General features: G+C 37.4%; 1 pseudogene across 1 annotated transcript; it reads right to left on the bottom strand.

Moving 5' to 3' along the window:
* Positions 1 to 16,443: 16,443 nt before the first annotated feature.
* On the bottom strand, positions 16,444 to 18,811 carry LOC149225221 (cationic amino acid transporter 1 pseudogene; annotated as a pseudogene). The gene is made up of 2 exons (XR_016248256.1): positions 18,354 to 18,811; positions 16,444 to 17,792 (listed from the first exon to the last, which is right to left on the bottom strand). The product of XR_016248256.1 is annotated as a cationic amino acid transporter 1 pseudogene (transcript).
* Between the last annotated feature and the right edge of the window lie 43,464 nt (positions 18,812 to 62,275).

Raw genomic sequence — 62,275 nt, 5'->3', positions numbered from 1 at the left:
AGACTCAGTACCTCAAGAAGAGTTCAACCGAGTACAGCAGCTGTTTCTATGGAAAAATCAGGCCAAAGAGCTAGAAAGGCAAAGAAACAATGAAAGGCAGGGCAACGAAGGAGTGAAAACTATGAAAACCACACCAAGATTAGCTCCCAGAAACCCAGGAAAGAAAAGAGGCAGGAAAAAGCAGAACGAGCTATTGATGGAATGTGGAAAGCTAATGATAGATTTAGGTAAGATGAAAGACCTATCCAGTTACTCCTTTACAAATCTTTAATAATGAAGTTCACAACTTGGAATATCAGAGGTTTAGGTAGTAAAAGAAAACAAAGAATACTTAGCAATAGAATGAAACAAGAAGCTTCGGATATGATCTTTATCCAGGAAACTAAATGTTAAGAAATTCATAGCGAATGGCTCAATAGATTTGAGTTTCTAGAAGTTAAAGCAGATAATACAACAGGAGGCATACTCACTCTTTGGAACCCCCAAAAGATTGGAATAATAGATGCTGAGGCATCTAGGAATTATTTAACAGTAATTATTCAGCCTATGGGAAACAATGAGACTTATTTGGTCACGAATGTTTATGGCCCACAAAGATTGGATGACAAACTCGTATTTCTAGATTCTCTTGTAGAACTAAGAGATATACATGCAGGAGTTCCATGGATATTGGGCGGGGACTTCAACATGATCAAATCACTTTCGAAAAAAAAAAAGGGGAACAAGAACTTTAAGCAAAGATTCTACAGCATTTCAAGCTTTCATAGATAATATGAAGCTAGTTGACACTGAAATGAATAATGGCCTCTTTACTTGGAACAACAAGAGAGGAGGGGAGTCTCAAGTAGCCTCAAAGTTAGACAGATTCATAATTTTAGAGGACCTTATGCTCAGAGACAAGGAAATGATAGTGAGAATTCTCCCCTTTGGTGGCTCGGACCATTGGCCTGTTCAAATGGAGGTACAGGGTATTGGTACCCCCAAGAATAGACCTTTCAGATTTGAGAATATCTGGCTTACCCACCTAGATTTTATCAGCAATATAGCAAGATGGTGGAAAGAAGATCTACATATTCAGGGAACAAGAATGTTTCTGCTCCACAAAAGACTAAAATACATCAAGCTCAGACTCAAAGACTGGAACAAGAATGAATTTGGCAATATTTTTGCAGTGAAAAAAGAGGTTGAAGATAAAATGCAGACACTCAATCAAACTCTTATTACAGAGGGCTTTGATAGAGGCAGAGATGAACAAGTCACCAAACTTCATCAAGACTAGGAGAACTTATGTAAACAAGAGGAAATATATTGGAGACAAAAATCTAGAGTGCAATGGCTAAAAGAAGGGGAACGAAACACCAAATTTTTCCACAAATCCACCATGGCGAACAGATCCCACAATAGGATCTCTTCAATCAAGGACGAGGGAGGTCATCTTCGCAATTCCCATGAAGATATTGAAACTGTGTTAGTCAAGCATTTTCAAGGTATAGCAAAGGAGACCAATGCAGACAAAGATCATTTCATCAGAGACTTAACAAGGCATATACCTAAACTAGTATCAAGAGAGGATAATTTCAATCTCAACAGGCCAGTGACTGAAGAGGAGGTCAGTGAGGCAGTTAAGGAGATGCAGAATGGCAAAGCACCAGGCCCTGATGGTTTCAATGTGGATTTCTTTAAAGCCTATTGGAGCATTATTAAACAAGATATTATGAATGTAGTGGAGGATTCCAGGTTGAATAGAACCATTCTGAAGGTGCTCAATACTTCTTTCATCTCCTTGATCCCCAAACAGGATAATGCTCAGACTCCAGACAGGTTCAGACCCATAGCTTTGTGCAATGTGGTGTATAATTTAATATCCAAAGTGGTTGCCAATAGACTTAAACCCCTTCTTGCTACTCTAGCTTCTGTGGAGCAATCAGGTTATGTGGAGGGTAGACAAATTCTCAACAACATCATTCAAGCGCATGAAGTGGTACATTCATTGTTGAGCAATAGGAAGGCGGGAATGATTATGTAATTGGACCTTGCCAAAGCTTATGATAAATTGAATCGGACCTATATTAGGAAGGTCCTTCTAGCCTTTAGCTTTGATCATAACTGGGTAAGATGGATTATGGCACTCGTCACTTCTTCTAGCTTTTCATTTTGGTCAATGGTTCTCCTTCCAAGACCTTTACCCCTTCAAGAGGTCTCAAACAGGGAGATCCATTCTCTCCCTTTCTCTTTATCCTCATGATGGAAGGACTTGGGCGATCTATCAAGCATGCGATAGAAGTGGGTAACGTCAAGGGTATCCAACTTTCTGAAATTGGAAAGGCTTTGTCCCATCAAAAATTTGTTGATGACACTATGTTGCAGGGAGTCCCCACGGTAAAATAAGCTCTTGCTTATAAACAAATCCTGCATGACTTTGCCATGGCCACAGGTATGGAGGTAAATCTGTCCAAATCTAAGATTTTTTTATTTAATACTAATATCGCTATTCAGAGAAATATCTCCAAATTTTGGGCTTTCAAAGGGAGGTCCTTCCTTCCAAGTACCTGGGAGTTCCTCTAACTGATAAACCTTTGCAAAAAAGCATCTAGGAGCCGGTAATTATTAAGATGCAGGATAAAATCAGAAAATGGACTATCAGATCTTTAAACTTGGCGGGTCGGTTGGTGCTTACAAAAGCTGTTTTGCAGTCAATCCCCATCTTCATGCTTTTGGCACTTCCAGCTCCAAAGGGAGTTTTACATCAATTTAGAACCATTCAAAGAGACTTTCTTTGGGGTAAGGGGAAGGAGAGAAAGAAATGGGCCTTAGTAGCCTGGGATAAGATATGCAAACCGAAAACCCACAGAGTCTTGGACTAGATGATCTAGATGTACTCAACAAGGTTTTAGGAGCAAAATTATGGTGGCGTTGGGTGAAAGAAACAAAGCCTCAATGGGCTAGTGTTTGGAAAGAAAAATATGCCAACACTTGGAAAGATAATGATCACATAAGGATGACGGGAATCATAAAAGGATCCCACATTTGGAATAAGGCCTGGGAGAATAGAGGCTTAGTGCAGAAAAACAGTTTCTAGGAAATCAGAGAAGGAGACCTGGTTTTATTTTGGGAGGATAAATGGCAACAAGAACCCACACTATTAAGAGAGGACTTTCTGGACCTTAAGAAAGAAACGGATATTGGGAACAAACCAGTATAGAAGACAAATGGAGAACCTAGAAGAATATAGAATTTGGGGCTGACAACCCCTTGAAAGCAAAAGCAGATGCACCACTGAATATTTTGGACCAAAGGAAGATTCTTGTTTCAGAGGGGCATGACCAACTTAGATGGGGCAACAATAAATAAGGTACCTTCAATATTAAGGAAGCCAAAAAGATATTGCTTGAGCTGGAATCCAATGTACTGAACAGAGTTTGGCAGAACCTTTGGAGGGATCAAGGTTGGATTAAAATTAAACTCTTCATGTGGTTGGTACATCATAAAAAAATTCTGACTTGGGATAATATTAGAAAGAGGGGTGTTCTGGGACCTTCTAGATGCCAGCTCTGTGAAGCCCAAGAGGAGACAATGGAGCACCTTCTCAATGACTGCATCTTTACCTCTAGGTTGTGGGACACCTTTGCCACAATTTTCCAACAGATGGACAGGGACAAAGCAAGCATTATCAACACCCTAAAAAACTGGAGACAAAACTTCTCTGAGTATGAGTTTCTTCGCCTGGCTTGGGTTTTAATTCTAGGCTTCATAATTTGGAATGTTTGGAAAAAAAGAAACTATAGAATCTTCAAAAATGTTCACAGCACCACCCAACACATTTTTGAGCAGATCTTAAGACAGCTCAAGGAGACGGTTGGCACTATTGTGCATAACTCCCCAAAAAATCCACCTTCTAAAAAAGAGATGCAGATACTTCGTCAGCTGGGTATGTAGGGGCTTATACCATAGGGGATGGTTAGGAAGGTTATGAATCCAGCAAATAAGCCAGATTATTGGCATCCTCCCCCTCAGGGTTTTTTGAAATTCAACATTGATGGGGCCTCAAAAGGCAACCCAGGTCTTGCTGGTTTTGGAGGAGTGCTACGAGATGATAATGGCTGTATTCTCTCTATTTTCCATTGCCATCTGGGAAGAGCTACAAACAATATGGCTGAATTAATGGCCCTTGAACAGTGTTTAGATTTCCTTAAGCAGGATAATCTCCATAATATTATTATTGAAGCCGATTCTGAGTTGATCATTAACTCGATTAAAAGAATTTGTTGTGGAACAAAGCCAAAAAAGTATCAAGTCATTGGAGGCTACTCTAGGTCTTTCAAAGGATCCAAATTCACCTCCTAGACTTACACACAGTGAGTTTCACTCATGTGTGTAGGACGGCCAATAAATTGGTAGACTTCTTGGCCAATCAAGGAGTGGTTTGCACTAAAAACAGGGTCAAGTTGATATGGCGAGAGATGTCTCAGAACATATTAATGGAGCAGTTTTGTAGTCAGGCAGAAGAGGACAATAAGATATTCCGAAACAGGGCCACAAAGACAGGATCTGGTTGACTTTTAGGCAGAGTTATGACACAAGCTAGATCGCTTTTGGAATGTAGGTCTATGATTCGCAATAGCGAAACAGAAGTTTCAGGGGGATGGCTGGAAGAAGGGATCTTCTTCTTCCTTTGGCCCAGGCACCGGAATCCAGTCTTTCACGGTAGCCGCAAAACCCCGTTTTTTGTCTGCGGTAGCTTTACCGCCCTTGAAGTGGTTTCCGATGTATCGCACCACCTTCAGGTCAGAAGCGATTTTTTTCATTTGGAAGTGATTCCATTCACTACGCAACACGTGGCTCAGAGTGGGGAGGAAATATCGCCCTCATCGCGCGGTAATCATCGGTGGGTTAAGGCCGCATGATATGATTCGTAACCGTTGGATCAATCGCGGTCAACCTATGGCTAGGGTTTATCGAGCTTGTTGGTGGGTCCGAAACGGAGGTTAAAGCTCGAGCTGTTAGCACGACCCATCTGGAATCGCGCGCATATGACGGATTTCGGGAGGAGAAATTAAACAATGGTTATGTGAAAAATGGACCCGATAAAATTATCAATTATGATCTACTGAGTCCATCGGGTCCGATTTGCTTGTTAAATGGTGTGCTTGTTAGCCACCTGAAATGTCTCTCAGCCGCTGGATCTTTAGCTCAGGATCTAACGAATTTTTGTGGGTTAAGCCTTTTGTACACTATTTCTTTTTTTTTTAAATTGAATAGAAGGATCCGCTCTTGCCTTAGCAAAAAAAAAGATAATACATGCAAAAAACTAGATGACAAAAACAAGACAACAAGGAGATAGAGATTTGATTTCGAACTTCCCTTGCCCACATATCACATTGTTATCCAACATGAGGATTCAGGATGAGGTGGCTATAGCACAAGAATGCATATATTTGATTAATATGAGGAAATTAAAATATTATGTTATGAAAATCAATCTTATTTGGCCATTTGACTGTGTGGATTGGGAATTCCTCACTATGATCTTGTATAAAATTGGGTTCAAGCATAGGCACATACAATGGATCAAGGCATGCATATCTATTGCATGGGGGCTTCACTAAGAGCAATACCATAGCACGTGCATCCATATTGGGGGATATATATTGAGGAAAAATGACATAATATATTGAGCATATAATAAGGGGTAAAGGGTTTTTATATTGGCAGGTATAAAAAATGAAATTCAAAGTTAATGAAAAAATATAAAGGGGTATAAAAATGTTAATGCAAAAATGGATACCTACAATGTCTAGTGAAAGTAGGGGTTTTTGAAATTGGGAAAGTGTATTGGGTTTGTATTGGTAGGGGATTAAATAATGTGATTTTTAGAGGTATTTTCCAATATGTAGTCAAATTATTGGTATTGTTTAGTATGCCATGAACGTGCATGATATGTCAAAGGTTCATTGAGTGAAGGCCTTGTGGTCTACTGCTTCATTGGTCATTCTTATCAATGGGAAGCCCACTCAGTTTTTCAAGATTCACAGGGGCCTTAAACAAGGTTGTGTTATGTCTCCTTTACTTTTAATTCTTGTCATGGACACCTTTAGCGAGGAAATCAGTGCCATGCGGGAAGTTGGTAATATTTATGGTTATGGGATATCCATAACATGCAATTTGTCCCACCTGTTATTTGTGGACGAAATTTTGATGCATTGGAGGATCAAACATCTCATAATGGACCTTCTTCCATAGGCATTAGTGAAATTTGTCAGTGCTTTTGGGCTACGTATCAATAGATCCAAGATAAAGCTTATCTGAGATGATGGATATTTGGTGGAGATTAATGAGATTTCAAATTTATTTGGGATTAACAACTGTCCATTGTCGAAGGGCTTTAAATACCTAGGATGCTTATTAAAACCTTCCAATTACAAATCACTTGACTAGGAATGGATTGTCAACAAATTCAAGAAGATGTGGACTCGTTGGGACCATAAATGCTTATTGCTGGGGGCCAAGGTCATTATGACCAAGGCGATATTACAAGGTTTACCTGTTTTCTGGATGCATCTCTTTCACATTCCATAGCCTATAATTCATAAATTGGACTCCATTATTGCCAAATTCATTTGTTCTGGTGTGGGCTCCCATAAAAAAAAAGGCACAGTCTCTACTTATTGTTCATGGAAATCACCAAAGGCATTCATGTCATTTTTTGATGAATTTTGATATCAACATTAGCAACAATTGCCACAACATTTTTAGCCCCATTTATGTTCAATCTCAGTCAAATTACAAGCCCTTAATTAGGTGGTTGCATCCGAATTTCAAAAAATGGATTGAAGGAGGAAACCAGATGCTCCTCTATTCGAGAGGCATGCCTACAGATTGGAAAGTAGCATTGTTGCTAATGTAATATTCAATAGAGATTGGATTACGAATCATGAAAACGGGTTTGGATTTGTGGTCTTCGCAAATACTTTGGTGCCTGTGAATTAGGGTTGATGAGAAACTTGGGAAGAAAGAAAGATGCAAAAGTTCTCAGGTGAGATCCGTTGCACTTATCTTTTTCTTCCTATCTTAGTATCATAAGCTTGGAAAGGCCATTTATGAGATCATAAATAGAATGGCTTATAGTTTCTTCTACTGCATTGATTTCATAAGTATCTTGCTCCTCCATCGTAGCAATGATCACTTATCCACTAAGAAATATGGATGGATTTATTAATGTGTTCATGAGCATTTACATTAGTAAATGGAATAAATCAATGATTATGAATATTTAAAATTAGATAAAGAGGTCATGTTGTAATATTGACTCAAGATACATTAAGTAGCTACAATGCTTTCAAGATAACTAGAAAATTAAGTGGTTAGCTATGTATTTCAATAGATGGAAGTACATCAATAGAATGGCTAGTAGTTCATTCATTACGGATGATGAATTAATGGTTTGAAGCAATTGTAAAGGGATCAAGTGGAAGTATAACTTAATATGGATGGTTGTGATGGAGCTCAAGCCATGATATTTCAAAATAGATAAAGATGTTGATGAAGATTCAACAAGACAAAAGATCAAGACAAGTACACTTTAAGAGAGGGTGTTGGAGACATTAACGCCTACTCGTCTTGTGTTTATTGTATGATGTTCATCATATGATTGTTACTAGTTGGATTTAGCTCTATTTGTAGGTGTAGTTGAGATACAATCTCAACTAAATATCTATGTCTTAATCCTAGTTTCATGTATAAATATATGAGAATGTGTGTGATAATAAAATACAAACAAGTTTTGCAGGGTAACTTAATCTCTTCCACTCAAGTTAGAAATTATGCTCGGAAAATTTGAATTAAAAATTATAACTTACATTGGTGAATGCTAAATTAATAATGGTCAATAGGAAAATCAAATCTTATAGTCTTGCTTTGGTAGGAATTATTAAATTGAGTTGTGAAGTGGATAAATAAATTGTGTGCTTAAGCACAGGGGACTTGCATAAATTTTGGTGGGTAGTAACCACTAGTAAATTTAAAACATAAATAATAGTGGGAAATAACTCTAGTAAGTATATTTATTTAAATATTATTCCTATCATTTTTTTATGCAAGGACGCTTAAATTATGATGGGAAGTAACTGGTAAATATGTTATTTATTTGAGTATGAGCTATTTTCAAGGATTTTATTTTTGGATGATTTTCCCGCAAAGTCTAAGAATAAAAATGACTACAGAAATATCTAAAAATGATGCATGAATATTATAACCATATCCATAAATTATGACATAAAATTTGTAAGACACTTTTCCACATGGCATTACCACATGGCATTATATTGTGCAATGGCTATAATAAGACCTTCAAGTTATGGTCCAATCAGATGTTTGAAAAATAGTTTTTTTTAATAATATTGAAAAATAAATATTTATTTTTCAAAGTTAAACATTATAAATTACATTAGTCAATGCTAAACTAATAATGGTCAATAAGCAAATGGATTGCTAGAGCCATGCTTTGGCATAGACTAATAACATGTTTGTGTGTAATATTTGTAAATCTTGAATACATGGTGAATTGAACTAGAATACAAAATCTCACCCTCTGCAAATCTCCTCCCATTCATGATAAAATTCTTTCCATCTTCAATATTAAGCAACAAGGAATTAAAACAACAAAATTAAATGAACTTTGTGTTTATCTTAACTTCATTACATTTGATAGTATTAGAAATTGAAAAAAAATGGCACATATTTATCTTATTTAGATTTGCCAAGCATCAAGAGAGCCCAAATCTATTGGAGTGCAAATTTTCTTCTAATTTTACACCTTAAAAATGTTTGCACTTAAAAGAATTTAATTCTAGTAAATTATTAATAAATCTAAAAATAAAAAATAAAAAGCTATATTGAAATAAAACTATATTGATTTGTTTTATTATAGTAAACCTTTTTTAATTAGAGTTTATTATTTTTTAAATTTTAAAGAGTTTTTTTTTTTTTTAATTTGATGAAAAATATTAATAATAAGATGCTAGTAACTAAATATAACCTAAAACATTATTAATATTACTTTATTTTATAAAGAATTATATTGAATAAATCATTTATTATAATAATACTTTAAAATATTATTTTCCTTCGACTTATATAAATTATTATTTTTAAATATTATTTTAATTCCATATATATAAAAATAAACATTTTGATCTTTTCAATAATAAAATATAATATTTACTAAACGCTTTGCTCCTGACCTAGTCGTCGTTGCCCCTGCTGACCTAGCTGTTGCTACCCTTGCAGATCCATCCCTCGGCAGCCTCCTGCTACTAAGGCCAACTAGACCATGCAGCCCTCTAAGGAGGGAGATCCTCACTCTTCCACGCAACCAAGGAATGAATAAAACACAGAAGCCTTTGCATCTCTGATCGCAGAGAATGGAGCTCCAAGGAACAGACCATCAGTCAATAAATTTGTAAAGAAACTTGAAAGTATCCCAATTATTTCTCTCCCTCCAGCACTTCCAAGAAGAGTAGCCATCTCTCTGGCAGAACATGGACTTGTTGGACAATTCACAGGGCTATGGTCTTCACCCAAATCAGTGCAAAAATGGGTGGAAAGAAACTGGAATGCAACCACACAGGGGAAGATAGCAATACAATTATGTGGAAGGGGATACTACACCTTTCTCTTTGAAACAAAGGAGCACAGAGATTTGATATTTAGAAACGGACCTTACTTCATGGACTCCAGAGGTTTATACTTGAACAGGTAGACGCCAGACTTTGATCTAGAGATGGATGTCCCAAATGCAGTGCCGGTGTGGGTCAGGCTCCCGCATCTTCCTCTTCACTGTTGGGGAGATGAATCTGTAAAGGCTATAAGAAACGCATTGGGCAAATATATTGACAGATGTGAGCCAAAAGACAACATGCACGCGTGCACAATAATATGTGTGGAAGTAGATCTCGGAAAAGGCTTACTAGAGGCAATAAAGATCAAGGTCGACCAGTGGACACACATTCAGCAACTGGACTACGAGAAAATACCATTTAAATGCAAGGCATGTCATGAGTATGGTCATTTTGAAAATAGGTGTCTTTAAAAAATAGAGCATGAAAATGCAGAAGAGCAAGAACCTACATGGGAACAAGTGAAAAGGAAAAAACCTACCAATAAGCAGATAGCATCAAATATGTATCAGTCCCAAGAAGCAAATGAAACAACCTCTCAGCCTCCAGTGAAGGTTACTCCTCCTGATCACATAATTCTGAATTCTTTTGAGCCATTAGAAGACTCCTTTGATCCACCCTCTCCCAGATCCCCTCCCTCAAACCCTACCTCTTTAGTTGTCATATCCACCCCCAACCCTATATCCTCCCCTCCTCCTCCCTCAATGGACTGCATTCTAACTAGAAACAAAGTAAAAGAAATCCCCCAAGCCTGGGATCAACAAAAAAAAGTGGGAAGGAAGTCCAATAAAGAAATCGGAGATGAGGCAGCAGCTAAAGAAATGGCTCTAGGAACGCAACAACCAATGGATTCATTCCTTGGGAAACAAACAGGAAGTCCTGAAAAAACTCAACAAAGAGGAAAGGGAGGACCACACCAACACAACAATAAATAATGATAGTGGTCTCTTGGAATTGTCGCAGCCATGGCACTTCCTTTAAAGTCAATGCAGCTAGAGACATTTTAGCCAAGGAACAACCAAACATATATATGATCCAAGAGACCAAACTAAACAAGCAAGAAAATCAAAAAATGATTCAAAAACTAAAAAATTATGAAGAGGTAGCGTTAGAAGCCACAGGAGAATCAGGAGGAATCAACACCATTTGGGATAAAAGAAAATGGGAATTAATGACCCAAAAAATCAGCAGACACTGGATTCGAATAGAGTTGAGGAATCTCAATACAAAATAACAGTATAGCATTATAAATGTGTATTCTCCAAATCACTATAGAGAGAAAGAACAATGATGGAAATAAGTTAAAGAAGAAATAACAGAGAGACAAAGTGGGCACTTAATCCTGGGGGGAGGCTTAAATTTGATAAGGAATACATAAGAAAAATTTAGCAGAATCTTCCACAATGATTCGTCAAGAGAAGCTCTTGAAGGAATAATAGAAGAACACAAATTAATAGACATTCCACCAAGCAATGGAAAATACACTTGGAACAAAAGAATTGGAAAAAACAACATAAAAGAAAGGTTGGATAGAATTTTTATTCATGAAAGCATAGCAGCTACTTACACTCTTGTGAAAAGTAAAATTGTTCACAACTCAGCTTCAGATCACAAGCCGATGGTGCTAACCTTGGGAATGCTGGAAAATCAAGGACCCATTCCCTTCAGATATAATTCAATTTGGGATAGCAAGGAAGATTTTGACAAACAAATAAAGGACAGCTGGAAACAAAGTGTCACATGATCTCCCAGATATGTTTGGGAAACTAAGCTAAAGAACCTAAGGATGCACTTCAAAATTGGGCAAGAGAAAATGATCTCTAGGACAAAGCTAGGAAAATCGAATTGCAAAAAAAAATGGATAACCTTTGCAAGGAAAAAGAGAACAAGGAAGAAAGTAAGCAAGATCATATACAAGAAAATGAAATATATCTGGAAATATATAAGAAAAATAGGCAAGAAGAAGAGGAAAGCAGACTGAAATCAATATGCCTCTGGCCAAAATCCAAAGACAAAAATATAGCCTTCTTTCATAATACAATGAAAATAAGGAGGTCAAAAATCAGATTGAACAGATTCAAGTAAATAGTCAAGAAATAAAAGGAGTTGAAGCAGTAAAAACCGCAGCCCATAAACACTTTAAATAACCCCTCTCAATAAGTGACGAGCAGGCAGCTAATGAAGAAACTTTGCAGCATATATAAAAAAAAATAAGCGACCAGCAAAACAGGGAATTAGACAAAGAAATTACTGAGGAAGAAGTCAGTGAAGTTGTGTGGAATCTCCACCCTGACAAGGCACCAGGTCCAGATGGGTTTACAATGGCCTTTTACAGACAACATTGGGAAATTATCAAAAAAGACCTAATGAGAATACTCAAAAATGCTTTCCAAAAAAAAAGATTGGAGAAAATACAAAATCTTCCTTCCTAGCCCTCATTCCCAAAGAACCCAATCCTACAAATTTTAACAGATATAGGCCAATCTCCCTTTGCAACTCGTTTTATAAGATACTTACCAAAATCCTAGCAAACAGAATGAAAAAATTACTTCCGGAAATAATTTCAGAAAACCGAGGATTTGTCCCTAAGAGGCAAATCACAGACAATGTGATAATTGTTCAGGAGGCTATCCACAGTAGTATCCAAAGAAAGGAGAGAGGAATGATTGTTAAGTTAGATATGGCTAATGCTTTTGATAGAGTTAACCATAACTTTCTTGCAGCAGCTCTCAAAAGGTTTGGCTTTTCAACAAATTTCATAGAGATTATCCAGGCATGTATATCAAATCCTTGGATAGCTCCTTTAATCAATGGTCGGCCTAGTAAATTTTTCCAAAGCACACAAGGGCTGAGGCAAGGTTGTCTGCTTTCTCCATTCTTGTACATCATCATGGCTGAATCGCTAAGTGCTATGCTGGAAAATCAGAGAAAAGAGAAAAAAATAACAGGGATCCAAATCTCGAGAGGAGTCAAAGATATAAACCACTCTCTCTTTGCAGATGATACCCTTCTCATAGGCGGGGCATCCTACATCATAGCAAAATGATTCAAAAAAGTCTTGGATGAATTTCTCCTAGCCTCAGGAGGACTTTTAAACAACTCAAAATGCAGAATTTATTGCTGGAATACCCCAACAAAAACAATGCAGCGTGTCTCACAAATACTGGAAATACCTCTACAAATAAACTGGAGCCACTTCAATTATCTTGGGCTGCCCTTAGCAAAGGAAGTGGTAAAATCAGAAGTCTGGAATAGGCAAGTGGAGAGAATGAGGGAAAAAATTTCAGAATTGGGGAGTGATGTGGCTCAACCTAGCAGGAAGAGTGACACTGATTAAAGCACTTCTCTTGGCCCTGCTTATATATCAGTATTCAATCATTATGTCTCCGGCAAGCACCCACAAGCAAATGGAACTGATAATTAGAAGCTTCCTCTGGCAAAGAGGAAAACAAGATAATAAAAAATTCATCCTTGTTAAATGGGAGCAAGTTACTCTTCCCTATGAAAAAGGAGGTATAGAAATTCGCCTGCCAGGACTAATGAACACTACTCTAGGGACAAAAATTATCTAGAGAATGATAAATGGGAATGGTCACTGGTGGGAATAAGTACTAACAATGAAATACTTAAATTGTCATAGAACAAATATGCTCACTAATACTATTCCAGACAGGCCATGCACCCAAATCTGGAAATTGGTCAAAAGGAGAATTCCTCTTATTAGAGATCAAATATCCAAAAATCCAAGGAATGGCAAAACAATTTCTATTTGGGAGGATAGAATAATGGGGAAAACCCCCTTAAATCAACAACAAAATTTAAGGGGACTTCAGAGATGGATGGAAGAGCAACATTTTAACACTTTTTATTCTATTTCGGATTGGAATCAAAATAACTGGGTAAGATGGAAAAAGCTGGCTACACCACCAAGGCTAAAAAATCAGTGGAAAATTTTAAAAGTCCATCTGGTAGGGGCCGTGTCCATCAACATAGAAGAGCAGGATGACTTTGTTTGGGACCCAAATGGAGGGGATTACACAGTGAAATCAAGGTACAACTTCCTCCAAAAACTTCACAATCAAAATGACTGGAGTCCTTGGAAGGCAGCTTGGAATTCAAAGAGTCTGCCCAAAATTAAAGTCTTCACCTGGACCCTCCTCAAAGGGAAAATTCTTACCTCTGAAAAAAAAAAAAAAAAAAAAAAAGGAATACAAGGGCCCTCAAAATGTGTCATGTGTCAAAAGGAGGAAGAAACAATTCAACACCTCTTCATTAACTGTATGGTGGCGAGAGAGTGCTGGAAACAGGCAACAAGTCCTTTGGAAATAAACATAAATCCAACAATTCAGTTGACAACTCTTCATAAAAACTGGGACAAAAGCTACCCATATACAAAGAAAAAAAAGGCAACAATAAATAGGATATGGAAATGTCTCCCTTCAATCCTGTGTTGGCAAATTTGGTTAGCCAGAAACAAATGCATTTTTAAATAACAAAAGCCAAATCTAGGCAAGATCCTAGCAAAAACTTGGAGCCAAGTTGCAGAGATAATAAGTACAAATGGAATCTCAAAAATGGACCAGAACAATTTACAACAAGAAGAGAAAGATTGGTATAACAAAGCAATGTTAGAAAATAGAGCTAAAGCAGAAGCTACATCAAAAAATAAAGAATTTCACACAAACAAGAAATGGAAATTAAGATTGGAGGATAAAGGATTTGCAGAATGGACAAAAGAACAGAAGAGACAGATTCTTTTTTTTTACGGAACTGCAAAAAATAATCCAGGTAAAGCTAGGGTAGGCGGAGTTATTCTAGATCCAAATGGAAACAAAATAATAACCTATGAATGGAGCCTGGGAGAAATGACAAACTACAGGGTTGAAGCATACGGCCTTCTCCTAGGCACAAGGCTTTTAAACAAAAACATAATAAAGGACCCTATAATAATAGGGGACTCATCTATCATAATAGCTGCTCTCGATGCCAAAAAAGGGACTTCAAAAGCATAGCCATCAACAAAATCTATCAAAGGATCAGAACAAGTTTTGAAAGTCTGGGAAATATAACTTTAAAGCATGTCCTGAGAAACCAAAATAAGGACGTTGATAGCCATGCCAACAAAGCAATTGACAGGCCAGTCAGGATTGTCAAAGAGAATAATGAAGTTTATGAAGAAAGTATCCCTTGACCCCCTCACCCAATATGAGGATCGAGAAAGTATTCCATGTTCCACATGCACTTGCGTAGGCTCCCAGGCGACCTGAGACAGCTTGGCAATCAACAGCAGCAGACCTCTCTTCAACAGAGACCAATAAACCAAGACCAGAAACCACAGAACAATGAAGAAATGCCACAAAGTAAGAGTGAGGAGACAGATGAAGATTTACTGCATAGGTACCGTTGGATCTCGGAGATCAACAGTCGAGAATCAACTTCAGTTGCAGCGGAAGAGGATCTTGGAAATGTCGTTGCAGCCGTCGATGGTGGCAAATCTATGGCCATCGGGCGCTATCTTGCTCCAAAGTTAGTCAAAGAGAAAAGGTGGGATTTAAAGCAGGTATGGTATTTCGGGCAGAGCTTAAGCGGTAAGCGGTTTCAGGCGAGAACCACCCGATTCCACTCACTGATGGACACGTAGCAAGAGGGCAGTGTGAGAATACCACTTTATTGGGCGGGTATTCTCCGTGCACTTTGCCCACACGATATCTGTGCAAGTCGTTGGATCTATCGAGTGTGGATTGACGGTGGTGGTGTGTCGTGCTTGTTGTTTGACTGGTTAGATCTGACGGAGGTTTTCTACGGTGGAGATCGTGCCTAATAAAGGTTTGCATGGAAATTCGCGCCAAGGCTTTGGAAAAGCGAAAATGGTTATATCCCGTGTGTTTGTGTATAATCCGATTTTTCGAGGCTTATGGGTTTTGGTTGTTTCCGCCTTTTCCAAAGTTAAGTGCGGGTTTGGTCTCTGTGTGAGGCTTTGGTTTTCAAGTTAAATTTCGGAAAGTTTTCCCACAGATCAGTTTCACGACAACAGTACTTTATTTTTGAAGTTTTGGGATTCAGGGCGGCAAAAGTAGTTGTGGGGACTGCGCTCCCATTTGTGCACTACTTTTGAACATGCCCTCCCCTATTTGTACAAAGAACTAGCTTCCTTTCCCTTCTTTTTTCTTTTTTGCAAAATATAAAAAATTACCCACTGTTAAAAAAAAATTATAATATTTACTGTGTTTTTTAATATTAATATTTATCAAATTTAATATATAATTTTAATAATAAATATAAATCATTTTAATTTTGTTTTAAATTAATTATTTTTTTACTTGCATACTTTACTTCTATAGACACGACCTGTCTCGCTCACTCAAATCTGAAAAATTAGGTCTCAACATTATCATAAATACACACACCACACTTTAAAATGTAATTGAAAAAAGAAAAAATCAATAGGAAAAAAAAAAAAATTCAATAGGAAATTCATTACATGCGAACAATAATTTAAAAACTCCATACAAATATAAGTTCAAAGGCTTCTGGGAAACTGCATAATGCATTTAACCATTTTTAACATTACAAATATATAAATATACACTGCGCCATGAACCTTATACACCTCTGCCCCAGAAAGTCATTGCATATAAACTACCCTCGGGAAAGTTAAATTTAAGAACTCTGTAAACTTTAAATAGTACAAATAAAATTCAAGATAAATCTCCATAGACCTCTATTAACAAGACTCCCATTTTGATGATGTGGAGCCAAATTGCAACCTTCAAACTGCAGGGACTGTCCCCATATTATCAACCTTCTCCATCCTCTCCATGTCAGCAGCTTTGGCAGTGTCGTATGATGCATGCAGTCCAAAAAAGATGTAATACAATAGCATTATTGCAGTCCAAACAGCAAACCTGATAAAGGCAGCCTTTTTAAAGGTACCCAAAAGAAAAATGTTTATGGCAATGGATAGGGCAGGTATCCATGGCACCAATGGCACTCCCCACAGATTTGGTTTTATAGCCTGTGGAACAAACAGCTGTAATCCTAATGTACCCAGAAGCAATAAAGGCACTGTTATTACATAACCAATCCACCCCTTACTCTTAGCCCAATATACAGCAGTCCCAATTGAGGATCCAATGATTATAACCAGAAACATGATCAGAAATCCCTGATTTCTAATGCTTGTTTGGCCTGATACGTAGTATCTCCTAACCAGTAGTGCTATGGCTACTAAACAAAATATGCACAAGGTGCTGATGGATAGCAGGTCGGAGAGGATATCTAGCTCTGTGAAAAATGCTACAACTGCTGTGGCTATGACCATTATGGCAGTTGCATTGATTGGAGTTCCTGTTTTTTCATGCACCAATGCAAACCATGGTGGCAACATATGTGTCCTTGCAATGTGGGTCAGATACCTGGCTTGGCCTACAACACTCACCATTAGGACAGTGGTCATGCCCTCAAGGGCCCCAAAGGCTACTATGTACTTAGCCCACTTCATTCCCACCTTTTCAAATACAACACTGAATGGAGCATGAGGGTCAACATCTCTGTAGTTTTGCATCAGGCACAGAGTCACAGCCATGAGACAGTAGACCATTATGATGACCACCATGGACCCAACTAGTCCAATAGGAATATCCTTTGCTGGATTTTTGGTCTCTTCTGCCATTGTTGCAACTGCATCGAAGCCCATATATGCAAAATACAGAACTGCACCTGCTGAGAAAATACCCCTTACTCCATAAGGCAGAAAATCTGAGAAGTTTGATGGTTCAGCATGTGTTAGCCCAGCAATGATGATGAACACAAGGACCACAATATGAACTACAGAGGCGATGGAGTTTATTCTGGATGTAGCTTTGGTGCTCCTTATGGCGACGATGCATGTTATGAAGAGGATGCCAACCGCTATTGGGTCCAATTCATTGTAATTCTCAGAAAGGTTTGTGTGAATGCGGAAATCATTAGGTTGGTGGTTACAGAGTGTGGTAAAGTAGGATGTCCATGACCTTGCAACTGCTGCTCCACCAATGATGTATTCAAATATGATGTTGCCTGCTGCTATGAATGCAATAAAGTCTCCCAATTCCACTCTGAGATAGGCAAATGACCCACCTGCAAAATCATTAATTGAGGGAATATGATTATGTTTATAACAACAGCTAATTAACATCCTTGCTGACACTTCAACACAAATAAGAACTAGAAGGATGACCTAATCCTTCTAATCAGACTAGATTAGATAAATACCTTTATAGTATCAATAATGCCCAGAAATCAATACACAACACCGATAGGTATTTTGAAGTATTTCAAGAATAAGCTTCACACAACCATTCTAGAAAACTGTGAGGGTTTGACAAAGGAATGTCATCCGTGTTCATCTCCGAAAAGCACTATGATTGTAACTTGACAAGAAATAATTTTGTTGATGTACTATTAAGAAAACAATATTAAACACCACAAGTATTTTGGGGGATCATGTTATTTGGCATCTTCAGATTGTGTTATTTTGCGGAATCTTAACTTACCAGAAATAATTTTGTTTATGTACTGTTAAGAAACTATGTATGATAGAATTAACACCAGATGATAGGAGACAAAATAAGGACTATTTTGACTCCTAGCTACAAAGTCTTGCATGTAGTAGAAAAAATAAATCAAATAGACTCTTACCTGTTATTGGGATTTCCACAGCAAATTCAGTGTAACAAAAGACAGCAAGCAAGGCAGAGATTCCTGAAATAACAAAGGACAATAGGACTGCAGGCCCAGCTACTTTTTTGGTTTCCATGCCTGTTAGGACGAAAATCCCAGCACCAATAACAGAGCCAATTCCGAACCAGATCAAGTCCCACCAATTTAGATTCTTCTTCATGTCATGCCCACTCCTAGCCCGAACCTCAGTCATTTCCAGCTCAACCGAAGACCTTGCAAACACTCTGTCATGGAGCCTACTCCCTGTCTGCCTCAGAGCATTTGCATAACTCCCCCAGCTCTGGAAGGACTCTTCTGGTAGGAATTGACCACTGCCAACTCCCCATCCCCTTCTCCTTGACATGTTTCCCAGGTTCAATGAAGGCAAAACAGATTCAGGACTAAGGGGTTCAATTCAGAGACAGAGCCAGTATTTCAAAGCAAGAGTGGTTCCTGCAAGAGTAAAACAGAACATATTTTACTTCATATCAGACACTAGAATATGGATGTCAAACAGATTCAAGACCCAATCTATACATCTATATACTGAATGTGAATATATCTGATGCAATTCGAGCAGCATGCATGGAATGTGGATTTAACGAAGTAAAGACTCAAAGCCATTTAGCTAAAATATAAGACAAAGATGGGTTAGTCTAAATGTATACACAATGTGTATATAAGCATATCAAATCACGCTGTCTGAATATGCAAAATAATAAACTATATAGACTTAGAGCCAATTAACCAAAGAGATTAGACCCAATTGGGTTCCTGCATAGTATATACAGTGTCTATATATCCCTTACCCAGGGCTCTGACTATATATCGCCACACTCAAGTACCCAACATGCAAGACGAAGATGGGTACCTGATAAGATGCGTAAGGCTCTGTATGGAATACAACTGAGGAGGGAAACTATTTAACCTCCGATGCTGTAAAGTCGAGGTATTCAAACAAGGATGGGTTCCATAGGTTAAATCTCAGAGTCTGAACATGATATTTTTTTTGGACTTTTCAGGTTATATTTTCTCAATCAGTTTGTCTCAAATCTAATATAGGTAAAATTTGACCAGAATTGCTTTCTCTCAATTCAAATCTAAGAAAATATTTACCTGGATTGTTTGTCTCAAATCAAATCCAGCTAGAAATTTACCAGAATTGTTTGTCTCAAATAAAATCCAGTTGGAAATTTCCAGGTAGAAATTTACCATAACTGTTGTCTCAAATCCAGCTAAAAATTTATTATTAGAAAGGTTAAAAGAGGGGATATAATTTTTTAATTTAATTATATAATTTTTAACTAAATTACAATTTTTCTTTAATAAAATTGTTTTTCAAATATATAAATAAATTCAACTTACTCTCATCATATTTAAATATACATTCTCAATAACTAATATCAATAATTCCAATATTTTTTTTAAATATTTTTACTAAATTTTAAACAAATATAACCAAAAAGTTATACTCCGAAAAACTAAAAAATATATTAATTTGATTAAACATACTACTTTTAAGCCTTTTCTTATCATTTTTTAAGCTTCGACCTACTATTTTTAACTTTTTTTCCTTGTATTTTTAAATTTATTTATATTAAAATATATCATTTAATTTTTCTAAATTTAAGTGTAATATTATTCTATATGATCTGCACAATCTAAATATTCCAAAATAAATATAAAATCATTTATAGATTAGAGATCTTAATGTCACTCAAAAAATATTATAATTTCTTTCCTATAAAAACAAAAAGCTATAGTTTAATGAGACTATTTTTTTTGTTCTGAAAATCATGAAAGTTGGGGTAATATTTTGTTAAATTTCGATAGGGATTTTTGTAAATCCAAGTTAAAGTTGTTAAATTTCAAACAAGATTTTAGGTGCCTTGTAAATCCAAGTTAAAGTTGTTAAATTTCAAACAAAATTTTAAGTGCCCTGAAAATTTTTGATAATGCTGAATCCATTACTATTTTCAAAAACATAATTTGAACACTACATTTGTAAGATTTATTTTACCAAATTCTAACCAAAATAACCCTGCAAGCAATTCTTCGGGTAAACTTGTCCAAAGAAAAAGGCCCAAACAACGCCATTAAAAGAATCTTATTTATATGTTGAAATTTAATGTCATGATTATTTGCATGATCAAAGGTGGCGAACTCACAGTTATTAAATGTGATTTCTATTTCCAGGAACCAAGGTGGTGAAGTCAGTTATTCAATGTAATTTCAACTTTTGAATAGTTAGAAGTGTGAGTATCTCCCACTCTACTTCCTATGAATTGCCTCGTTCTTCACGTTCGCACATTATCTCTCACGAAAAGAACGTTGGATGAACGCGCATGGCCAATAATAACACCAATTATATGATCTTGCAACTGCAGCTAAGTGCTTAGTGAAGTGCTCTTGAGAACTTAGTTACAGTTGCGAGATTATATCCTTTTTTTTTGGGTATCTGGAGCTGTAAGAATTATTGTATATTTGAGAATAAAGTATTAGATTTGAGAAATTGAATTATGGTTTATTTTATGGAAATTGGTCCATAGAGACATACAAAATTCTAGACAATATCTCCCTAGTAGGTTTTTTTGACTCTGCAGATGGTGAGTGCGGGTGGGAGCCATAATCAACTTTAGACTTTTGTGGCTTTTTATTTTTTATTTCTTATGCTCAAGTGCACTTGCACTAATGTTAGAGCAGAGGTGTTGATTTTGTGTGGGAGTTTCGTAAAGGAGATTTTGATAGTAAGAAACTCAAAAATGGTTATTGATTAGGTCAATAATTATTCCTTGTTTGATCATTACTTCACTGGATGGACCAAATTCAATCCATGATAGTCTCTTTGACCTCCACATCTTTCTTCATATCTTCCAAGCAGAATGACTTGGCAGACCAACTATTTAAGCGAGGAGCCTTTGTCATGCATGGGCAGATTCATTTCGATTATGTGGTCAATGGCTCAATCAACAAACTGGGGACTTTCTCCTTTTAATGGAGGCTCAGTATGTATTTCCTCTGGGCACATGCCTTTTTGACTGGTTTTCTATAGGTTCTCCGTGTATGATTCAGGGCACCTCAATGTTCAATGTTTTTTGTATGGTTGTTTTGTTGGTGGTTGAGTTTATTTTCTTATTGTTTTGATCTATTTTTGTTTTTATATGGGCTTTTATATGGAAGCCTAGTCCCCATCTATGGCCATTTCTCTGCCACTTTCATAGTGTTTGAGGTAATTTGGAGCCAATACATGTTCACAGAATTTTGCAAATGGAATTGTTTTTTGTTATCAATGAAAAAAGTTTTTTCCTTTTCAGAAAAAGTGCTGTTAAGTAAAAAAACTTATATGGAATGATTAAATTTAAAATTAAGTATACACAATGTGATTGAATTTATGTTGATTGTAAATTTTGAGAATTTTCAAAATCTTTCCAAAATCTGATGGATAGAGGGAGATTCTCATTGCCACATTCAAAATCGACATAAGGAATAATGAAAGTGGGGTACTTTAAAAGGTGGTAGTCTAATTATTGGACTTTTTGTAATTTTTGGGTTTTGAATTAATGGACAAAAAAAATTATGACACTAGGAATTTCTTTTGTTTATAATGAATTTTTTAATGTATAAATGGATTTAGTGATGTTCAAATCTATGGAACACTTTGATTGTGTACATTACAAAGTTTAAACTTACCATGCCAAGATATCTATAAAATCGGTAAAAAAATATTATAATAATTGTTTTAAATTTTTTCCCTGATGATGGGGGTGCGCATACAATCCAAGAGGGGGCTTGGGGGACAAGCCCACCACCTCACCTACCTAAGGGTCATTAAATGGGTTTGTCACGAAGATGGCATTAAATAGTGGAGAGGGGATGTTGAATAATGTTTGCATTTTGGTGATGAAGGTGAAGGTTTGTCACCCAGATGGCATTAAATAGTGGAGAGGGGATGTTGAATAATGTTTGCATTTTGGTGATGAAGGTGAAGGGTTGTAGTAGGACAAGGTCAAGCAGTTGACCTCCGTACTTTCAAACCATTAGAAACAGTAAGACATAAAATGAAATCTATTAAGGACAACATTGATCAGTGTCCACGAAAAAGAGTCTATAAAATTAATTGTTCATGTGGAAAGGTCTATATTGGTGAAACCAGTAGATTATTTAAAACAAGAATGAAGGATCATTGTGCTGACATTAAAAATCAATGCTCTTTCTCCTCTGCTCTTGCTCCACTGCTCTTGCTGAGCATTCCCTCCTCACTAAGCATCACATCAAAAAAAGATTCAAAGAAACTCTTAAGATATGCAAACATCCAAATAACCTCAATCATGATGGAAAACTCGAAGTTTATAATCTCTCAACTCTAAGTTCCTTAAATATCAACTCTAAGTTCCTTAAATCTTTATCAATTTACAATAACATAAATATCATATTTAATATCCTACTACATTAATTTTAATATATTATTTTATTATCTTAATATTAATTAACTTTGATAAACATTTATCTATTAACATATTTAATAATATTAATATATTAAATTATAAACATAATAACCTATTATAAATCTACTAATATCTATATTATCATTATATTAATATTATTATGCCATAACAATTAATATAAGTGGTTTATTAATAAATTTAGTTTATTTATAATTTATTAATAGTGCATTGCATTTATATTATATTTGTGTTTTTAATATAATATTAATATTTATTTATTTAGTCTTATTTACTTTTAATTTCGTTTTAGAATTAGTTTAATCGTTTTAAAATTATTATTATTATCCAGGTATTATTTCTATAAAATTATTATTTACTAATTTTTACATTGTTTTTCATTTTTAACTTTAGTTTTTAGTGTTATTTTATGTTGTTGTTTTTTTTTTTTTAAATATATTTCTCTTACTAATTTATATTTTGATGAAATTATTCAAATTTTGACCACCACAACTTGCAAACCATATTATATATATATATATATAATGATTAATACAAATAAAATATTAAAATTAACAAAAAAAAAACACAAAACAAAACAAAAAAACAAAAAATTAAAAAAATGTTGGACATAGTCTTTCCGGGCGAAAAAGGCTACCAGGGAGCTAGCAAGGTCCACCCATGGAGTCGCCATACAACCAATGACATAGCCCACACCTGTCCATGTCGCTAGCTAGCTAGCAAGGTCCCCATAGGTCGCCATGCAACAATGACATAGCCCGCACCTGGCCATGTCGCTAGTTTCCTGTGGCCCTGTGGAGCGGCACAACAATTTTTTTATTTTTTTTAAATATATTTGTGGTCTTTTTAAATGTTTTGATTTTTTGTTTATTATATTTTTTAAAATTTTTAAATTACCATTTTTATTTTTATTTATTTTTTTAATTAATTTTTATGTAATTTTTAATTAATTTTTTAAATATATTATTTATTTATTTAATTAAAAAAATTTAAAATATTTATTTTATTTTTTAAATATTTATTATTTCAATTTTTGTAGTGCATTTTAATAGGTGATTGTCTTAGTATGAAGTGTTGTTTAAACAAAGAGATCTCAGTTTCACATCCCCAAAGAGTAAATTTATAGTCTATGGAGAGGAGGATAAGTCGTCGGTAGGTCCGTGTGTCACACAATTGTTTATTAATTTATATATATATATATATATATATATATATATATGATTTTCAAAGGTTTTTTTTTTTTATTTCTTTTTAATTTGTATTTTAATGTTTTTTCTCCTTTAAAAACAATTGTTATATCCCTTCATTTTTTTAACCAGGAATTTTTAATCACTTTTCAAATAAAAGGTGAGTGAGTATATATATATATATATATATATATATATATATATATATATATATATATTTCTCAAATAATTAAAAAATAAATAAACAAAATTTATGCATTATCATTTTTATATTCACAATCAAGTTTATGTTTTTCTTTTTCGATGGTGTTAAGGTGGAGGTTATAATGTCAATTAATTGTTAATTTTAACCCCAAAATAAAATATAATAAAATAAATGCTAGCGAACTTTGAAAACACTAAAAACAAGTATTTAATAAAAAAATACACAATTTTTAAGTGTTGATTTTTAGGGTTTTTTGTAGTCATGACATTTGACATTTAATGTCATGATTGAAAAATATTTGAATTTTAACCCTACAAAAAAAGGGTGATGTTGCATCACCACTTTTGCATTTCAATGTGCTTTTTCATGTCTTTCATAGTCATGATATTTTGTCTTTAATGCCATGATTGAAAAATGTTTGAATTTTAACCCCAAAAAATGGGTGATGTTGCATCACCACTTTTGCATTTCAATTTTATGTCTTTGTAGTCATGCTATTTTGTCATTAATGCAAAAATGTTTAAATTTTAATTTTTAAAAAAATGAGGTGATGCTACATCCCCACATTTTCATGTCTTTAGTAATCATCATATTTGGTTTTTAATGTCAAGGTTAAAAAATGTTGGAATTTTAACCCTTAAATGAAAAAAGAGTGATGTTACATCACCACTTTTTAAAATCGGTATGAAAATTGTGATTTGATGTGACCTCCAAAAAAACAAGAACTCAGTAAAGTTCTCATTAAGTTGGTAATATTGTTAGATCGGTTGATTTAGAATTGTTTCAAGCCCATAATAAACTTTTCGACCTCCATTTATCTTTTTCTCAATGTTATAATTCCAATTGAGCTTATGATGAATGTTGATTCTCAAATATTTGTATGAAGGAACTCCCTCCAAGTAGTAATCTTTTTTTATTTAATTATCATGACTTTAGTTTTGACAATATTAATAGTCATGTTCATTTTGATGTAGAAATATTGGAGGATTAGAAGTTGTTTTCCAAGAGTGTAATGGCTCCTTGCCAATAGAACAATATCGTCAATATAAAGGAGAAGAGTTATGACTATACCAATGAGCTTGGGACTGACACAATATGCATCTTCCAAACACTCTTCTATATTATCAATGTAAATACCAAAAAAGGTATGGGATAAGCGACATTCTTGCTTGACTCGAATATTACAATTAATCTCTCCCGCCCAATCCTCAATGGTCCTAAAATTGGCAATTACATTCTCGTACAACCATGTGATAGTTACCCTCAACTTGAGAGGAACCATAATCTCTTCTAGCCTTCCCCAAAACATTGTTCTAGGAACAATGTCAAATTTTTTTCTAAATTCAACAAAACAACAAAAAAGATAAATTTTATTATTGTAGAATTCCTTTGCAATTATACTAAGAGTAACAAGATAGTCCACTATTGAATGATATCTCCTAAATTCAACTTGGCCTTTAGCTCTTTTATCATGGATTTCAAGCTACAGGCTAATATTCTTTTCTAGAATAAGCCCATACATCTTGGCTAAAATTTTGCTAATCATAATGGTCCTCTAATTAGAGGGAATGATTTTATCCCCACTTTTAAAGATAGGCACAATAGGATTTTTCAAAAGCTTAGGGAAAACTTCCTCAAATTTTAAATATTATATTATTATATCTATACAATTTCATTGAGCTAACGAGTAATATATAAATGAGATAAATTTGAATTTGAAAAAGATAAGTGTTAGAAATCTATATCCATAGAGGATCTTGCATAAAACAAAACACTGGGATATGTAAAATGTAAGAATATATAAGGGAAAGGATGGATATTCTGATAAGTTTTAAATTGATATAATTAGAATGTGTGTGTTGTGTGTGTGTGTGTGTGAGAGAGAGAGAGAGGAAGAGAGAGAGAGAGTAAATAATTAGGTTGAGTCTAGGTCAGGGCCAACCCCAATGTTGAATGGAAGAAAGGTTTACCCACTAGTGGGATGTTATCACTGGGATTGTGGAAGCTCAATCAAACTTGGACGCTTCTTGGAATAGTTTAATTCCCCCAAAAGTGGCTTCCATCCTCAATGCCTATCTTTATAACTATAGATATTGCTTGTTATTGGTGATTTAGTTCTGCCTAAGGGACATAACACTTGCAATTACCCTTTAGTAAATCTAGGTGTAGTTTGTAGTGAAAGGAAAATTGGTATCTCCTCAATTTTATATATATGTAGCTTAGATCCACCTTAATTATGAATTTGTAAACGTTAATATAGGTCAAATTATTTAAAGAGAATATAATATTTTTTAAAAATTATATTTTTAACAATGTTAAAATTTGTGGAAAAGTTTGCACCCTTCCCTTGAGGAAGAATATATCCAATATATTCAAATTTAAGATGAATATGATTTTTTAATCAATACAAAAAAAAATAAAAATAAAAATAAAAATATTCACATTTTTTCAAAGGAGTAAATTACAAAAAGTTGCAACATATATGAGTGGGAAAAGCATGCAAATAAGCTCTAGAAACTCCATGATATGAAACAAAAGTTCATAGTCTATAGAGAGAGTCCTAAATACATCCATATGAGAATATAAAAATAGTCAAATAACCATCAAAAGAGGAAATATAGTAGTAATATTGACTAGTAGATAAGTCTATAAAACTAAAAAACATCATTGAGAAGACCATCAACCCTAATAATTACTTTTAGCTCGAATTCCAAGGAGAAATCCATCATTGTCGTGCAATATTTTGAGTAGAAATCCTTAGTTCTATATGAGTTCTTCATTATATCTAAGAAGCTTCTTAAATATAGGAGTAAGGATTCTCTATTAATAAGACAAGATGTCAGTAATAAGTCCTCTTAAATATTTTGATCATCAGCGATTGAGGAAACAAAGGAGAAAATGTACCACATTATATGCAAGATAATTCTAAAAATAATGTGGTTGTCTCTTGTGTTCAAGAGGTCTCCCATGGGAAAGTCCACAATGAGATGGGAGGGGACAAGGGAGCAGGAGGGGGATGTCTACACATGGTTTTCCTTTGATAGCAACCCAGGCTTCTTCATCCAACTTAACCTTTGATGCAGGTGCATCCTTGGCCTTAGGAAATCCTCATCAACCAAAACAAAAGCATTTGTTGAGTTTGTAATAAGTGTTGTTACTCTCTTATGTTTTAAAGTTGTTGATACACTTATTATGTTAGTTGTTGATACACCCAGATGGTAGTTTTTGCTGCTCTTGTAGCTACACTTTATCAAATCAACAACTGATCTCGAGTTGTTGACACTCCCAAGATCGTGTGTTGATACTCTTGTTGCATGGAGTTGCTGACACATCCAAAAACAACAATTGGTTAGCTACATTCCTATAGGACAAACCATGCTAGATGTGTTGCCAGAATGGGACGTAAATTACAAATTTTGGTTTTCCTGCACACAGAGAGGAAGAGAATTAGTTCAGGAAGGAAGGAAAAGAGGTCAACAGCGTAAGAAATGAATTTTTTCCATTGGAATTTGAAGAGAAGAGCAACATGATAATAAATTGCGGGCACACAAAAAAAAAATGGGTTTTTTGCTTTTGCTTATTACCTATTGGTTTTCTGTAGGTTTGTCTCAGGCTCTTGGTTCTTAGGTTGTTGGCATTGTTCTTGGCTGCTACATAATTTTCAGAGAGAGAGACTGGTTGTTGTATGAGTTGGCAAGTGTGTATGGTTGTTGTGCGTCATATTGTTGTGTAACGACATAGGAATTTCAAGTACTTTGAGAACTTCACTCTCATATATGCATTCTTGACTGTAATAACACATTTTGGAATAAATAAAAAGTATTTAAATCATTTTTTTGTTCTTGTGAGCATACTTGAATTACTCTTTGTGTGTGTTCTATGATTTAGTTCTGAATTAATTAATTTAGTAGCCAAACTCCATTGGCTTGGGTTGTGCACTTTGTAACAACCATCCAGATTTTGTAGCTATGTGAAAACTACATAACCTAGACTATGTCAAGTGGTATTAGAGAAGGATTCATTTTGGTTATTTTCACCTTTAATTGCTTCGTGTAACAGTGTATCAGGGAACCTTGTCAATGGTTGCACAGCAGGAGTGTTTAAGGTACGAGTTGGATCACAGAACTTGGGTTGAGGTCTATGGATGTTGTTCAGACATTTACAACTTGTAAGGATGTCATCAAGGAGAAGACGGGTAGGACGACGAGGTGCAAGAAATCGAGAGCTAGAAGAATTAATACGAAGAATTAAAGAGCTATAGCATAGAAGAAATGGAGATGCAGAGGTAGATTTAGAGCCTAAAGAAGAAATAGATGAAGAATAGGAGGTTGAGGAGAGAGATCCAACAACAAGGTTGATTTCATACTTGAGTAATAGAGGTAGTGCAAGAGTTGAAGTTTCCTATTATGATGGAAATTTGAGAGCTAATGTGCTCATCAATTGGATTGGAGAACTCGAAAGATACTTCGAGTATGAAAATGTTCAGGATCCAAATTAGGTGAAATTTTCCATGACAAAGTTGAAAGGTCATGTTGCACTATGGTGGGATATGTTGTAGAAAGACAGAGTAAATAATCAACTAGAAAATATCAAGACTTGGAAGAATATGGTCACAAATACTAAGGATATTTCTCCATGTTGATTATTAGCAAAATTTGTATAGACAAGTCCATAATCTAAGACAAAAGGATACATGTTTTCATGAGTACACCAAGGAGTTTTTCAAATTGTCACTTCAATCAGGTATAAAAGAACCAAAATTTCATAGAGTCGCAAGGTATGTGAATGGATTGAAATACTTGATTCAAGTTGATATAAGTATTCATTATTTCTTAAATGTTGATGAGGCCTATCACTTTACCCTGAAGGTGGAGGAAAAGTTGAATAGGAAAACAAAGAAAAAGACGGAGGAAGAGCTTTAGAGGTAGAGGTAAAGAAGGGATTACTAGAGGCAATGAAAAAGAGGAAGAATCCACCAGTGGTCAAGGTGGTAATGGTGGAAATAGCATTGGAAGAGGCGGAGGAAGTCTTGAAAGAGGAAAGGGAAAATATGCAATTACTTGTTATCATTTTGGAGTTGAAGGACATAAGAAATTTGAGTTCTCAAAAGGACAAAATTCACGAAGAAGAGGTGAAGCTAGAACACAAGTTACACAAGTTGATGAAGCTTCTCTTGCTAGAGAAATGTGACTGTGATTCAACAATAACAGAGAGACAATTTGATGTTCCACAGAGTATTGCTCAAGCCTGAGAAGAAGATAGTTGAAGAACTAGAGAAAAGGACAAAGTTTTCAAACTAAATGTAAGGTCCAAGGAAAGTGTTGTAACTTGGTCATAGATGGTGGAAGTATAGATAATTTAGTGTCCACTAAAGTCATGGATAAGTTGAAACTCAAGAATTTAGTCCATCCAAACCCTTACAAGGTGTCATGGTTACAAAAGGGACAACAAGTGGTTGTGACTTAGCAATGCTTGATGAAATTTCAAATCAGTGGTCTTCAAGAGAAAGTACCGTGCGATGTGGTTGACATGGATGCATGCCACATACTTTTGGGAAGGTCGTGGTTGTTTGACAAACAAGCCCACCATGATGGCCGAGAAAATCCATATGAGTTCAAGAAGGATGGTCAGCAATACAAACTCACCCCAATTCTTGAAAATACAGTTGTAATAGTAGAAAGTTGTGGAAGTACCAGCACGTGTAACAACAAGATCATGTTGTGTTCAACCTAGGAATTTGTACATGAGGAACGAAAGGTGAAAATTTTCTTAACAGTGATTCCAAAAGTTGTGCCAAAGGAATTGAAATTAGAAACCATCCCAACAAAAAATAAATCCTTGTTAGATGAATTAAAGGAGATTGTTGTTGATGAATTTCCAAATGGACTACCTCCCATGAGAAGTATTTATCATCATATTGACTTGCTTCCAGGATAGAGCTTACCAAACAAGGCACCTTACATGATGACTCCAACAAAGAATGAGGAAGTAAATAAGCAGGTGCATGAGATACAAGATAGAGGAATGATAAGACAAAGTTTGAGTCCATGTGTTGTACCAGTCATATTAACTCCAAACAAGACAAGTGAATGGAGGATGTGCATGCATTCTAGAGCCATTAATAAGATAACCATCAAGTATTGTTTTCCCTTGCCAAGGATGGAGGATATTTTGGACTATTTAAGTGGGGCTACATTTTCACCAAGATTGACTTAAAGAGAGGTCATCATCAAATCTGAATCAGGGAAGGTGATGAGTGGAAAATTTCTTTCAAGATGAAGGATGGATTGTTTGAATGGTTGGTTATGCCATTTAGGCTGACTAATGCCCCTAGCATGTTCATGAGGTTCATGAATGAGGTATCGAAACCATTCTTGGGAAAATTTATTGTAGTTACTTGGATGAAATTTTAATCTTCAACAAAAATGAAGAGGAGCACTTGGAACATGTAAGGCAAGTGTTGCAGCAATTGAAGGAAGAGAAGTTGCTAATAAACTTGAAGAAATGTCCATTCGTTCAAGATGAGTTAGTGTACTTGGGATTTGTGATTTCCAAGGAAGCTTTGAAGATGGATTATGAAAAAGTGAAGTTTGTTTTGGATTGGCCAACACCTAATTCTACTTTTGAGGTGAGGAACTTTCATGGATTGGCAAGCTTCTACCATAAATTCATTAGAAATTTCTGATTTGTGCACCACTTACTGAGTGCATGAAGAAAGGAACTTTTAAATGGACAGTAGTAGCAAGGAAAACATTTGTAGATCTAAAAAGGAAGGTGACAGAGAAACCTATTTTGGAACTTACCAACTTTTATAAAGTATTATAAGTTTATTGTGACAGAAGTGGGACAACAACTAGAGTAATTTTGAGTCAAGAAGGAAGATCAATATCATTCTTTAGTGCAAATTTGAACGATGCTAAGAAGAATTATTTCGTATATGACCAGGAATTTTATGCTATTGTGCAGGCTTTGATGAAGTGGAGACACTATTTTCTTCCCATGTAAGTTTACTGATCACAAGGCATTAAAATATATCAATAGTCAAGGTAAGTTGAATAAAAGGCATTCTAAATGGGTTGAATTCTTTTAAAGTTATACATTTGTTTTGAAGCATAGGTCTGGAAAGTCAAACAAAGTTGCAGACACCTTGAGTAGGAGAGCGTTGTTACTCAACACTTTGTCAGTAGAAGTGCTAGGTTTGGAAAGCATGAAGGAGTTGTATGCAAAAGATGTTGATTTTGGATAAGCTTGGACAACTTGTAAATCACCTTGGAGTGTGGACAGAACCATGTTCTTGGACTACCATATCCAAGAAGGGTTTTTATTTAAGAATCAAGAATTGTGCATTCCTCAAGGTTCAATGAGGTTGAATCTTATCAAGGAGCTACATTGTGGAGGCCTAGGTAGACATTTTGGCATGGATAAGACCGCAACATTGGTAAAGGAGAGGTATTTTTGGCCTAGAATCAACAAGGATGTCAAAAAGTTTGTTAAGTGGCATAGAGTTTTCCAACTAGCCAAAGGTGGAAGCCAAAATATAGGGTTTTATACCCCATTTTCGGTACCATAAATTCCTTTAAAAGATGTGAGCATGGAATTTGTCTTCGGATTTCCAAGGATGCAAAGGAAACATGATTCAGTGATGGTTGTTGTATATAGGTTTTCAAAGATGGAACATTTCAAAGCATGCAAAAGGACAAGTGATGCTACTGAAGTGATTGTTTTATTCTTCAAAGAAGTAGTGAGACTCCATGGGTTGCCAAGAACCATTACTTCAGACAAAGATAAGGGATTTTTTTAGTCACTTTTCGAGGACGTTGTGGAAGAAGATGGGATATAAATTGTTATACAATTCATCCTATCATCCACAGATAGATGGACAGATTGAAGCAGTGAATATGAGTCTTGGAAATTTATTGAGAAGTTTGAGTAGTGAAAATCACAACCAGTGGGATATGGTCTTGGCATAGGCAAAGTTTTCATACAATGACTCAGTGAATTGATCCAAAAGTAAGAGTCAATTTTAGGTTATTTATGGGTGGTCACCGAAAGGTAATGTGGACCTGATACAATTCCCAAATTTGAGGGAAAGGAAGAGTGTTGATGCAAGTGATTTTGCATACAACATGCAACTGATACATGAATAGGTAAAGAAAAGATTGCAACAAAGTAAAGGCAGGTACAAGGAGAAAGAAAATTTGAAAAAAAAAGAGCAAATTTTTTTCCTGAAAGAGAGTTATTAATGGTGCATCTGTGGAAAGAGAGGTTTCCCAGGGGTACCTAAAGCAATTAAAAATACAATAAGATAAGCCCATGTAGAATTTTTTGAAAAAAAATCTAAAAACGCCTACAAGCTGGAGTTGCCGAGAGACTATGATATATTTGTGATAATAAATGTGGTTGATCTATATGAGTTTCATGAAGAATAAAGTAGTGAATAGGTAGGTATGCCCACTGAGTGGAAGAAATAGTTACTAGTCAAACATGTTGAAGAAGTGGAACAAATTTTGGCCACCGAGTTTGGAAAGAAGACATGTCACAGGGAGTATCTGGAGTGTTTGGTCAAATGGAGAAACAGGGAATCTGAAGATGCATCATGGGTGACTAAACAAGAGCTAACATGCCTACAAGGGACTTCAATATATGAAGGAAATACCACATGAGTTGGTAGCTCATATTTTCTTACCAAGGGTGTCTGATGTAGGAGCATCCTTGGCCTTGGGCAATCCTCATCAACCAAAAAAAAACAAGTTTTGTAGTAAGTGTTGTTACCCCCATATATTTTAAAGTTGTTGATACACCTATTATGTTAGTTTTTGATACACCCAAATGGTAGTTGTTGCTACTCCTGTAGCTACATTTTATCAAAGTGACGATTGCTCTCGATTTGTTGACACTCCCAGGATTGTCTGTTGATACTCCTGTCGTGTGGAGTTGTTGACACATCCAAAATCGACAGTTGGTTAGTTGTTCTTCTATAGGATAAATCCTGCTAGGGGTGTTACTAGAATGAGATGTAAGTTACAAATGGTTTCTACGCATCCGCAGAGGAAGTGAATCAATTCAGTTTAGGAAGGCGAAGAGATCAACATCATAAGAAACAAATTGTTTCCATTGGAATACGAGGAGGTCAGTGTCATGATAATAAATTACGGGCACACAAAAAAACAAGATTTTTGCTTTTTATTTTTCCTGATTGGTTTTCTACATGTTCATCTAAGGTTATTTGGTTGTTGGCATTGGTCTTGGTAGCTACACAAATTTTAGAGAGAGTAACTGGTTGTTGTATGAGTTGACGAGTATGTCTTGTTGTTGTGTGTGGTGTTGTTTTCTAACAACATAGGAATTTCAAGTACTCTAAGAACTTCACTCTCATATCTACATTCTTGACTGTAAGAGCACATTTTGGAATAAATAAAAGGTATTTGAATCATTTATGTGTTCTCCTGAGCATACTTGAATTACTCTTTGTGTGTGTTTTGTGATTCAGTTCTGAATTAATTAATTTAGTATCCAAACTCCACTGGCCTCGGTTGTGCACTTAGTAACAACATTTCATATTTTGTATTGGTGTGAAAGCTACAAAACTTGGACTGTGTCAACCTCTAACAAGGTAGCATTAGAGAGAGAGAGAGAGAGAGAGAGAGAGAGAGAGAGAGAGAGAGAGAGAGAGAGAGAGAGAGAGAGAGAGAGAGAAAGTTGAGAGATTTTATTTGTTGTATCCTTTGAAGACATTAGGGATGACTCTTTCAAAAGGGCCTTCCTTAGCCTCTTCATCAATTGAGTATTTATTGTCTACCTCAATAAGATCTTTATTCTTACTATGCCTACCAATTGACCTACAAGTACTAATGGGTTTTCCAAATTGGGAGGGAATTATGAGTGATTCCCTCTTTGGTATTTTTGGGATTATGGGTGTATTTTTCTACATTTTTTTTTCCTTATGTATTTCAAGGCTTTACCAAATCAAAGTGGGACCCAACTATCCATTAAGGTAAGGGATTGGTAGTGTAGGAGGTATTTAGAGATTTTAGGTGGTTGAGCTCTTCACGAGGAGGCAAGGTTGAAAAGGGAGGAGGAGGGATTGAAGGAGGGGAATGGAAATATAGATGCCAAGGAAGCTTATGTACCAAATAAACAATAATTGCATGATGAAATACAAGAGTGAAAAAGATGTTCCCTTTAAACATTGAGAGCTAAATCTTACCATAATGTGGGGAACTGTGTCAATGGAATCAAGGATAAGAAAACCATGTGAAGAGCACAATTATAAAGATAGGTTGGCCTTTCTTCCAGCTAGAAGCTCATGGGCTTATGGACCATTGATAAATATGGGACATGAAACACCTTCAATTTCTTACATGACGAGGTTGTAGACATGGATTTTGTTAATTATAATGTCCATAAGTCTAGATGATTGCTTTTGTGAGCCATAACTATCATTACTAGGGGTGATCATATCCCTGCATATCAATTTACTTGGGTTATAGGTCCATCAACATTATTTGGGAGAGTTTGTGGATAAAATATTTGTTGTTTGTGTTATTCAGGGTCTGTAAACAAGATCATTCACAAATAAAATGATAGACAAAATTATACGTAGTGGTAGATAGGATTTACATGGTAAAACCCTAACAAATTGTCAAGGAAAAATCCATGAGCAAGGAAATTAGGATTTTTGTTCTTCAAGGGAACTAAAACATTTAGGATTACACCATTCATCTAGCTTCCTCATCTATCAAAAACATATATGAAGTAGGTTCCGTTACAATAGTTTTGGTAACTACATTTTCCATTCGTAAAACTGAATAACAACAACAATTTTTACGTCAATAAAATAAAATTTACATTTACATATTATTGTCATATTTTAACATCTCCACCTTGACAACAATTTTCCTAATGCCTTTCTAAAGTCCTATCACCTTTCTTGCAAACCAAGGGAAGTAAGACACCACCGCAACTTCTCTATTAGCATTTTTTTGTAAATATGTCTACACAATTTTCTCAGGCATGGACCTTTCTAAGATTTACTGCACCTCCATTGATAACCTATTGCAAAATAGTAATTTATATATGTTTAGTCTTTCAATGTAAAACTAAATATGCATCCAAATGAAACACATTTTGACTATCACATTGTATAGTTATGTTATTTTGCTCTCTCCCAAGTTCACCTAGAAGCCCCTTCAACCAAATTTCCTCTTTGCAAGCATGTGAGATAGTAATGTAATTTTCCTTTGTGGTAGATAAAAAAACTATTTCTTGAAGCTATGATATCCAACTGATGGATCCCCATGCAAGAGTAAAGACATATACTCAAGTGGACCTCCTCTTGTTCAAATCACCTGCAAAATATGAGTCAACATATGTGCAAACATCATATTTACAACCATTAAAGGTGATAGGAGAAGGACTTATGCCTCTAATATACTGAAGCACCCATTTCACGACATCCCAATGTTCTTTTCCTAGCTTTGAAATAAACATGTTGACAATACCCATTGCACGTGAAATATCAAGTCTAGTACAAACCATTGCATACATATTACTTCCTACTGCATTAACATATGGTACATGAGACATATACTCCTTTTCTTCTTCATTACTAGCACATAAGCCAGAAGAAGTCTTAAAATGGAAAGTGAAAAGGATATTAATGAATTTCATGTTGTTCATCCTAGACTTATCATGTATTTTCTCTACATACTTTTGTTGTGAAAACCTGAGCTTACCATTTTTCTTGTCTCTAGGTGTTTGAATACCCCAGATTTTTTTACAACTCCTAGATCCTTCATATCGAATATCTTATCCATCTGAGCCTTTAAACTATTAATATCTTCCATGTTTTTACCTACAATGAGCATATCTTCAACATACAATACTGAGATAATGAAAATGTTATTCAAACTTTTAAAGTACACACAATGATCATACTCACTTCTAATATAATTTTGGTCCATCATGAAGGAATAAAACTTCTTATACCATTGCCTAGGCAACTGCTTCAGGCCATACAATCATTTCTTGAGCTTGCAAACTAATCATCCATTGCAATGTTACAATGAACCTTCTAGTTGTTCCATATAAATATCCTCATGCAAATCTACATGTAAGAATGTTGCTTTAACATCTAATTGTTTTAACTCGAATTCAAGCTAAGCAACTAGTGCTAACGCAATTGATATAAAAACAAGTTTAAAAAATGGCAAAAAAATATCGTGGAAATTTATACCTTCCATCTGTGAGTAACCTTTTACAACCAGTATGGCCTTATGCCTTTCAATATTACCATCAATGCCTCTTTTCAATTTGAAGACCCATTTGCATCTAACAACCTTCTTATCTTTTAGGAGTTCTAGTAGGTCCCATGTATTGTTTTTATTCAAGGCATCCATTTCCTCTTTCGTCATTGCTTTCCATTTGTCATTGTTGATATCATTTACTACTTCTTGATAAAAAGAAGGTTCTTCAACATTAGTAACCAAAGTAGTCGATGAAACAAATTTGGCATGCCCTTTTGGAGTTTTTCTCTCCCGTGTAGATCTTTTCAGTGTAGGTTTTGGAACTTCAATGCTTTTATGAGTACATTCAGCATCTAGAACTTCTTTATCTCTAGAATCTTCTTATTGATTCTATGTGTTTGTAGATGGTTCTATCTCAAATTGATTTTTTTTATTTGGTGCTTGTTCCTATTTCACAACATCTTTGGCATGATCTTAATTAGTAAGAGAAGATCCATCAAATATCACATATGTTTTAATGACATTTTTGCAGGTAGTAGGATCCCACAACCTATATGTAGGTTTTAACTCTATACAAATATTACCTGCAAATAAATTATTAAAACAAAAAAATATACAATGGCAAGAACATAAAATATACACGGACATGTTTTCCTGGAACACAAACCAAGAAAACTAGATTAATCTTTCATTATATTCCTTTCAATGTTAGAATACATTATATACACACTAAAGTATTCATGAACCTCAATCCATTAACCCTAGATTAGAACATAATCATAGTTCCTTTTACCAGATCTACATAATACCATGGGAAAAAACAATCATACCCAAAACCATGTGTGAAACCATGGGTAGATCTGCACCCCATCATTATTTCCACCCAACACTATATCCCTTAGCATCATCATCATAAGTAACAAAGATGTATTTATTCGATTTAGGGTCTAATTTAGAACAATGATTCTTAGGAATAAGAGCATACACATCACTAACAAAAAACTTTAAATTCAAATAATCGCATGGATGGCATGTCCATACCTTTTCGGGAATTTTGTAGTTTATTATAAAAAATGATGATCGATTCACTAGATAACAAGTAATAATAACTGCATCTACCCACAACTCTTGTTACAAAGTGGAATTGCTTAGCATGCTCCTTTCTCTTTCCAAGAGAGTCTTATTCATGCATTTTACCACACCATTTTTCTTAGGAGTTTTAACTATGGTTTCATGTCTAACAATCCCAACCTCCTTGCAATTTTCTTTAAACTCTAAAGTAAACTCTCCTTCATTATATGTTCTTAGACATTTGATTGTCTCATCAGTGCTCTTCACTACCATAGTTCTAAATTGTTTTAAAGTTTTAAACACGTGAGGTTTTCTTTTTAATACATATACCAATACCTTTATGGAAAAATCATCTATAAATGAAAAAAGAAACATGATGATCCTCAAAAATAAATAATAGGGGATGGTCCCCAAACATCAAAATGTATGTGCTACCTTGCGGTATCCTGATTATGATATGTCGATGTTACGAGGATCTTCTTCCTCTTCTGTAGTAAGGTTATAGCATTCTAGTGCATTTTTTATCTGTGCGGCCCAATCAGGTTGCTACCATGCCAATGGGTTTGCATTCTCAAAGATCCTCTTCTTAACTGTCTGAAGGGCCAAATATATGTATGGGGATGTGCGCTTGGGATTAAGTAGTACTAGGAAGGAACTAGGGCAAGGAAGAGATAATGGAGCTCTGAACTGGAGGTAAAATGGCGGAACCCTAACCCTAGCGGCGACTCTAGCTCGTTCAGTGTCCATGGCGGTTAACAAACAGACGACAGGCTTCACGGGACCTTTGACCGGTTTAGTGCTCTAACCATTTCGGTTTTTCTTGGCACCTGGGACTCCCTGCGCGTTTTTTTCCGTTGAACCCGTGAACTGCGGGTCGGTTCTCTGGTCGGTTTCTGGGACATCACAGTTTTTGGCAGGTAATATGGTCGAAGAGGACCTCGTGGACTACGAGGAGGACCCCATGCCTCATCAGGACATATGGGCATATAATAATCGGCCTGCCATGAAACCCTGGGGAAAAGATCATGTTTCCGAGACAGCTGCCTCCTCCATACATTCACAACTGCCGATCCCGGGGAAAAAGAAGCAGTCTGATGTTAACCTGGCTGACATCCCGGCTCTCGATTGTCCGCCCCTCTCTCCGGCTACTCTCCATCTGCTGGGTACCTGCCTGCAGTCCTCTCCATCCTTTGATACGCCTCTCCAGAACCCTAATCCGGCCTCTTTGCCTACTCCCCCTCCGCCTCCACCGACCTCAAACCCTTCTTCCGTTTCGTTGATGCCGTCAACCTCCCTGGGTACTCAGCCTCCCCCTTTATCACAGCCTCCGGGCACTAGCAATTTTGACCCCCGTTCTCCTATTCGCTCGGGTTGCTTTAACACGCCGCCGCTTCCTGCCTGCTCTGCTGGCTCTGCACAGCATAGCACCTCTGAACCGTGCCGCGGACTCCTAAAGGACTTCCCTATAGGAAAGCGATCGGAGAAGCTGAGAAAAGGCAAGTGCCTTCGCGCTATTGACTCAAATATCAACCTTACACTTGGGGAAGACGTTCAAACGGTGGACGCTTTGGAAAACGCCCGAAAGGTTCTGGTCGGCAGGGTAAGAGGGCGCACTTATTCAGTCGAAAGATTAAAACAATGGACTGAGGAGATTTGGGGTTCCCTCCTTAAGGAGCTTCCTGTGATCAGGGTTCTCGCGAGGGGCTGGTTTGCATTGCATTTTCACACGCCTGAATATACCCAATGGATACTTTCCCAATACTGGCATATTGAAATGGCACCTGTCCTGCTGAAGTGCTGGGATCCTCTATTCGGCCCGAAGCGTGAACAATTGGGGGCCAGACCTATATGGGTTCGACTTCCTGGTTTGCCCATGCAATTCTGGACTCCACAAGTTTTCAAGAGAATAGGTGATGTGCTGGGCACCTACCTGGAGCACGACAAATCCTATGAGCAGACTGGAATCATGACCATGGGCCGTATTTTGGTTCACCTCGACACTAGGCCAGGACTGGAAGAGAAAATCACCCTGCATCGCAGACACTTTTCTCGCAAGCAACAGCTGGACTATGAAGGTGTCCCGTTTCGTTGCCGCAGATGCCACAAAATTGGACATCTGTACAAAGATTGCCCTCTGCTTTCAGGGGTGACATCCGAGGAAACAAAAGGACCCAGACAGCAGCCTACAGTGGAACAAAACAAAGGAGAAAACAACCCTAGGGAAGGGGAACAGACTCATATTGATCCTCCTGCAATTGTGGTACCAGAAGGCACCAAGAAGACCAGCACCCGAAGGAAGGCTACATCCACTCCTGCTCCGCCGCGCACCAGATCCAAGACAGCGGAGACTGCATCATCTCATCCGGGTAATGCATCTAATCCCACCTGTTCTCATAATTTATCTGATGTATTGCATTCTGTTATGCATTCCCCTTTGAGGTCCCCTCTTATTGACCAGGTGCCATTACCTTCCATCCCCTGCACTATTGCTCCACCCCCCCTACCTACTCCACCACTCCCTCCTCTCACAAGCTGGAGCAGGGCCTCCCCGATCCCTCCACCTCCCCGGCCGGCTCCGGTTCGCATCCCTACCATCTCAGACCTCGAGCCCGTGCCAGAATGCTTGGCCTGGGCTCCTCCCCTGGCAGATACCGTAAGCCTAAGAGGGGCCGTCCATCTCGAATCAACTCGGCTATTCAAAGTGCAGTAGCTGATGTTGCCCAAGGGCGTCAATACACCATAGAATGGGCACTTAGAGCAATTGAGCCCCTGGCATGTGGTTCCCCATGATTTGGCTCTCTTTCAACTATAGGGGATTAGCCAACCCCAAAAAGCGTTTGGCTCTAAAGCGTCTGATTCAGGAATCCAGATGTGACATACTTTTCTTACAGGAGACCCTATGCACCTCGGAGGTGGCGGTGCGAACCCTACAGGCCCTAATCCCTGGTTGGATATTTCAAGGTCTTGATGCTAATGGACGGTCAGGTGGTCTGGCTATTGGCATAAATCCTAGAAAAGGAAAGCCTCTCTCCTCTTGGGGAGGCAGAGGTTTCCTCGGAATGGACATATTCATGGGGGAGCTGGGTTTCCCCATCCGTATTATCAACATCTATGGACCTAACCAGAATAGGCTGTCCTTCTGGGAAAACCTTCTGGAAAGCAATCTCATTACGAGGGCCACCGTTCTGGGCGGTGATTTCAACTTCTCCTTGGGTGTTGAAGAATCATGGGGACATCATGCACAGACGGATCCCATCTCTGATCAGATGCGTATACTAATCGATGCAAATAGGCTGGTTGATATTCCTATGAATAAGAAAGTCCCAACTTGGCATAATCAGAGAACAGGGGAGGCAGCACTGGGAAGACGGCTGGACAGATTTATGGTGCATGAGGAACTGATTCCTTTACTCCCTCTGTATAGACAATGGGTCAGCTCTGGAGGACTCTCTGATCACCTACCAGTCCTCCTTCAAATCAGTGATGCAAAAGTCAAGCCCCGCTCCCCTTTTAAATTTTTTGCTGGTTTCCTCTTAGACCAGGAATTTATTAAAATGGTCTCGGATTACTGGGGATCTCAACCACCTCTACAAGAGCAGAGGAAAGTTGCGGATTTTTGTGACAGATTAAATGAGCTAAGGAAGATGACTGAGACCTGGGCTAGGAGGAAGTGACTCAGAGATGAATAGTTGCTCATTGATACTGAAGCTCAGATAGCGCAATTGACGGACGAAAAGGGGACTGGCTATCTATCTGAGGATTCGAAAATTTTACTGAACCAGCTGATTGCACAAAAATCCAAGATTTTACAAGAAATAGAGGAGCTGTGGAGGTTAAAAAGTAGAGCTATTTGGCTCAAAGCTGGCGACTGTAATACCAAATACTTCCACAATCTTGCAAATGGTAGAAAGGAATCAAACACTATCTGGCAATTGCCCTGTGAACCTGAAGGATGGGCTACTACTCACCAGCAACTGGCCAAATTGGGAGTTGCACACTTCAAACAGCAATTCACAGCACCGACTGCCATCAATCTTCCAGATATCATCAACCTTGCAGGCCACTTCCCTAGTTTTGTTGATCAGGAGGATATTGAGGATCTCATACAACCTGTTACTAAACAGGAATTGGAAAGCACCCTCAAATGGTTCAAGCGAGATAAAAGCCCAGGGCCGGACGGATGGCCAGTGGAGTTCTACCTGACTTTCTTCGATCTACTGGGCGAGGACTTATTGGAGGTCATTGAAGAAAGCCGCATCACAGGGCACATACACCCTCCTATGAACTTCACCTATATAGCCCTGATTCCTAAATCAGATGACCCTACATCCTTCAATGACTTCCGTCCAATTTCTTTATGCAATTGCCTCTACAAAATCATTTCCAAGATCATAGCAAACCGCATCAAGCCCATACTGTCTTCACACATCTCTGCTGAACAATTTGCATTCCTCCAAAATCGACATATCCAAGAGGCCATTGGCACCGCTCAGGAAGCCCTACATTCCATTAAGCATAAGAATCTCAAAGGCATATCCCTTAAGATTGATCTTGCCAAGGCCTTTGATAAAGTTAACTGGCTCTATCTGAAGATGGTCCTCACCCATATAGGCTTCCCACTCATACTTATAAATTGGATTATGGGCTGCATCTCCTCAACATCCTTCGCTATCCTCATCAATGGCTCGGCCTCCGCTCGGTTCAACATCAACAGAGGAATCAGACAAGGATGTCCTCTATCACCACTTCTCTTTCTAATTGTCATGGAAGGGTTAAGCAGGCTCATAGCATCAGCAAAAAGGAACGGCGATATCAGTGGACTTAAAATCATGGAGCATTATTACCTTACTCATCTACTCTTTGTAGATGATATTCTTATATTCATAAATGGGAGTGTGCGGGACACCACTGCCCTAAATGACATCCTCCAGCTCTTCTGTCAGGCCACGGGAATGGAGATCAACAGAAGGAAATCGACTATGTCCATGGCGGGGTGTACAAATCAGGAATCTCTGCTGGCGACTCAGAAATTCCCGTTCCTGGAAATTAATCTGCTGGATGGAATCAAATATCTGGGCTTCAGACTAAAACCAGATGGATACAAAATAGAGAACTGGTCTTGGCTCATCTCCAAAATAGAAAAGAGGATCAACTGCTGGCATCACCGTCTCCTGTCCAAAGCAGGCAGACTTCTACTGATCAAATCTGTCCTTGAGGCTACCCCAGTATACTGGATGTCCCTCACTTGGATCCCAAAGGGCATTCTTAATAGGATTCAACAAACTTGCAACAGATTCCTATGGAATGGCAACAAAAAAGGAAAGATTTTTGCCTGGACGAGATGGTCCTTGATCACTACTCCGAAGAAATGGGGCGGGGGGGGGGGGTGGGGCTTAAAAGCTCTCCCGGAGTTTTCCCAAGCCTTAGCTGCCAAGCAGGGCTGGCTATTACTTAAACAGAATAGCCTCTGGGCTGAAGTAATACACCAGAAGTATATATGGCCCTTGAACATAATCGATTGGATCCGGAGGCCTCAATGGAATCGACAGGGCATATCGGCAATATGGAAGGCCACTCTAGATGCTATGCCTCTGATCAGAGATAATCTTTTATGGCGCATTAGAAATGGAAATTATGTTCGCATTGGTTATGATCCATGGCCTGGCTCCGGAAATGCGCATATACTACCGGAAGGGCTGGTCCTTCATCTAAATAACAGGGGCATCAAATATCTCTCACAGATAGGCGATCAACAGCATACCACCATATTCTCACAAGCCTGGAAAACAGAGCAGCAATGGCAACTGACAGAAGAGTGGAGTACAATTTGGAAAGACTACATACAAGCTTTAATAGAATCACATATCAGACTCAGGGAGGAAGAGGATGAGCTAATCTGGGCTGTATCCAAAACTGGGCAATATGTGCCGAAGATCGGATACTACAAACTGATCGAAGAAAAAAATCCGGACAATCACCAAAGCTGGTGGACTGCTATCTGGCACTTGCAAGCACAACCACGAACAAGACTTCTTATGTGGAACATCCTTGCAAACAAAATTCCCACGGGATCCAACCTAAGGAAAAGGACTTTTGCGGGTCCTACTTGGTGCGTTCTATGCAGAAATGAGGAAGAAACTACTCCCCATTTATTTCTCACCTGTGTGGTCACAAAGGATTTATGGACACAGACAACCCGGGCACTCAATATAAATGCGGTATGGCAGGGGGAGGACTTACCCACGGCATGGGATCGGTGGTGGAATGCTGTGACATCTGATAAGCCCAGGAACTTGCCACTTTTGGTGACCTGGAACATCTGGAATAGGAGGAACGCAATCATTTTTTAGGACTGCAATGTAAACTGGAACCTACTCCCCTCTTCCATATGTGCAGCATACATTGAGATTCCAATTGAAAACAAATAGAAAAATCCCAAGATCCGTACCCCAGAAATCATAAACAAAGATATGCCGTGGGCATATTTTGATGGGGCAGCTCCGAGACAAGGCTGTGGGGGAGGCATACTTCTACATCTCTCTTATTCACACTACTTTCAACTGAGAGCGGGTCTCGGTCTGGGTACAAACAACCACGCCGAACTCATGACCCTGAGGCACCTACTATATTTTGCTTTGTCCAAAAACTGTCATCAATTACAAATTTTTGGGGACTCAAAGACTGTTATTGATTGGGTCAACAACAATTCCATCTGTCATGCATTCTCTTTGAAACATTTCTTGGAAGAAATTGTTTTTTTCAAAACATATTTTGACCAGATATCTGTTTCTCACATTTACAGGGAAAGAAATGAAACTGCTGACCGGCTCTCGAAAGAAGCGGCGGATCGTCCTCTAGGAGATTGGCTGATCGAGGAACACAGTCCAGAGGGGATACACAGATACTATCATAGACCATATATTGATGGTCTCCTCCGGGGAGGCGATGGCCTCATATAATTTTTGCACTATTATGATAATCTATTGTACATTCCTGCAGCATCTTCAGTTTTCATGAACTGTTATCTGTATAGCGATCATACTTGACGGACCTGTTTTTATTTTTTGTATAGTGATCATGTTGAGATAGACATGAACTTATTACTGTATCCTTTTGGATACCTATATGTAATTTTTTGCTTTTTGAACAGTGGTACACAATCCACAATACTGCATATGCCTATGGGCATCAACAGCATGTAATTTCTCTTAATAGAAATTATGAATTCTCTTCCTCAGCAAAAAAAAAAAAAAAAAAATCAAAATGTATGTAGTCAAGAATAACTTTAATACTATGGCTACCTACTTTAAATTTTTGTCTGAAGTGTTTCCTAAATATGTTATGCTTGCATAAACTTAAATTCAAAAAAAATTCAAAATTGGGAGTATTGCAGTCAATCAATACCCGAAGTCCCTTATTGCACATATGACCTAATCATTGATGCCATGAATGAGTGGAATCAACTACTACCTCATTGATCTGAGTACTTCCCATGAGCTTGTAAAGGTTCTTAGTCTTCTTATCCTTCATGACCATTAAAGCACCCTTGGACGCTTTTAGCATTCCACCTTAACCTGTAAAATTATAACCACTAGAATCCAATACTCCCAATGATCTGAATTTATGAAGGGAATAAAATGAAATATGTAGTTATAACCAAAACATAAAAATAAAGTGAAACTTGACTTCAATTAATAGATGAAAATTTATGAAATTGTATACATGTAGAATGAAAGAAAACTAGATCGAATGTTGGTAGATTATCTCTGAGCATATATGTGGCAGTTACATGCCTTCCTAAACTATGTTACAATGAGTCTTAGAGGCCTTTCTATCATGAATAAGTAATGAGAAATCATAAGCATCGAAAAACCTAACCCTAGGAGATGAAGCACCAAAGTCTTATGGGCCCCGATGGGATAAGGTCGAAAATCAACTTCTTGGGGTCATAAATTTGGCATACGATCTTTGTTTAGTGCATATGATATCCCAGTGGAAAGGTTTATCTAAGTAAATTTTCCTACTAATGATGGTATTCAATGGTTTTCATTATCCCACTTCCCTAAAAAATGTCATTTAGGGCCTCAAAAAGGCTTTAGAAGTTCAGGACCTAAAAACTACCAAAATAGGAAAATTGTATTGTGAGAAAATGGAATAGGTGGGTGGCCACTGATATCCACCTGGATTAGTAACCCCCCCCCCCCAAAGAAGTAATTTTTTCCATTGTTTTCAATACCTCCATGATATGGGGAAATGTTTTTTTAAATTGGCCCTTTGTGAGCCACTTACCTTGGTGCAGGGGTTGGCCTGCTTTTACTACCTTATACAATTGAATTCTCTATTGATGAGTGCTCTTAATATGTGTATCCATGATATTATTAATTGTTTATTATTGAATTGAATCTAGTTTTATCTCTCTCGGTGTCAGTTGCTCTGTGATTTCTGATGTGTCCAACAATGGTGGAAAGGATGGTCGAAGGCGGTCCACATTGATCACTAAGTGTAGGCCAAGGAAGGGGGGGATACTTAGCTCAAAAGCGTTATTTCCCATAGTATCAATGGTGGTGAAAGGTCCATAGTAGAATGTCCAAATCTTCCAATGGGCCCCTGCAAGGTGTTCCTTCTGCAAATGCAACCAAACATTGTGTCCTACCTAAATTTTGTGTGGCACTTAGTGTTCAAATCATGGCATTGTTTATACTTAGTATTGGCTTTCTGCAAGATATCATGGACCTTCTAGTGGATGTGTTGAATTCATTCAATAAACTTGGTATTTTTTTGGCTTCAGATTAAACATGTACATATTTTTCCTATGTAGTTACAAGCGCCAATGTGACATCAATGGGACCTAATGGTTAAAATCACAGGCCCACCTAAAAAGGGGTTATGGCTATTTAAGCTATGGAAAGCTATGTTGTAGTTGTGATGAACATAGGGGAGAGTCTCATCCCATGTGCATGGATGTTTTGAGTTGTACATGTGCAAAATGTGTGTGATAATCATGTTGATGACCTTTGTTTAACCATCATAATGGGGGTGGAAGGCAGTTGATTTAGTGATCTTGGTGGCCAATAATGACCAAAGGCTTGACTGGAATGCACTTAGGAACCTACTCTCTCGATATGATATGATGGTCTGCAGGATCCCAAAATGTACCCAAGCCCATTCAAAGAAGTGCTTGGCAGTGACTTCTATTGTGATACTCTTCTTGCAGGCAGTCAAGATGACAATTTTAGAAAATCTATCAACAACCAAAAAACACATAGTCAACCATGCTTCGTAGAAGGAAGGCCAGACATATGTTCCATTAAGATGGATTCACAAGGCTAGTTAGGAGTAGGAAGAAGGGTGTACAAGCCTTGCTTCTTAATGGTGGGTTTGGAAATGGCATGGGTGGTCCAACTTGATATAATTATAGACATCTTGCCAAATTTTTGGCCAATAAAAATACTTTTGTAGTACTTCCATTGTCTTCTCCACGGCAAATTTCCATACTACCTGACTATAATGTGCCTCCATATCAGTTTGGCACACTCGCTTAAAGGAACACAAAGGTGTCCCAGGCAAAACAACTTTGCATCTTGGACATGGACTTCTGGAACTTGATTTCTTGCCATCTACATCCAGTATGTGGCGGCTAATTCAGAGTCATTGTTGTATATTTGTGGCCATCTAGAGGTCTCATGCCCACAAGAGTTGAGAATAGTGGTCAGTGCCACAACCAAGGGCCAACTAAGGTATTATGAAACATTATTGGTGATACCCATATTTAATTTAATTTTCAAAGGGATTTTTTGCGGGTATGTGGAACATTTATGATGGCAGTCGTTTTGTGACCTCCCTTGTGTCTACATAAATTGAAGAGGCATGTGATCCATGTGGATTATTGTCTCCTTCTCTGTAATATATTGTTTCCATTCTTGACAAACTTTCATAATGGAATACATCTCCTTATCATATGTGGGCTATATTCGGACATTATTAGAGAGTGTCTTATTATGATGGGCCATGGAATCCTTATTGAATGACTACACCAATAGCATAGTCAGAGGCATTTGTCTCAAATATAAAATAGTTGTTGCAAGTATGGCAATATGAGGACTAGTGCAAAGCAAATGCGACATTTCAGTTCATTGAATAACTTCTATTACGAATCAAACAAACAAACAAACAAAATTCTCCACCCTTGGTCACTTGACTTAAGGGCCAAGAAATATAAGAGAAACCCAGCACGAATCTTTGATAGAATTTAGCAAGGCCCAAGAAGATGTGAAGCTTTATTAGAGTTTTCAGGACCGACCAATCCTGAATGACTTGGATCTTGGATGGATTCACATGCAAACCTCTCATCAATAATGTAACCTAGATATTGAACCTTGTCTAGAATTTTTCCAAGTTGGCACATAGTTTTTATCATCACAGAGTATTAAATACCTGTCAAGTATGTTGCAATTTCTCTACACAAATAGTTTTGGAGATGAGGATATCATCTAGATATACAACCATGAAATAGTTGTTGAAAGGTTGCAATATGTCATCCATCAACATCATGAAATTTTTTTAGGCATTCGTTGAACTAAAAGACATGACCAACCATTCAAAAAGACCCTCCTTGAACTTGAAAGCAGTCTTCCACAAATCAGTTGGTCCTATTAGGACTTAGTGATATCCAAACTTAAAATAAATATTACTAAAGTACTTAGCCCCATTGAGCTGGTCAAGAAGGTCGTCAATTTCAGGAATCGGGAACTTGTTCCTAATTATGATTTTTTCCAAATCCCGATAATAAATGCAGAGTATCCAAGTCCCATATTTCTTCTGTAGAAGTACAATTAGGCTTCCACAAGGTAAGGAACTTGGTCGAATGTGCCCTCTATGTATAAACTCTTGGATCTGCCACTTGATTTCCTCATTTTCTAGGAAAAAACAACGGCATATCGGCCCATTCGGTAGAGACTTTAGCGATTACTGCGTCTGCCATTGTAATTTGCCTTTATCTTATTGCAGAATGTTCGTTCTGTAAATTCTGTAAGAATTCGATAGCAATTGCTTCATTGGGTTGCTGCAGTCGTGTGAAATATGTTATCTAGCCAACTCGGGCTAGAATTTCTTTGGCTACATCAGAAGCAGCCAGTATTAATGGCTCCCTTCGCATTGTTCGTCCTCCCATACTTCCTGGATTCTACAAACCGTTAGTATCGTAGAGATGTTACAGCAATAGACAGAACTGTGCTTATGGAACAACAAGTTGTTATAATGGTTATTTCAAATGATGCTTTACAGGCAAAAATATCATTATTCTAGGACTTGCTATTGTATCACATACTTCGTAATCATGGAATGTTGAATTGCCCTGCATAATCTAATAAATAACTGACATTCCTGCATAACTATACTAGGGATTCGCCCCCCTTAAAATGATAGGTCGCCTTCGACCGATTAAATGAAGGAATGACGTACTGGCGGCGACGTACAGGAGTGGTAAAAATGGCAAGGTATACATATTTATGATAGGATCACAAAAGATATCAGGGTGCTGAAATCAATGCATAGAACGAGAATTATGAATAAATGTGGAGATGTCGTGGAGTGATTTGAAAAGGGAGAAAGGACATCTGACGTGGAAAAGATGCTTTGCAGTCATTATTCCACTTAAACCACTATGATTGACTTTTTAAAAGATATCTCATGCATAAAGGTTCAAAAATAAATTAGGAACATAATCTCTCTGTAGTAAAGATAAAGAATAAGAAAAGGGAGTTATAATAACTATTGATGTTGAAAATATGACTCCAATACCATCAGCAGAGCTTCTGTTGCCCACAGGTGTTTATAAGCTTGACAGAGTTTCTTTTTCACCCTTTGAAACCATGATCCTTTATGTATAATTAGGAAAGTGCCTTATGATGTCAAAATGGAGGCCATTGTGCTGGCTTGGTGACCAGATGAACACAATGCCATCCACTAGGGAGGAGCGAAATGTGGGCAGGCTGGCTCGTGATGAGACCTCTTGTTCCAAGGACTTTATTTTTCTGATGCATCAATTGGATCATATCCCTGGTGTGGTGGCCATAGTGGGAATGCCATTTTGCTACTTCCTTATGATAATGGTAGGTTGGCTCATGATAAGACCCCTTATACTCCATCTGACAAATCATAGAATTGTTAGTAAACATATGTATATTTGTTTCTTTCCTTCCTTTATTTATTTTTTTATTTTTTTAGACAGCACTTCCTATTTATATATAGAGGGTGGCTCAACACTCCTTAATAGTAGGGATGGTGGTAGAAGTCTAAACATACCAATAGAAAAAATATGCCCTTAATCTTATTCAATGATAATGAGTAGAGAGAATTATAGAGGTTAGGGAAGAACCAACATGGTACAAATAATCAATCATTTTGATTTATAGTGAAGATAAGGATAGAAAAGTGATATAGATGGTTGTGTCCTTCCCTTTTTAATCAATACAAAGCAATCTCATTAAAGATGATAATATTCGATTTGCTTGTTCCAGTAACCTTCAAATTTTGTATCCTTACATATATGTTTGTATTCTTTCCCCACAGAGGATCATAAAGAGTGAAAGAATATTCACAAGGTGCTTATTTCCTAAAGAAAACCTCACACAAAGAGTGGTGTTCCTTAAAGGGAACAATAAGAAAAAAAACACACAAAAAGGTGTTGTTCCTTGAAGGGAACAACCGATGTTCCCTGTAAGGAACAGAGAATGAAAAATACATGCGGATGGTGTTGTTCCATGTCAGGAACAGAAAAAGGATATATACATGATGGTGTTGTTCCATGTCAGGAACAGAAAAAGGATATATACATGATGGTGTTGTTCCTTATAGGGTTTAATAGCTGTTCCTTAGGAGGAACAGCAGGAAGAAAAATTGTACACCAAAACTATTGTTCCTTAGAGGGAACAGCAACTATTCCTTAAAGGGAAAAGTGAGAAAACAAGTCCAAACAAAATTATTGTTCCTTAGAGGGAACAATAGTTGTTCCTAAGAGGGAACATCGAGAAAACAAATCCAAATGAAACTGATGTTCCTTAGAGGGAACAACAGTTGTTCCTAAGAGGTAATAGCAAAAAAAATACACACGAAACTGTTATTCCCTAGAGGGAAAAACAAAAAGCAAATAGACACGAAAGTGTTGTTCCTTAGAGGGAACGACAGTTGTTCCTTAGAGGGAACAGCAACCGTTCCTTAAAGGGAACATCATGAAAACAAATAAATAGGGAACAACAATTGTTTCTTAAAGGGAACAACAAAAATCAAATACACACGAAAGAGTTGTTCCTTAGAGGAAACGGCAATTGTTCCTTAGAGGGAATAACAAATGTTCCTTAAAGGGAACAACACGAAAACAAATAAACAGCAAAATGTTGTTCCTTAGAGGGAACGACAGTTGTTCCTCAGAGGGAACAACAACTTTTCCTTAAAGGGAACAACAAAAAGCAAATACACACAAAAGTGTTGTTCCTTAGAAGAAATGGCAGTTGTTCCTTAGAGGCAACAAAAATTGTTCCTTAAAGGGAACAGCATGAAAGCAAATAAACAGGGAACTGTTGTTCCTTAGAGGGAACATCAGCTGTTCCTTAAAGGGAACAACAAAAAGCTAATACACACGAATGTGTTGTTCCTTAGAGGGAACGACAACTCTTCCTTAGAGGGAACAACAACTATTCTTTAAACGGAACAACACGAAAATAAATAAACAGGGAACTGTTGTTCCTTAGAGGGAACGGCAGTTGTTCCTTAAAAGGAACAATAAAAAGCAAATACACACAAATGTGTTGTTCCTTAGAGGGAACGGCAGTTGTTCCTTAGAGGGAACAACAATTGTTCCTTAAAGGGAACAGCACAAAAACAAATAAACGGGGAACTGTTGTTCCTTAGAGGGAACAACAATTGTTCCTTAAAGGGAACAACATGAAAATCTGTACACAAAATTACTGTTCCTTAGAGGGAACGACAACTGTTCTTTGGAGGGAACAACAGCTATTCCTTAGAGGGAACAACAAAAGAGAATTTATATACAATTTATACAAGCAAATTCAATCAAAACAGAAAGAAAATTTTTATGTACAAATTTCAAAAACAAATGAATTATTCACCGGGCCGATGCTGAGGACGGGTTGCCCTCTTCAGCCAAAATCTGTATGGTGGAATCTTCCCGTAATTGTTGGCAAAAGGACTCCCTGGTAAGCGGTTTGTGATAGAGTCGTACTCGATGTCCATTCGCTTTAAAAGAGTAACCAGACCCATCAATGGTGGCTAATGTGAGGGTGCCATTATCGTGCACCTTTTTTATCTCATATGGTCCTAACCATCTGGTCTGGAGTTTTCTTGGGAAATCCTGGAACCTAGAGTCGTACAGGGGTGCCCAATCTCTTTCGTGAAAGATCTTATTTTTTATAAGGGCATCATGCCATTTCACTCTTTGTTGCTAAATCAGTGCAGTGTGTTGAAGAGCTCATAGCCTTATTTCATTCAATTCATTGATTTGATGTAGCCTATTAATCTGTGCTTCACTTAAGTCCAAGCCTACCTCCTTAGCTATTCTCAATGTCTGGATCTCAAATTAAATTGGGAAGATAGTTTCTTTTCCAAACACTAGCTGATATGGGGAATATCCCGTGGTATTTCTCCATGTCGTGCGGTATGCCAACAGGGCTTCTGGCAGTCGGGTAGCCCAGTCACGTCTATGTGATGCAACTGTCTTTGCGAGTATTTCCTCGGTTACCTTATTGGTGCTTTCTACATGGCCATTTTCCTGCGGGTGGTATGGAGTTGTGATTCTATGCATGATATGATGGTTCTTTAATGTTGCGGCGATCATATGGCCTATGAATTGTGGTCCTCCATCAGTAATTACCTCTCTAGGCAAGCCATATCACACAAATAGTTGGAAAAGAAAGTGGATTACCGAGTCCTCTATTGCCCTCGGTAATGCCTCTGCCTCCACCCATTTAGTCACATACTCAGTTGCAACTAATATATATTTCTTTTGATTAGATGATGGGTTTATTGGGCCGATGAAATCTAACACCCATCGCTCAAAAGGTTCAATGAGTATCTGCGGGTGCAGGGGCATCTCATCAGACTGCCCAGGGCGTCCCATTCTTTGGAAACTGTCGCATGCCTGGAAAAATTTCTTGGCATCTTTAAAAATGGTGGGCCAATGATAGCCCATCTGTAATACCTTGTGACCAGTCCATCTGTTATGAAACCAGCTCAAGAAAAGATAGAAAAGATAGATCAACGCCTTATAATTCAGCCTCTTCGAGGGGGAAACCTCCTTTACATTACATAAATGAACAATTCTTGGATGATTCAAATGACAAAACCTCCTTTCTATATATAGGAGTCTAAGGAGTCACAATATAATCCAGCCGACCTAACAATAATAATATAAAGCCACAAAAATAACAATAGAGGGAATCTATGGGGCACAGTAATAACAATATGGGGGCAATAGGGGCACAACAATATTAATAAGGGGTATAACTACAATAGTAATAGGGTAATCACTAGTATTATAGGGACCCAACATGCCCCTCTCCTTCAAAAAAGTGTTGTCCTCAACACTTGAGTAGTTCTGGATACTTCTGCATAAAATTCTCATCCTCCCATGTGGAATCTTCAGCGGATAAGTTCTTCCACTTGGTAAGATACTCTGAAATTGATCGATTTCGTAGCTGTCGAGTTCTTGTTTCTGTGACTGCTTCCGGTTCCAATATAATTTTTCCTTCCTCGTCAAGTTCTGGCAATATTGTTTGAACTGGGAGCTTGTCGCCTATAACCTTCTTTAAACATGAAACATGGAAAACTGGGTGCAATCGAGAAGTTGCAGGAAGCTCCAATTTGTATGCCATAGTACCAATCTTTTGCAACACCTTGTATGGACCATAATACTTTGGTGATAATTTATTATCCTTCTTAGCTTGCTTGAGGGACATTTGCTTATATGGTTGTAGCCGTAGGAATACCCAATCACCTACATCAAAACTTCTTTCACTGCGATGTTGATCTGCTTGTTGTTTCATTCTATTCTGTGCCAACACAAGGTTATCCTTTAAGAGTTGGAGGACTTGTTGTTGATGTTCGATGTGATGTTCCACTGCCTGAACCTTAGAATTTTCTCTTAAATATGATGTGATGGATGGTGGTTGATACCCATAAAGTGCCATAAATGGGGTCATTTTTGTTGCTGTATGGAAGGAAGTGTTATACCACCATTCAGCCAGAGGCAACCATTTGACCCATTGTGTCTGTTTATCAGATACAAAGCAACGAAGATATCCTTCCAAACATTTGTTTACTATCTCAGTTTGCCCATCAGATTGAGGATGATAAGATGAGCTATGAGCTAACTGAGTACCAAGACAAGAAAATAATTCTGTCCAAAAATTTCCAGTGAAAATGGGATCTCTGTCACTTACAATAATCTTTGGGTTTCCATGTAGCTTTTGAATTGTTTCCATAAATGCAGTAGAAACTGTACTGGCTTTAAATGGATGTGATAATGCACAAAAGTGTGCATACTTGGTAAGTCTGTCAACTACCACCATGATGACACTCTTTCCCTCAGACTTGGGTAAACCTGTGATAAAATCCATTGAAACCTCCTCCCAACGTTGGCTTGGAATGGATAAAGGTTGTAATAGACCTGGTGTCTTAATTGTTTCAACTTTATTTTGTTGGCAAACCAAACATTCCGCCACAAAATTTTGAATATCTGATTTAAGGCCATCCCAAAAAAATTCCTTCTTAACCCTTTGGTAAGTTTTTAAAAATCCTGAGTGCCCTCCTAAGGGAGAAGTGTGCAATTCCATAAGAATCTTTTGTTTTAGTTGGGAATTCTTACAGAGGTATAAGCGATCTTTGTACCATAATGAATCATTTTTCCAGCTAAATGTATCAGACGTACTGGAATCTTGTTGTAACTTTCGAATAAGTGCCCACACTTCTTCGTCATTCTTCCATTCCTCCCTTGCTTCATTTATCCAATCTGGTTGGATAATAGAAATGGCGCACAACAATGCTTCCACATCCTCATCCTTTCTTGAGAGTGCATCTGCCACCACATTTTGCTTCCCTTTTTTGTAGATGATTTCAAAGTCATAACCCAACATCTTTGTGACCCACTTTTGTTGCTCTTCAGAGGATAATCTTTGTTCTAAAAAGTATTTAAGGCTATCATGATCCGTTTTTACCTTGAAGTGTCTTCCCATTAGGTAGGGTCGCCATTTCTTAAGTGCATGGAGTATTGCCAACATTTCCTTCTCATAAATAGCTTTGCTTAAAAACTTTCCCTTGATTGGACGACTTTCAAAAGCAATGGGTCTTTCATCTTGCATTAGAACAGCACCAATTCCATTTCCTGAAGCATCACATTCCACAATAAAGGTTTTTGTGAAGTCCGGTGTAGCTAAGACTGGTGCTTGGCACATTGCCTCTTTAAGATGTTCAAAGGCCTTTGTTGCTTCTGGAGTCCATGAAAATGCATCTTTCTTCAATAATGTTGTTAGAGGTGCTGCTATTCTCCCATAATTCTTAACAAACTTGCGATAATACCTTGTCAACCCGAGAAATCCTCGTAGATGCTTTATGGATGTGGGGATTTTCCATTCCTTAATGGCTTTAATTTTGCTAGGGTCTACCTTAACTCCTTCATGAGATACAATATGACCCAGATATTCCACCTTCTGGACTCCAAAGAAACATTTGGATCTTTTTGCATATAATTGTTTCTCCTCCAATAGTTGTAGCACCCTGTCAACATGTTCAACATGATCCTTCCAAGACTTGCTGTAGATTAGTATATCATCAAAAAATACTAACACAAATTTTCTAAGGAATGGTTTGAAAATTGAATTCATCAAACCTTGAAATGTTGAAGGTGCATTGGTAAGGCCAAAAGGCATGACCAAAAATTCATAATGACCCTCATGAGTTCTAAATGCTGTTTTCGGAATGTCTTTGGTCTTCATTCTGATTTGATGATATCCTGAACGAAGATCCAACTTGGTGAAGTAAATTGATCCATGCAATTCATCCAGTAATTCATCAATGACAGGAATGGGGAACTTATCTTTAATAGTGAGCTTGTTGAGCTCCCTATAATCTGGACACATGCGCCATGATCCATCCTTCTTGTGCACCAATACTACTGGAGCAGAGAAAGAACTTTGACTCGGTTGAATTATACCAGCCTCTAGCATTTCTGCAACCATACGTTCAATTTCACTCTTTTGGACATAGGGATATCTGTACGGCCTGATGTTTGGAGGAACACTTCCTGGAATCAGATGAATAGCATGATCATGATCACGCATAGGTGGGAGACCTTTGGGAGTCTCAAATACCTTGGAATGATTGTCCAGGACTTTTTGGAGATCTGGAGAAATAGATGATTCCGATGTGGAAACATCTAGCGAACATAATTGTGCAATTACACCTCTTTGCTCCTTTTTTAGAAGCTTTGTCATACCATTAGAGCTGATTATCTTTCCTGGTTTCCCTGCAATACCCCTTAATTCAACTTCCTTTCCTTCCGTAGAAAATTTGATGAAAAGTTCTTGAAAATTAAAAGCTATTGTACCCAAGGATTGTAGCCATTGGACTCCTAGTACAACATCAGCACCTCCCATTGGAATGGAAAGCATTGGGCTAGTCAATACATATTCTCCCATGGATAGCTTGATATTATGGCACTTTCCAGAGCAATTTATTGTTCCTCCATTTGCAATCATCACTTGACACTCTGGTGCTGGATATAGGAAGCAATTCAATTCTTTTGCTACCTTACAATGAATAAAATTGTGGGTGCTTCCTGAATCAATCAACACTATTACCTTTTTCTTCTTGATTTGTCCTTCTATCTTGATGGTTTGAGGAGTGGTAATTCCTGCCAATGCATTACAAGATATGGTCGGATTTATTTGTTCTTCATCTAGGCTTTGTTCCTGGAGTATATCCTCTTCTTTTGACCTTTCTTGCTCCTTTTCTTCTTCCTCTTCACAATCTATGTAGAATAATTTCTTCTCAGCACACTTATGACCTTTAGTGTATTTGCTATCACAACTGTAACAAAGCCCTTTTGCTCTTTTTTCTTCCAATTGTTGTGGTGTCAACCTTATAGGTTGTGGAAGACTAGGGGCAACAAAACTTCCGTCTTTATAGTTGTGAGTGGTATGCTTCCTGGTTGCCATAATTTTGCTTTCCATTTTTCTTGCTAACCTGAATGCCTTCTCTAATGAATCAGGTTCCCAAAGGCGAACATCATGTTGGATATTATCCTTTAAAGACCCTATGAACACATCAATCCTATGCTCCTCTGGAATATCTTTTACCCTTATGTTCAATTTTTGGAACTCCTCAATGTGCTCCATTATTGAACCCTTTTGTTTGAGACTTATCATTGGCTAAAAAAAGTGTTGCTTTTTGTATCCTCATAATGTGCTATCAATTCTTCCGTAAAAATTGCCCAAGTGATAAATTGTTTACGAGAGCAAAGCCATTGATACCATACAAACTGATTTGGTTCCAAATATAAAGTTGCCATACGTACCTTTTGTGTGTTTTGCACATTATTGAGATCGAAGAATTGCTCCATCTGTAATATCCATGTGGCGGGATCCTTGCCATCAAACTTCTTCATATCAATTTTTGGAACATGGTGAGTCTTTGATCCAACATTAGAGTCTATGGAATCATGATTAACATTTCTTTTGTTCTCATCATGAGTTTCCTTTAGTACCCTTTCACCCTTAGTGACCATTTCTTGTAGCAACTTATTCATATTTATCTTCAATTCTTCCATCTTATCATCCATGCCATCAATTTTAGCGTCCATGCCATTCATCTTAGCTTCCATGCCATCCATCTTAGCTTCTACACCTTTCTTTAAACCATCCATCTTAGCTTCTACATCTTTCCTTAAACCATCCATTTTAGATTCTGTTGCTTTTTGTGCAAGTGACACTCGTTGCACTTGTTCTTGTAATTTTGATATATCATATAGCATTTCTTCTTCTTCTTCATGAGTCATGCTAGAGCTTTCAGGTTCCTTACTAGGTGTTTGCATTTTCTTTCCTCGGGGCATCAGTTACCGATAATAATTCTCTATTATGCCCTTTGAATTCCTTCAAAATAAATTTTCAAACCAAGCTTAAGCAAAAATTTAAGAAAATCTACACACCTTTTTTCACTTTGTAGGAGCTCGATATTGCCTCTGATGTATCTCTATACTTTTCAATCATCTAGTTCTGAATTTTTGATCTGCAGTAGCCCTCTGTGTCCTCTTTCCAATGCCACAAGTCTGACCCAAATTGGATTCTCCAAGGATGAGTTATGCGAAATCTCCCACAGTGACTTGATTATAGACTAGTTCAGTAGAGCGAACTTGTACGACGTGCCACGAGTCACTGTTTCAACCTTTGGATCTGAAAAATGCATACAAGAAACTACAGTCCATCCTTCTTACGAAATTTAAATCCGATCCCCAGAGAGAAAGTTATGACGATTTTCCCCAGGTCACCTGTTTTGAATATAATTCAGGAGTCTGCAAAAAGACCAACTTCCTCAAGTCATATCTCCGCAAATATTGCGTGAAAAGTTCTGAAATTCGGACCCAAAGTTTAGCACGATTTCTTCTCAAATAGGTTTTTTTTGCGACTTTTGAAACATCACAGAAAAAAAAGTTATAGCGAAAATGCTACGATGACCTGTTTGGAGCAGCGAAACCCTAGAATCCAAAGCTCTGATACCAAATGTTATGAAACCAACTCAAGAAAAGATAAAAAATATAGATCAACGCCTTAGAATTTAGCCTCTTCGAGGGGGAAAGCTCCTTTACATTACATAAATGAACAATTCTTGGATGATTCAAATGACAAAACCTCCTTTCTATATATAGGAGTCTAAGGAGTCACAATATAATCCAGCCGACCTAACAATAATAATATAAAGCCACAAAAATAACAATAGAGGGAATCTATGGGGCACAGTAATAACAATATGGGGGCAATAGGGGCACAACAATATTAATAAGGGGTATAACTACAATAGTAATAGGGTAATCACTAGTATTATAGGGACCCAACACCAGCGGTCTGCAAAATGTCCACCGCAAGGCCCATCATGGCAAGATTTCAGGATGTCGAAGATCTCATCTTCCCTGACGCATCTTCTAATGTGCATATTGGCCCCTGTATGAAATAAATAGCCTCCGATCCAAGAGAATCGCGTGCTACACTATACTATTTGTTTTCTTTCATTAGGCGTCAGGTGCTTGGGTAACTTGCCTACTGCCAAGTAATTTGCGACATCCGCATACCATGGTGTTTTTACAGTTACAGCAAATAAATGTTCATCAAGAAACTGGTCTTCTACTGCTGCCGAGTCATCTGTCTTTGGCATCCGTGAAAGGAAGTCTGCTACTGGATTTTCTTTTCCTGGTCGATCTTTGATAGTGATATCGAATTCCTGCAAAAGAATAAACCATCTTGTCACTCTTCCATTTGTAACAGGTTTGTTAACTAGATATTTAATAGCAGAGTGATCAATGTATAAAACCACAGGGTATCCTGTTATATAATGTCTGAATTTATTGATAGCATAGATTACAGCCAAAAATTATTTTTCAGTAACAGTATAATTTAATTCAGCAGGAGATAGATTTTTGCTGATATAGTATATTGCATATGGATTTTTATCTTCCTCTTGGCCGAGAACTGCTCCAATGGCTGTGTCTGAAGCGTCGGATGAAATCTGGAATGGCAAATCCCAGTTTGGGCCCCTTAATACTGGGGTTGTTGATACAAGCCGCTTTAAATCTTCAAAAGCACTGTCACATTTATCAGTCCAAATGAAATCGATATTTCCTGTTAATGCATATAGTGGTGTAGCAATTTGAGAGAAATTCTTTATAAATCTTTGATAATAGCCAGAAAATCCCAAGAAACTACGTACCTCAATTTGTGTGGAAGGGGTAGGTATCAAAAGAATTATCTGAATTTTTGCTGGATCTACCTAGATTCCAGCTGTTGAGATATAGTGACCCAAGATGAGGCCCTCGGTCATCATCATGTGGAATTTTTCATGGCTTAAACAGAGCCTGGTGGCAATTCATCTTTGCAGAACTTTCTCTAATATTTGTAATTTTGGATCAAAGTCATCTCCGTAAGGTGTAAAGTCATCCATGTATACCTCGAGCCCTTCATTTATCAGATTTGAAAAAATGCTGAGTATAGCCCTTTGAAATGTGGCAGGTGCATTGGACAGCCCAAAAGGTAAGACCCTGTAAGAAAATGTTCCCCAAGGGAAGGTAAAGGTAGTCTTATCTTGATCTTCAGGGGAAATTTAAATTTGATTGTATCCGCTGAAGCCATCTAGGAAAAAAAAGAATTTTTTTCCTGCCAATGTGTCCAAGACCTAGTCAATGAATGGAAGGGGAAAATGGTCTTTTTGGGTTGCTTTATTAATCTCTCTATAGTCAACACATATACGCCACTTTCCATTCTTTTTCGGCACCACTATTAATGGAGAGACTCATTTGCTATCAGATATGGGGTAGATGAAGTTTACATCTAACAATTTTTGTAGTTCAACTTTAACAATATCTTTAAGATGAGGATTTAACCTCCGTTGAGGTTGTCGAATGGGCCTGGCATCTTTCTCTGTATAAATGTGGTGCATGCATAATTGGGGATCAATCCCTTTCATGTCCAGGTAATCCCATGCAAAGGCTTCTCTATATTTTCTCAGGAGTTGAACAAGCTTCTGCTCTTGGTCAGCAGTCATATTTTTGTTAATATTCAATTTTTTTCCTGGCTCAATTTCTATGGTTTTGCTGTTATAAACAGAACTTGTTGGTATTGATTGATCGTTAATATCTTTTAAGGGATCTTCTTCTATGTCGTTATCGAGGACTACTTAGATCATGTGACATTTTAGATGGGATACGGCATCTGGTTGGTTAATGTAAGTGTTAATGATGTCATCTTCTGTTTGATCCTTAAATTCGAGAGAATTTTCTATGGTTAGCGATGATCTAACGTTTTCAGTTAGATATGATACAGGTTGTTTTCTGGTTTTGATTATTGTTAAACTTGGTTGAGCTGGAGGATATAAGGCCAAATTCTTCACATTGCTTCCTCTTGCTATAGTCATGCTGCTTGTTCGACAGCTTATGTAGGGTATGTCCATCAAGTCGGTTTCTAGGATTGATGATTAGAAAGTCTGTAGGGTATTCCCAAGAGTCTACTGACACCATTACATCATGTAATGTGCCTTCTGGTTTGACTACCGATTGGTCAGCCAGTTCCAACAAGGTCGTGGTTGGGTCCAAGGATGTAATGCCAAGCTTTAGACAAGTTGTGGTTGTAAGAATATTGATTGCCGCTCCTAAATCAACTAATGCATTGGGGAAGGAGCATCCATTTATTTTTACAGTGACTATAGGATTTTCTGGGCCCTCATATTTTACAGGTGTTTCTCTTCCTGATAGTAAATCAGATAAGGTACCAACTACATGGACAATTGGGGTTGTTTTTATTTTCCTCTTTGGCTTTTTCATACACAATTATTTAATAGTTTTTGCGTAAATCGGAATGTCCTGAATAGCCTGGAGGAGTGGTATTTTTATACACAAATTTTTCAATTCTCCCAGAAGATCAAAATCAGGGTATTCTATTGGGCAGGGTATGATTAATATTTCTGGGAATGGTGGAGAGGAGGTGATCGTTTGATCGTGATTTTTCTGTTTAACCATGTCCTCCACTTGTGGTGCTTGTTCTACAGGTAACTGATCTTCAATTTGTTTGTTTTTATCCCCCTCTGATTCTATTATCCGCCCAGATCTTAATTGAAGCTCATTGCACTCCCTTAACTCGGTTTCTGGCTCTGGTCCTTCAATAATTTGCACAGATTGAACCGGTCTGTTGTTGGGGTTCGGGTTGGGTTGGGCTGGGAGCTGCGGTCGTAGGTTGGTCTGAGGGTTCTGTTGCAATGTGTAGGGTGCTGGCAGTGTGGGTTGAGGTAGGGGGATTGTTCCTGCTAGCTGATTTGTAGGTCTTTGCCAGCTTGACTGCCAGTTCTGGTTCTGTGAAGTCGAGGGTGGCCATTGGGATTGATATGCATTATTCTACCAAAACAGTGGGAAGTAAGAGGAATTTGGCCAATTGTTATTTTGATTTGATTGGTTGGGCCAAGATGGCATAGGGAATGGTTGTTGTGACCAATTGGAAAAAGGTGGTTGATTCTGCCACATGGCTCCTGGGTATTGTTGCGAATTATATTGCGAAGTTTGAAAGAAAGAAGATGGATTAGTCGACGTACCTGTTTGTCATGGTTGCCATTGGCAGTGCTGATTTAGCAAGTAGACTGGTTCTATTTCTTCCTCTGCCTCCTTATAGACTGCTTTTAACCCTAGGAGTGATGGGCAACTTTCTGTGGTATGATCTTTAGTACATATGGCATAGGTTTGCACCATATCCAACAGGCATTCTTTGTGACTATGCTTCTTCCTGCATCTAGGACAGAATATCACCAAATTTTTTTATGCTTCTGCCTGCTTTTGTTTGGCTTGCATAATGTCCAATTGCGTTGTCAGAGTTCCCAAAATATCTGTTTTAAAATCCTCTAGTAGGTTTCCAATTTCTGCACGAGTTATACCTCCACCAGAGATTTTGTTGTCCCTTGCGGTCATGTCGTG

The sequence above is a fragment of the Pinus tabuliformis genome, chromosome J (assembly GCF_031772625.1).
Source record: "Pinus tabuliformis cultivar Carrire ecotype Pingquan chromosome J, CPIR1, whole genome shotgun sequence".
NCBI lineage: Eukaryota > Viridiplantae > Streptophyta > Pinopsida > Pinales > Pinaceae > Pinus > Pinus tabuliformis.
This window is presented reverse-complemented; position numbering and strand designations above follow the sequence as displayed.